Consider the following 72,089-nt stretch of genomic DNA (forward strand, 5'->3'; position numbering starts at 1 on the left):
TTATATCAAATTCAAAATTTTCTAAAAATATCCTACAAATAAGTTGGAAATCAAATTTTGAATGATATAGTTTAACAATATATTCATTTTAGATTTCTCTAACATAGATGGAAATAAGGTTTTTATTCAATTTGATATGTTATATCTTTAAATGTGATACAATCATTTAAGATTGTTAGTCAAGATTATAAAGTTTAATTTAAAAAAAAAGAAATTAAAAGAAATTCACGACTTTAATAAACAAAATTATATATTAAAACAATTTTTTTAAATTATTATTGTTTTAAAAAACCTACCAAACATAAATGTGATTTGTAAAAAAATCAAAAAATTTAGGCGATAAAATTCTTTGCTTGCATATAAGTTTATAAAATTTTAAAATTTCTTATTAAAGTACATAAAACAATAAAAATATTAATTAAATTAATCAAAGTGGTTCTCAAAATTTATATTTAAATGTATTTTCATATTATTATATTTGATTAAATTTCATTGATTTAAGTCGAGAAAAAGATACTCGCCACGGGTGTTTGTTAGTTCGTGGCTAACAAAATATTTGCCACGGAACAATTCGTGACTAAATAAACTTTCGCCACGGGTGTGACATAGCCCGTGGCTAAAATAATTATTTGCCACGGGTGTAGCCTAATTCGTGGCGAAAGTGACTTTTTGCCACGGGAAAAATTATCCCGTGGCATAAATTTTTTTCCAAAATAATGAATAAGTTTTTCCCGTGGCTAAGCAAGCATTAGCCACGAATTATAAATTCCCGTGGCATAATTCGTGGCGCAAGTGACAATTTGTTGTAGTGCGTGTATGGTAATGAATGCGCATTTAGGCATGTCTTCCTCTGCCATGAATACCTGATGGTATCCTGAAAAGGCGTCGAGCAGGCTCAGCATTGTGTAGCCTGCCGTTGCGTCTATTAAGCTATCTATCCGAGGCAAGGGGTAGCAATCTTTCGGGCATGCTTTATTAAGTTGCGTAAAATCAACACACATCCTCCACCCCCCTGATGACTTTTTAACCATTACAACATTAGCTAGCCATTCAGGGTATGTACAAGGGATGATGAAGCCTGCATCTAACAACTTATCGACCTCGGCCTTGATGGCATCTTCCTTCTCGACCGAGGAGTTTCTCACCCTCTGCTTCACAGGGCGAGCGGCTGGGAGTACGTTCGGCTTGTGGACGATGACCTCCCGCTTACACTGGCATCTCGGCGGCCGAGTATGCAAAGACATCTTTGTTCCTTCTCAGCAGGTCTAGGAGATCGGCCCTGAATTTTAGTTCCGGCCGACACCGGCGATTACGGTGCGTCTGGATCAATCTCTATCTGCTCGGTCTCGGCCCCCTTCGACCATGGCGACGTGGTTGGTGCTCATCGGTTCGTCCTCCTGTCTTAAGGATGGGTTCTTCCCTTTTTCCTCTTTCTTTGCCACTTTGAAGGATTGCATGTTGCATCCTCTGGCCGATATTTGGACGTTGACCACCTCGTCTTTTTCGTTCTTTGAGACGAGTTTATGAACCTCTCCGCGGTCCGAGACATACATCAGTGTCAGGGCCCGGATGGACATTACAGCATCGACCTCACTCAGGGTGACACGACCGATGAGAACGTTGTATGCGGATGAGCCGTCGATGACCACGAACTCGGACATCACATTCTTGGCCGCGTCGGACTGGCCGAACATCACCGGTAACTTGATAGACCTGGGGACCAAGCCTGCCCGGAGAAGCCGTACAATGGGTTGGTGCATGGGCTAAGGTCCGCAATTTTCAGTGCCGAGCCCCGTAAAGCACTCCCGAACATGATGTTCGTGTAAGCACCCGTGTCAATCAGGCATCTCATGACTAGGTGGTTAGCTATGTCTAAGTGGACTACGAGTGGGTCGCTATGGGGGGCGATGACTCCTTCGTAGTCCTTCTTCCCAATAGTTATGTTCGGGATGTTGGAAGCGCGGGCCGCTGTAGTGGGCACGAAGTTGACGGCCTGATATAGTTCGTTCAGGTGCCTTTTGTGCCCGTGAGCGGATCCGCCGTTCTCGTTTCCCCCGATGACAACATGAATTGTCCCTATCCGTTGAAAGACGGACTTTTTATCTGAGCCGCCGGTGTTAGTCTTTTGGCCTCCGGCAATATACTTGCCGAGGCTCCCCTTTCGGATCAGCTCTTCAATGGCATTCTTCAAATGCCGGCGATCGTTGGTTAAGTGACCGGTGTGGCCGTGGTACTCACAAAGATGGCTCGTGTCACCGTCCCCCTAGGTTTGGGGGCCTTTCCCACTTCTCGCCCCTCGTTTCGCTCGGGAGAAGACCTCGGCGGCCGATACGACCGGGGGTGTGATCCTTGAATTTCTTATGGTAGTACGGACCGAACTCCCCCCGTCCGCCGGGTTCTGCTTCCTGGCGGGCCTGTCGGTCCGCGACCTATTATTGTCACGGCGCATTTCATCCGGCTTGTCCTCCCGGTGGCTCTTCCTTTCTGAGTGCCCGGCCTCGCCGTGGCCTATCCATATTTTGTGATAGTCTTCGACCTTAATGGCCCGGTCGGCCAATTTCCTGGCGGACTCAAGGCTCAGGCCACCACACTTGATGAGCTCGTTTTTCAAGTCCCCTCTGGGGAGGCCTTTCATCGTGCGAAGGCCGCTAGTTCATTGTTCACCTCCCTTATCTGCTTGAACCCGGCATCGAACCTCTTCACATAGCTTCGAAGTGACTCGCTCCCTCCCGCTCGATGGTCGGGAGGTCCGATGTCTCAACGGCTCTCCTTTTATTGGTAGAGTACTGGGCCAAAAACGCGTCTCTTAGGTCGGAATAGGAGTATACCGACCCATCGGGTAGCCCCTTGTACCAGCTTTGCGCCATTCCAACCAAGGTCGTTGGGAAAACTCGGCACCAGACCTCGTCAGGTTGCTCCCATACCGACATGTGAGACTCGAAAGCCTCGGCGTGATCGGTTGGGTCGCCCTCTCCTTTGTATGATATGGACGGTAGCTTTAGCTTTGGCGGCACCGGGGTCTCTAGGACGTAGGCACTGAGGGGCTGTCTGACCACGTGTCTAATGACACGCGGCGATCGGCTCCTCGCATCCCTAGTCCGGCCCCTCTCCCTGTGGCGGGAAGGGCTTCTTCTCCGACTCTGGTGAGTCGGACTCCTTCTCCGACTCTGGTGAGTCGGACTCCTTCTTCGACTCTGGTGAGTCGGACTCCTTCTTCGACTACGGTGAGTCGGACTCCTTCTTCGACTCGGTGAGTCGGACTCCTTCGCTCGTCGGGGTATGCCTCGTGGGCGTCGCGGCGACATCGTCCTTCCGCGAGTGCGGGAAGGGCTTAGTTCTACCACCGACACGGGGCTCCCCGGCGTCTTGGTACGCTCGGCCTCTCTCGGCGCTTCGTTCGGGTTTCTGAGTCACCTTTTGGGCCCTAGCTTCCCGGACGGGTCCCGCCGCTCTTGCGGTGTGACAGTGTGAGCCGGCGAGCGCCGACAATCGAGTCCAGGAGCGTCGGCTTTCTTTGCCGCATCAACCACGCGCCCCATGATGGTGACCTGGTCGGCGACGGCGATATCGGCATTATTGGCATCCCGATCTCCGGTTGAATTATCCGGTGGTGGGAGGGCCGCACAACCTGCACTGTGGACGGTATCATCCGGGTGGAGGGGCTCTTGATTACGAACACCTCTTGTTCTTTTGACATCTTCTCGGCTTTTTGGGTGGTTTTTTTTTTTTTTTTTTTTTTTTTTTTTTGTGTTTGGGAATGACTAGCTTCTAGTATCTCGTATCCCCACAGACGGCGCCAATTGTTCCGGGTATTAATTCCGAAGGAGGCTTGTTTACCACGCCAGCTTTGTCGAATAATGCCTCTTCTAGCCTTGACTGCTCTCCTCGGCCTCTCCTGCAACAATGAGCAAACTGAGGGCTTGGCTTTGTGCCAAGCGTACTCACTCCGACGCTCAAGTCAGTGAATTTACTGTGATTAAGTAGTATGTAGCTTGATGACGTGTATTGTAGAGAGATGAGAGAGATTATACCAATTTAAGGGGTTCTTAGGTTAGATTCTGGATCCCTTCCTCAATGAGGATTGAGGAGTATTTATAGACTTTCACCTTTTGTCACGTAGTGGCCAAGTGGGCCAAGTGGCGTAGCAGGTGGAAAGACTGATCTACCCTCGGCCGAGGGACCTATGGCAGGCCGGCGAGCCTGGTTGACTCCATGCCGAGGGTTCTTGGATATGAGTACGCGGGTATGTGCCCATTTACTGGTAGGTTGCCATGCCGATACCAGTGGCCGGGCAGCCGAAAGGATGCATCTATTTGGGATGTCTAAGTCATTGAATTGCTGTGGATATCTTTGACCTCGTTCAATATGTTGACTTGGTCAGCGGGTGCAGAATATGCCCCATCATATATATATATATATATATATATATATATATTATTTTTTTGTATTTTATAAGTTTATTGCTTTGGAAAAAAATTGTTAGAAAGTAAAAAGTGAAAAATGTAAATAACATAGTGTCAAGTTGAGCTTAAGCTTAAATTTACGAATTAATGAGTTAAGAGTCGAGTCTGAGTTCGTGCTCAAATATGAGTTAATCTCGGTCTTATATGAGGTCGAGATATGAGTTTATGACCGACTTCAGTTTTTTTTTTTTGGTACTTTCCGACTTCAGTTAGTACCCTATTAATCATGCATGTTTGAAGAAAAGAGTTATCGAAAAAAGCTCGAGCCCAACCTCAAGCTCCGAAAAAATTAACAAGCACAAATCAAGTTTTGATTTCAAGAGCTCAACTTCGAGCTATGTTTGATTTTTAATATCCATGCCACTCTCGAGCTTAGTTGAACTCGACGTTTCAACCTCTTTATTACAAAGTTAGATAGACATAATGCCAGAGATTAATATTTTAGCCATTTTCTTATAACTTAATTTTGGCTAACTTCATTTTTAATTCATTTCATTTAAAGATTTTAAACTCCATTTAATTTAATTTAGTTCTACTCAATTAAGTTTTATTTAGTTTAGTTAGTTCAACCCAACCCCATTTAGTTTAGTTCAGTTAATTAAGTTTAATTTAAGCCACAACCCCATTTACTTTAGTTCAATTAAGCTTTCATTTATAAATTTATGTTCCTGCCCCCATATTTTAGAAGACAAAATATTCGGATCCTTAGATAGCGAGATTTTATGATCTTATTCAGGCTTAGGAAAATGTCAAAGTAAAAAGTTTCATCTATTTGGTGTAAAACAATTTCACTTTTTTTTTTTTTTTTTTTTTTTTTTTTTTTTTTAATTTACATTTAAAACAATATTATACGAGTACATGCCCAAATCTCTAGTAAAGGCATTGCACACGCCATACATTCCTACATCTTTATCTTATTTCTTAGAGGCATTTGGTTGGAGGTCTATAAGAAAGGAAAAGGGAAACAAAGTTATTGATTTCCTTTGTTGCTGTTTATTTGACACAAACAAAGAGAATGAAATTCCCTTCCTTACCCGTTAATCCATCTAATTCCTTAACCCCACCCCCAAAGTATGAGATTTATTACCCTTCAACCACCTTATTTACCTACCACCACACCAGTCACCATCAAGACGCCATCGTCACCACCACCACCACAACCACCACAACCACCATAACCACCATGACGCCACCACCGCCATCACCACCACCACCACAGTCACCCCACCGCCGCCACCACCACCACCACCACCACGCCACCGCCACCACTATCATCACCACCACCACAACCACCCCACCTAAACCACCACCCGCACACCAAAACAAACCACAAACCACCACACTTCATTTTCTTAATGTAACGAAACAACTAATTAAATTTTAGGTAATCCTTATCTTTCTCCCTCATACCCTTTCTAATTTCCCTTTCCTTTCTCTAACCAAACGCCCCCTTAATGTAATGATCATAAATAATTAAATAAGCTTGTTATTAAAAAATCGTTATACAGATGTTATGGTGCAATTTTATAAGATGATAGAATACTTTTGTGAAATTTAAAATCAGAATAGTACTCTTTCCGTCCTAGATTCCAGTCAATAATTTACATTCATTTTATTTCATCGTAAAATAAAATAAATGTAAACTATTTATTGGACCGAAGGAGTACTAGGTATTCTAAAAGTAAAAACGTAAAATATTAAAAATACTTTTTAAGTGGTGACAAAATACTTTGGTGAAGTGACTAAAATGGTGAACGGTGGTTCTAAGGTCACAAGAAAGCTAGGGAGTAATCAGGTCAGAAGACGATAGGTAGAGGAGTGAGGTGGTTAGGTGAAAGGCTAAAATAAGGGCATGGAGTTGACAAATGGGGATAGGATAAGAAGCATCTTGTATGGGTGCAATACAGAAATAGGCTAATCTTTCGGTGCAGATACAAATACCCCAAATTCGAGCATCTATTCCTTGCATCAATTTTGTATTTTTGTATAAAAATAACGTGTGAAAAAAATAATAATTCACAAAAACTTTAGAGAGACGGTCTCTCAGTATCGTTATTGAGAGACCTCTCATATAATGGGGTGAGGGGCCAAGTGACCGGGAAGCATAATATTAAAATAATTGTTAAATAATAATTTTGCTGTATTGGGTTGATATTGAAAGTAATTGTTAAATTAGAATCCATGAACAAATGTTTGTTCGAGAAGCATAATATTAAAATCTCGACTTCACCTTAGAATCACCACCTCAAATCCCTGATTTCCCAAGTCGCATTTTAGGTACTAAAAAAAGGAATTTTCTTTCCAATTATTTATTTAGTTTTAATTAAGAAAAAAAAAAGGTAAATAAAATGATGAAGATGGAGGGTGTAGTTGATCCAAAATCAACACCATAGTTCGGTAATTTTAAGGTAGTAACGATAACAACTTAACAAGTACGAGGTAACTTTCTTTATTATTTTTTGGCCTGGGTACCTTGTAGAATGTTGATGAAAGAGCTTACCAATGAGGCTATGATAAATGTACACGTGAAAATACACATTAAAATAATAGGAGAGAAATGTCTAATATATAACCATGAATTAACTCCCTTCTCCAAATTGATTTTGGGAAGGAACTTTCTTGGATTTGTAATTTGAATTCTCTCTTCTTTGTATGGGTGTGACACATATCTGATAATGAAACTTACTAGTATCTTTTCGTACAAGCAATTAGACCCGGTCACTTGGCAAAACTGACGGATCCAAATGACCTGGCCTAAAACTCAAATTGACCCGCCCCTATTCAACCCGACCCAAATTCTTATTATCTCCAAATAACATGGTAACAAACCCACTCGAGATCCGAGAATGACCCGAAGTGATCCAACCCAAATTCTTGTAAAAACAAAATTAACCCGTTTAATATGTCTACGCACAGCCTACATAATGTTGCTGCTCTTAATTTCCATTTTGGATGGTAGGGATAAATTAGTAAATTTAAAAATAATAATAGCGTAGAATTGAATTTGTTTTCCCAAAAGAGTAAAAACTGTAGGCTAATTCTTAAAAATGCATCAACCCATAGTCAAACAAAAACAGTAGACAATAGAGCGACTTGAAAAAGAAAGCATTCAAAAAAAAGCATCCACCAGAGAACGATTGATAAAAGCAAACTATCACTATTATTATCAATCAATTATCATCATCCTCCCCTTCTTCTCTTTCTATATAGACACAGAATAATACGAGAAACAAAAGATGGAGACCCTTTACAAATTAGCTTCACCATTGTAGACGGTTTTTTCAATTATATTTCCATAATCCATTCATGCATCATTAAATCACCATTATTATTATTATTACAACTAAGCTTAATTACTTCATTATTTTAATAATATTATTTCCGGGTATTCTCGAAATGCGAGCTTTTATTCAATCTTCATCATCTTCATCTTTATTAACTACGACTTCATTCCTTTTTCTGCTCTTCATTCTCGTTCTTTTCCTTCTTTAATATTTTTTTATTATTATTAAAATAATAATTCCACCTTTCCACAACACTTTCCTTCATTACTACTCTTACTTTATTTTTTACTCAACTCTTTTCCATACCTTTTTCATTAAATTAATTTAATTTAATTAAATACCCAGATCATACAAAATATATATGAGCTTTATTTTGTTACCATTTTCGTGAAATTATATTCTCATTCAATGCTACCATACTTGGTTTTTTCATGGAATATTTTTACTTATTAAAGCATTACTTTTACTATTATTTACTGTTTCTTGATTGTGGTTGGTGTAAATAATCAAAAAGAAAAAAGTGTACAAAAAAAAGAAAAAATATATTTCATCACTTATTACCAATTTCCTCCTTTTTCAGCATTTTATGAGATAAGGAGGGAAAAGAGCTAATTTTCATACTAGGAAACTTTGGGGATTGTTAGATCTAACTTAATCTTAAGAAAAAAAACCCCATTGTTTTTATATGGGAAATGTTTTGAATTGATTGTTTGGTTGAAGATATAGATACCCTTTTGATTGATTATACTTTTAAGTTTGTGTTTTTATTTTTATTTTGATATTGTTAGGGGTGTGATTATAGTGGATGGGAGTACCTGATAACTCCTTGATAGATCTAATTCACAAGGTTAGGTCTTGGGCTTCTTGGGGTAAGACTAATTTATTGTCGTTTTCGGCCGAACTTGATATGGCGGAGTTGGATGATAGTGGTTGTTGTGGTGTTTGTGAGCTTAAAGGGTTGTGTGAGCTGTATAGCTGTTTAGGTTGTAGGAGACGGGTTTGTGTCGTGTGTGCTCGTATTGGTGTGTCTAGTGAGGGTCTTGATGGTGGTGATATGGAGAGAGTTGTGAAGGTGTGTAAGTTTTGTTATAAGTTGTCTAAGAGGCATATTGAGAAAATTTACCCTTCTGAGTCGCCTAGGAGGAGCCCTGAGCCGCTATCACCGGGTATTTTGGGTGACAAGTTATGTAGTGGGGAGGATTGCAAGGGTTTGGAAGAACAGAATCTGAATTGTTCCCCTCATAAAAAGAGCAGCAATAGATCGTTGTCGTATCGTGCTCGTCCACTCCCAAACTCTCTTCATCATTCGCCTATTCAGTAAGTTGTTACTTGATTTGTATTGGTTATGTTTTATATTTGACTTGGTCTAATTTCAATATTTGTGTGGCTCTGCGTAGTATAATTTTGATGTTAATGTGCCTTCGCAGTTCGCATACTATATTGATGTATAAATTAAGTGTCAAATTTCGTCTGTTGTGTTACCCTGACTTTCATATTACAGTACACACCCGTGTCTGACAATTGGCACTTGGAATTGGGGTATGAGTATAATTTTAATGTTAGTAACGTGCGTCTACATACTATGTTGATGTAGAAACTAGGGCTGACTTTATTGCCAAATAGAATGGGGGTCTGATCACAACACCCATGCAAGTCTTAGATGGAGTCTTGAGATAAAGTAATGGTACCGTAGCAAAGTCTTGATGGAGTCTTGGGTTTTCAAGATCCATTCTAAGACGAAGAAATAGTCAATCTGCATTATTTTATTATTTTAGACGAGAAAAAAATCGTCCTATCCAATAATGTTTTTGGGAAAATCTTAATTATTGACTGTGTTGATGTGGCTCTACATCGTATAATTTTAATGTCAAAGTTAATGTGCCTCAACATACCACATTTTGATTGATTGATTGATGTAGAAACTAAGTGTGGACATTGGTCTATGTTCCTCTGACTCTTCATATTACATACGCACCCGTGTCTCACTATCAGTGCTGGGACATGAATATGAGTGGATCCTTCTTGGATGCTTCATTTTAAGCCAAAACAAGAGGATTTTATATGAAATAGCCGAACCTAACACACGGACGCACCCACGTCAGATACCTCAGAAAGAGTATGAATAACATGGATTTTGTAATGGAGTATGAACACAACATTAAAAAATTTGTAGTCATGCCTGTCAACAACAACAACATTAACCCCAGTGCCTCAATGGCTCCCGCCAAATTGCGGGGAAGTCAGGCCTGTAAAAAAGTCACATTATATTTTGCAAACTTTTATGTTCTTTTTTATTTTTCCATTTTTGGCCTTCAGTTTTTTCTGTTGTTAATTTTGTTTTTTGTTCCATGTAGGAGTGATGATGAACCAGAAGACTCTCAGAGACATTTTTTCAGCTCTGCAAGTGATTATTACCACGATAGTTTGGATATAGACATAAGTAGTGTTAGTTTTAGAAGTGACTGTTATAGTTTCAAGTCAACGGGTTCGAGTCCCCTTGATAGTCCTTCTAGGTTCAATATTAACACACCTAGAGCTGGGCAAACTGTAAGCAAAACTGAACGTGCAAGCCCGAAGCGCCAAGATGGCCGCTTCGCTAGTCCTGAAAGGATGGCTGTTTTAAGAAAGCCTCACCAAGGAACTCAGGATCTAGTGCATGTGGTCGATGGAAAGCAGAATGAAAAGGTCACTACACCTCTGGACTTTGAAAACAATAGTCATATTTGGTTGCCTCCACCACCTGAAGATGATGAAGCCGAAAATTACTTTGAATATGACGACGACGATGATGACAATGTTGCTGGAGTTTCTGGTGGAGTTTTCTCGTCTAGTAAGAGCCTTTCTAATTTGTGCCCTCCAGAAGAAAATCAACATGTGATACAGAAGGAACCCTTCAATGCTCTGATACAGGGCCATTTCAGAGCTCTTGTATCACAACTATTGCAGGGAGAAGGCATTAAAGCTGGCAAAGAGGATGAACCTCAAGATTGGTTAGACATTGTCAGCACTTTAGCGTGGCAAGCCGCTAACTTTGTCAAGCCAGATACTAGCAGGGGAGGCAGTATGGACCCTGGAAATTATGTAAAGATTAAGTGTATAGCATCTGGAAGTCCTAGTGAAAGGTTAGCTACTTAAAACTTCTAAAGAAACTACTGAGTTTTTGATATTCAATAATTCAAAGATGACATTATTTACTGTAAATGCACACTTACATTTGGAGAAATTAATCGTCAAAGTTGACGTTAGTTGACCAACAAAGTCTAATGGGTAACGGGGACAATTTATTTGGATGAAGGTAGTATTATTTATTTGCTTGGTTACAATATCTTTTGTGTGTGTTGGGTACGTAGATGTTTATATTACAGTGCTACCTTCATACTTTAATGTTCATAATTCTTGTATAATTATGCAGCACCCTGATTAAGGGAGTGGTCTGTACAAAAAACATCAAACACAAGAGAATGACCTCTCAATACAAAAGCCCCAGGTTATTGCTCCTAGGTGGATCACTTGAGTATCAGAGAGCTCAAAATCAGCTGGCATCATTTGATAACTTGCTAGAAGAGGTCTAAGTAATATACTTATATATATCATTTATTGGGGTGGGTTTGCTAGTTTTGTCATATTGAACTTTTGTCTTGTTCTTTGAGCAGGAAATGAACCATCTGAAGATGATTGTTTCAAAGATAGAGGCTCATCGACCAAATGTCCTACTGGTTGAAAAAAGTGTGTCATCGTATGCACAGGAATATCTTCTGACAAAGGAAATATCTTTAGTGTTGAATGTGAAAAGGCCTTTATTAGAACGCATAGCACGATGCACAGGCGCTTTGATTACACCCTCTGTCGATAAAATCTCTACGGCACGCCTTGGGCACTGTCAACTTTTCCGGATAGAGAAAGTTTCTGAAGAACATGAGGCAGTTAATCAATCTTCTAAGAGACCATCCAAAACATTGATGTATTTTGAAGGTTGTCCCAGGCGGTTAGGTTGCACGGTAATATATTTGCGACCCTAACATTTGTTTATATTGATCTGCTATTGTAACTTATAAACTTCTAGCCTGAGTAGAATTATTCGACTGGCTTTTGTCTGATGCGTTCGTCTATGTTGCATATAATCCGATAGGTTGAATATGTCTTAGATTCCCCCGGTATTGTTTTGTCTGATGCGTTCGTCTATGTATAAGCAATGAATTATATCTGATGTTTCTTCCATTGTTTGAATAGTCATGATATATGTTATAGAATTGTTATTTGCTTGATGTTCTTATCTATGTTTCTACAAGGGTACCGTCTTGTTAACACTTGCGTGAGTTGCGTCATACTGGCTGGGATATCAAATTATGTTTGTGTAAAATGTGTTCTAAACTACGTAATGCATGCGTCTTCAAGGATAACTACTGAGTTTATGGAGTTGACATAGAAGAATGACAGAAGTTGTAAGGTGAAGGACCAATCAAGATTGGTTACGGCTTTTCCTGTGCTCATTTTTTCATTTGCCCTCTAAAATGTTGCTTTGATGACTATCCAGAAATTTTCAATGAGCGATACCATGAGCTACTCTTTCGTTGATGTAAATGCAGGAATCTGTTCTTGGGGTTTATGCCCGAGTCACTGAGGCACTAGCCAAAACGTCTTTAATAGCGACCCTGATAGACAAGGCACAGCCAGCGAGGGACACTAGCTTCTATTTCGTTTATTATGCCCTTCTCCTTGGCACATTATCCCTAAAGTTTTTCCCTATACATATTATTCCTCTTTACAATCTAAAAAAGAGAAATATTGCACAAAACTTTATCTAGAAAATACAAGTTTGTGTGCAAAAACTGCACGTTTCATGTTTATATGACGCACCCGTTTGCCTCGTACCTTGCACTTTTTCACCTTGGGCCTTCCTCGCTGTGTGCGCCTCACACCTTTTAAAGCTAAGGTGAAATGTTGTCGCAAAACTAAGAAGTTGTATACTTTTCTTATGTACTGTAGGTTCTCTTTGCTGGAGTAATGTAAAATTCTTATACTAATTTTGATGCATGCTTGAGACTAACTCGATTGTCCAGACGTTCTCTCAATGGCCATAATTTTGAATTTAATTTGTTTGCTGTTTTGTCTTTCACGAGTCCACTAAACTTGAGTATCGATGTTTATTTTCGCTGAAGGCCACAATAATGGGCTAATGGTTATTAGAATTCTTCTCATTATATTTGATCAGCCTGTGAAAAGTATCTGTTTACTTTGAACTCTGGTGGTGAGATATCTATTAGCATGGCCCCAAATGGACTGACTATTTTTTTTTCCACATTTATATACTTTATGCTATTTTTATATTTTATTTAGTTTGGGCTTCAACCTCAATTTGTCCGGTCCGCAGGTCTTACTGAAAGGTTTATGTAGAGAGGAACTAAAGAAGGTCAAACATGTTCTCCAGTACGCAGTGTTTGCAGCTCATCATTTGTCCTTGGAAACTTCATTTTTGGCTGATGAGGGTGCTCATATTCCTAAGATGGCACATAAGCAATCTTTTCATTCACATGACCATGTAACTGCTGACATTGACACATTTACCCTTCCTAGTTCCGATGCAGCTGCTTCATCCCAGGAGGATAATGATGGATTCGTTCCTAGATGTGCTTCAGCTGCCTTTATAAACAATAGAGAAGATCAAATGATGTCTAATGACAGTCAGGATTTGTCAGGGTGTGGTGTGGCCGCTGATTTAGAGTCCTCTTTACATGACAGCATTCCACTTGGCTCCACGGAGTTTAATAGTGGGCAGCCTGAATTACCAGGGGCTGTGTTTGTTGAGGACCCACAACTTTTGGAGGTGGAAAAGTTTGATGAAAATGAAGTCTCTAGCGACTATCTTGCGGCGACAGATAATCAGCAGAGTATATTGGTTTCATTTTCAAGCCGTTGTGTCTCGAAGGGAGCACTCTGTGAGCGTTCTCGACTCTTACGTATCAGATTTTATGGATCATTTGATAAGCCACTCGGAAGATACCTTCGTGATGATTTATTTGATCAGGTAATTTTGTAGGCCTTGCATAGTGTGATGGACACATTCCTTAGTAAATATAAATCTGATGATCTGGTTTCAAATTTCGTGTCTCTTGTCAGTGGGAAGTTGGGAACTTCTAACAGACCTTTATTAAATTTCACACCGAAATACCCTGTCTGGAATCTGAGAGTTTTTAATTTTTTGCTCACTTTTCAGGCTTCAGTGTGCCGGTCTTGCAAGGAACCAGTTGAAGCACACGTGCAATGTTATACTCACAGACAAGGTGTTCTGAGTATTAATGTTAGGCGTATTGACACATCAAAGCTTCCTGGAGAGCGAGATGGAAAGATATGGATGTGGCATCGGTGCCTTAGATGTGATCGAATTGACAGTGTACCACCAGCAACCCGCAGGATTATAATGTCTGATGCTGCCTGGGGTCTTTCATTTGGGAAGTTCTTGGAGCTTAGCTTCTCAAACCATGCAACTGCTAACCGTGTTGCAAGTTGTGGCCATTCTATACAAAGAGACTGCCTTCGTTTCTATGGGTATTTTCTATTCACTTTGGCATTTCTATCTAGTTTGTGGAGTGCAATGGCTAACACTGGGATTGCCAGTCCATAATATATAGGGAGTATCTTTTGATCAGCTTGTATAATTCAAATATTTTTGTGAACAGGTTTGGAAGTATGGTTGCATTCTTCCACTACTCACCAATTGATATTCTCACTGTGCATCTACCACCTTCAGTGCTCGAGTTCAATGGCAGTAGTACACAAGATTGGATACAAAGAGAAGTGGAGGAGGTTTGGATTTTCCTTTGATATCATTTTTCAGAGTTTCCTTTGTACTCCGTATTATTTTTCACTGATTTTTTATTTCCAAACCTAAGGACTTGCTAATCCAAACCGTGACTTAATATTCTTCGTCTTTGGAATATGATGATATTAAGCAAGATGGCTCACTTGAGTGTATGCTCTTCATATTTTATAAATTAATACTCAGTAAATGCAAATTTCGCTGTAACTCTCATTATGGTCATTCAGAAGTACTGATCTATGCTTTCAACACAACGGTAAGGTTGCATAATTAGTCCCTCATACCCTGCCATAAGTGAGGGATCTTTGAGAAATTGGTACAATGTAACTGTATTGATTTTCATTAATTGTATATTTGTACAGAATGTGAGAACTTCATCTTTTATCTTTTGATGATTCTGATTGCAGCTTCAGAGTAAAATTGAAACTTTGCATGGTGAGGTGGTTAATGTGCTGCATGTCATGGAGCAAAAGAGTACATCTTTGTTCAACGAGTCAGCAGATTCAACTGATCTACACAAACATATTTTGGAGTTGAAAGAGATTCTTGATAAGGAAACTGATGAATACTATGTGAGTATTTAAAATATCACAAATCATACACTTTAAAGGTTCTGGACTTCTTGCTTATCAGCAATATTCTGCTAACTAGTGTAAGACTGACAGTAACTTTTTGATCATTTTGGTGTTTAGTTGTTTTCTTGTGAGCAAGTTTCGCTTATTATTGACTGAGGAGTGAGGAAATATTCCAAAGCTACCTGAAATATAAAAATCCATTACGTTATTTTCATATCATCTTCATTTAAATTGTTATCCAAGTGCTAGTCTCGTTTCTTTTGATTTATCTTCAAATAGCTTGCTTATTCTTTAAAAGAATACTTTGTTGCCTATGGAGTTGTCTTGATCTTTATTTTGCTGTATACCTAATGTCTTGCTTGTCTCTTATGTGACAGGGTTTGCTTCAACAAGCTACCGAAGATAATTTTGTAACAGCTGATAGTACCATCGACATCTTTGAGCTGAATAGATTGAGACGATCTCTTGTAACCAGTGCTCGTGCATGGGACCGTCAACTTTACTCTTTGGACTCTCTTCTCAATTCAAAAAGTTTCAAATTTGAGAGTACAGAAAATGCTACTCGTGGTGAACTGAAAGAGTTGAACAATGATGATATAAAAAATTCTAAATTTAACGTTGATCAATCAGAAAATGGTTTGTTATGCACTGAGAGTCAGTTATTGGAGTGTTCCAAGTCAGAGGAAGTATACGGGGAAGGTGAAACCACACTTAGCGAGAAATCGTCAGAAGGTGCGCAGTCTCCAGTATCCAATCTATCAGATAAAATAGATTCTGCATGGACGGGCACTGAAGTAGATGCATCCCAAGCTTTTCTTCCTAATCAAGTAATCCAAGTTGATAACTTGCCAATTAGAAGGTTGATGGCTCCTGTTCGGGTTCATTCCTTTGATTCAGCAACGAGACTACAAGAAAAACTCCATCGGAAGTTACTTACGTCATCCCATCTCTCAGCTGTCAGGTCTTTCCATGTTTCTGGAGACCCTGCTTCCAGAATTGTGAGAACTTATTCCCAAGTTGTTCCAAATGAAGCACAGTTTGCACCTTCATTTGTCTCATCTATGTCTCTTTTTGCTGAACGTCCTCGACTATTGCTCCCACAAATCCATAATGATTTGGTTGTTGCTGTCTATGACGATGAACCCACAAGTGTAATATCATATGCTCTCAGTTCCAAAGAGTACGAGAACTGGGTTTCGGATAGTGGGAGTCAGAATGATGGTAGCTCGTCTGGCAGAGACTTCAGTAGAGAGGACTCTTCTACTTCTACTTTTCTGTCCTGGCAGTCTTTCGGCTCTTCAGAATTGGATTATATAAGCTACGGTAATTATGCATCTGAAGATTCAGTAAGAAATAATATGCCATTAAGTGATCTTAAGAGATCTCCTCATCTGCAAATCTCCTTTGGTGACGATTCTTCAACTTCTGGTGGAAAAGCTAAGTTTTCTACCACTTGTTACTATGCCAAGCAGTTTGACATGCTCAGAGAAAAATGTTGCCCAAGCAAAGTGGATTTTGTTCACTCCTTGAGCCGTTGTAGGAGATGGACGGCCCAAGGTGGAAAGAGCAATGTTTACTTTGCGAAGTCCATGGATGACAGGTTTATAATTAAGCAAGTGACAAAAACCGAGTTGGATTCATTCCAGGAATTTGCAGTTGAGTATTTCAAATACCTAAACGATTCCTTGGATTCAGGGAGTCCGACATGCCTAGCGAAAGTGCTTGGCATATTTCAGGTTAGTCTTTTAGCTTCTTGAGGAAAACATTTTCACCGGTGCCTTGGGTTTGACAGATTTTACTTTGGTGAATTGATATTAAAATTCTCACTATGGTGATCTACGATAAAATACTGTTTTATCTAAATTATTGAAAATATTTTAAAAAAATTAGTGGGTTGTTGAAGTTATTATTAGGATAAATATTTGCATTATTTTGACAAAATTAATTGATCATTGTTAAAACACAAATTCTAAATAAGACCGGTCCTTTACTAGAAAAAAAATCATTCATTTGTTGCTATCAATAAAAGAGTGATTTTTATACAAATGGAATGTCTTACCCAGTGAGACTGTCTTACACAATAATTGCTGTAAAACACAAATGTAATTCATCCATCTTTAAACTTCCTACTATGGAATCTTGCCCCCTTTTGTCTGTTTTTCGTGGTCATTATGGTTTCAAACTCCACATCTTTCCTCAACTTGTTTTTCCACCACATATTGAACTTAACTTTGTTTCAAAAGACCAATTTTAAGTACGAAGTTTTAAAATGTATTGAGGAATTATTATTAGTATTAGGCAAAAGATAACAATCGCCCCCGGGGCGTTGGTTAATAGCCTTGTTTCAGACATTATAATTAATTATTTATTTATTTAGCAACTCCACTCTCCAATCAGAATGTTAAGGTATACAAATTTCCGCCGCTCTAATAGCAACCTCCTATATTCTTTTGCTTTATCCTCTAATCACCTTTCTTCCTCATCTGGCATTTTTTTTCCCAACATTAATTTTAACTTCCCATCCAGAATAATCATATATCATTAATGATTTCGATCATTACAAAGTGAATTTCTTCTTGATTTCCTCCATTTTATTTCACTTCTCTGATTCTTTCATTCAACATCGACATACTGATTACTGATACATGCTTCCCCAAAATTGGCCACTACAACACCGGTACCAACGACTACCGGTGTGCACTGCCACTAGAATCGACGGAATCCAGTGAGTCTATTTGCACCAATTTGATCGACAGCCGTCCTTGTCCGGCACCACCGCCCTAGTTGTACCCTTCCCCAAAAAGGGTTCACTCATGCCCTCTTAGGGTGTCTTTTGGTTCGGAATCCGGCGGCGAAGCCGCCGGTGTCACCGGGAAAAGGGTTTAAGGTTTGATTTTACGGCACCGGAAAATCAAACCCTAAACCCTTTTCCCGGAAAATTTAAGATTATAGGCAGTACGGTTTCCATTTCTAGTGGTGACGGAGAAGAAGGTGGTTGGCATGGCTAGGCGCAGCATTGCTTTTGGGACGATTGATTTGAGGGTTGGGTTTTACGTTTGTTGACTATTGCTAGAAGCCACCCTAATTGATGGGTAATTTATAATTTATAGTGTTATTTTAAAATTTTAATTTTACTATTATCAAGTTTGTCTGAATTTGAAGCCTTAACGAGTGCCCCGGGGGATTTCGTTATCAGGATCGTTATTATTATTATTATTGTTGTTGTGTTACCTCAAAAAATTATTATTTAAAGCTTTTATTATTATTATTGTTATTGTTATTGTTACCTCAAAAAAATTATTATTTAAATTTAATATTGGTTTGGTTACACTTGGTAATAAATAGCCCGAACATGAGATCACCAAAGTGGCACTCAGTGCACTTAAATTGAGTTACCTCAAAAAACTTGAGAGTTTCCGTTTGTTAATGTAGTCGGCAGTGGATATAGAGAGTGGTTGTGCTGATTCCTTCTTTTTCTTGCATTTAAATTGCAGGTCACTATAAAACATGTGAAAGGTGGACGTGAAACAAAAATGGACCTGATGGTCATGGAGAATCTCTTTTTCAATAGACGCATTTCCAGGGTTTATGATTTGAAAGGATCTTCAAGATCTCGTTATAATACTGATAAAACAGGAGCGAACAAAGTGCTCCTTGATATGAATCTCCTAGAAACACTAAGGACAAATCCTATTTTTCTTGGAAGTAAGGCAAAAAGAAGACTGGAGCGAGCTGTTTGGAATGATACTTCATTTTTGGCTGTAAGTCTACTTTAATCTTTGTTCTGATCTTTAACTCTTGTCTTCTTTTGTTTGTCAAATTACTGAACCATCGTAAAATGGCATACATCAGTTTTCGCATTTGTATTTTGTTGTTTTTCTAAATTAGTCTAAAGCCATCTGGAACTGAGGGATTAGCTTAGAGGGTTGGAGCTAAAGGGGAGGGGGAAAGATTGAAGTTGCCATCGCATGGTAGCTTAACAGCGAGTTGAGTGTTTGGTTTTATCATTTGTGCAAGGCAGTTTTACGTCAAGGATAACTGTAAAACCATATGCTAATTAGCCAATTATTCCTAAAAGGGTATTGACTAAAAACTTTGCTTTCAATAAGGTTATTGTGGTAAATAATATGCAGTTTGAATATCTGTAAAACCATCGTACAAGAGACTCTGTTCTGATAGTCCCTTCAGTATAAAGCTGCCTGCCTTACAAGGAACTTTCTCTTCCAATTCCATAGCATGCCATGTTTTGATCTTTACACATCTGAATTCTTCAATGATAACCCTGGAATCTCCTAGGCAGAGTTGGCCTTTGTCATCAGACTTTCTCACCTAGTTTTGCGGCATTCAGTGACTCAACATTATGGATCTTGTAATACCTCTTTTGAAAGCAGGAGTCTCAAATACTGACCCTTATACATTTAATTTCAGTCTGTCGATGTCATGGACTACTCTTTACTAGTGGGTGTGGACGAGGAAAGAAAGGAGCTAGTGCTCGGGATAATTGACTTCATGAGGCAATATACATGGGACAAGCATCTGGAAACATGGGTGAAAGCTTCAGGACTGCTTGGGGGACCAAAGAATGTTTCACCGACTATCGTCTCCCCTAAACAGTACAAGCGAAGATTCAGAAAGGCAATGACAACCTACTTTCTGACGGTACCAGATCAATGGTCATCATGAGTTGGCAATGTAGACGGACGGTCAGGTCATTCCTTTCTGTTTTGCAAGTCAATTCTCGGGTAATTGTAAAAAGCTGGTGGGTTTTTGTAATGCCAGGTAAGTAAGTTGACAGAAAGGGGAGCCATTTCTCTCCTTGATTTGAGCAAAAGACTCTTTAGTATTCTTGTGAGATTAAAAGGGTGCAATTGTAGCCCAAAAAGCATAGCGAATTGTTTACTTATTATTAAGAACACGTCATGTGACGGAGTAGTGGTTGTGATCACGTGGGTATGTGGTGATGTGAGGAGCGTTCTCACGTGCTTTGCTTTTGCGAGACACATTTGTCTCAATATTACCGCAACTACATACACTAAGAATGCTAATACATGATTTTATCTTATTAGCGAGGAGTTAAGTTTGCAAACACTTTTTAATGCACCATTACGCATTATGTAACAAAGGAGATTGCTATGATCGTTACTTTATTCAGTATTCAATTGATTTGAAAAGGATCCTTGGGTTGACAAGCTTAGCATAACCGTACATTTAGCTTAACCTTTTCCAGAAAAAAAAGAATATTATAGTATAATATTATATGGATGTCCATATCTTAGAATATTCTAGAGTGTATTATCTTATGGAAATTTTGCCCTCATTGTATGTGTCTATATACCCCTTTATAATGGAATAATGTACAGTTTTGTCTCCCTTATTTTTTCTCTAACTTCTCTCTACAATTCTTTCCTCTCTTTATTTCACAACACGTTATCAGTACGAGTCTCTAACCCTAATTTTATTTTTCAATAACTAAGATATTCGTATTGCGCAAGTATGTTTATTAACCTTTTAGCTACGTAAAAGAAAAAATATAAATTGATACACCTTTTTATGAAATGTTTTTTATATTACAAACATTGACGTCTGTAATTGTTGAATAATTAAATTTTGTGATTGTAATTCAGAGTTACATATAGGCTAAACTTTCACCGACGAAATTGAGTTTATGAATCTGCAACAGTATTTTAGTTAACGACGATATTTGGTAAATAGAATTGAATTAGTTTGATATTGTGTATTAAGGGAATAAATATATTTTGATCATATAGTTCATTTGGAAGTATTTTGTAACAGTGTATATAATTATTATATCAATTACATCAATCTTATAGATTATCTATTGATTATTGAAAAGTTCCATTCACGTGAGAAACACGTTTTGAAAAAGGACATATCATATAATTTTTGGACTTGAAATTCTAAAATGATTTATTATAAAGATGAACAATTTGTCCAACTTTGGCCCAGAGTTCTAAGTTTTAAAGGTGTGTAATACCGTCTCATCAATACAATATATTCATAATATATTCATATTGTACAAGTGTAAGTGGCTAGAAGTAGAGGTGATCAAATGGCCCAAGCCCATTGGCCCGACCTGACCCAGCCCGCTTTTTTGAAGGGCTTAGGCCTTTTATTTTGGCCCAAAAAAGCCCATGGGCCGGCCCAAAAAAGCCTAATGTACATTTGGGTCGGGTTTGGGCCAAGCGTTTGGCCCAACTTTTGGCCCGGCCCGGCCCATATTTATTAATTAAGGAATATTTTTCTTATAAAATTTGTTTAAGTAGCGTAAATTTTATATATAATTCCTTATAAACTCATGTATATATTTATTGAGATTTAAAAGCGATGTTCACGTAACATAAATCATATCTACTAGATATGATTAAGCATTATAATGTGTCGATGATTGTCTTTTATTCTATTTTTGGAGATTAATTCATATGTATTTCATCATACTTTGTACGATTTTTTATACTAAGTGCACATTTAAAGTACAAGTTGAAGGTATTATACTACTTATCTCGTTTGGTAAGTCGTAAATTTTAGGGCCCGAAAAGCCCATATAGGCCCAAATCCCCGATTTAGCCCATAAAGGTCGGGCTTGGGCTCGCTAAATAGGCCCTCTCATTTGGCCCGCTCCGGCCCAACCCGCACATGTGGGCCATTTTAATCATCCCGGCCCAGCCCAAGCCCGCATAGGCCCGGCCCATGATCAACTCTAGCTAGAAGTCCACGTGTAAATGCTAGTGGCCAGAAGTCCACGTCTTTGAGAATATGAACAGTTGTTGATTTTAAAGCGGTTTTTTTAAAGGCAAATTTATTTGCGAATTGATTCTTGTTCACCTGAAGTAGAACAGTATAATTAATGAGATATGAAACTTGATCCATTCCTTAAAGTGAATGTGACATCTCATAAAGACTCTGTCTGTAGCAGATATCGAGAATATGGCGTTATGACAAGCCTAATATTGCGGCCTTAATTGAGCCTAATAATGTGGCATTTGATGAGCCAAATAAAGTAGCCTTAATTGAGCTTAATGGCGTGACCTTATTGAGCCATATTCGTTTATCAAAAGAAATTTCTCTAAAAAGTCATGTGAGACTCATATATGCTCGAAATTTTGATATGAGAAAGAAGGGAAAAATATTTACGGTTAAAAATTTGACATTCACACTATGGCCTGAAGTTCATAGTGTTTGCGAGATAATGAAACTATGACCCAAAGTTCATAGAGTTTACAAATACTGAAATTATGATCGATTTAACCGACTGAGCAAAGGGAAATAATTTCTTAATCTGTTATTAAGAATTCGAAACTATGTACGAAGTAGTATATTATATTAATTCTTGACTATTGCACGTTGATGAATGATTTAACTATTACACGTACCAATGTTGATTTCTTTGTTTACAAATAACCATGTTTCCAGTAGGCATCATCTTCTCTTATAAACAAATCTAAGATCTACATTCATACGCCTTTGTATTAATTAGCTATTAATAGTTTTGTGGATGTACGTATTTCAGCGTTTATTGTTTTGTGGTTTAAGTCGGAGTTCCAATCTTTTAATTAATTCATTTGTTTATGTTTTCATGGTTATGCTTTGCTTAGTTTTAAGTTTTGAATGCAAAAATTTAATTTGTCTTACCTTAATTTTTATTTTTTAATTATGAGTGACGATTATCATGTTTTCATATTACAAACTTAATTGCTATAGATACTTTTGTGGGTCAACCACTGTAATCATGAAATAAATCTGAGTCTATATTAATTTTAATATCCAAATCCCCAAATACTTCGGAAAAACTTATATGCTCACTAAAGTTATAGTACTCGTGTAATATTATCTTGTATAGTTATTAAAACTATATTGAATCTTGAGAAATGTGGATTTATAATTATTGATCTTATGATATATTTATGTTTTCTATAGTAACATTGATGAGTCTTGCTTACATATATGAGACACCTGTTGTGTCCAATGTCACATCATTTATCTGGCCGGATTCTTAGAAAGTTGACATGAAATAATTCAGATGTGACATAGTAATGCCACCCGGTTTCTTATTATACCCGTTTTGATAAACCTGAAGTTTATACCAAGGAAAATATAAGTGCTGAAACTCTCTCATGTAAATTTATTAAAGCAAGACACTACACGAAAACTGAGTATATTTGATATTGGAGATCACAGTTTGATTATTATATGGAATCGTTAGTCTTCAAATTGGGCATTGTAATTCAGCACATTGAAAAACCAACTGCATAAGACAATTAAGGTGGTTATAATGATTTATTGCCGATTAAATCTATCTGGTATAGATAGTTTTTACCACCTTAGGGGGAGAATGTTAAGGAAAAGCTGGTAAAAACAAACAAGTATATTATCCCCAACTAGACCTGAAGTTCAGTGGTTTGTTTTCAATATGAAATACATCAAGTAGAGGTTCATGAAATTAGAAATGATGACATTCATTTGGTTATGAAGATGTATTATGATACCACTTTTATCACCTTATCAAAATGTGATATGTTACATTAAAATCTATGATTTAATTATAGACAGTTTAGCCCTATATGTGGTATAGCGAGCTATACATTAGTCATAGAAAATATATGTAATGAAAAATTAGATTCTTGCCAAATTGAAGAATAAAGCACAAGTGAAATATAGTGTGAGAGTCATATCGGTTCACAAATGAAAATGGCAAGTTTGGGCAGTTGGTACTCCTATGGAGTAAAGAAATTTGGATGTCCTGAAAGTGACATAGATATTTGTGTTGGAGTGTGTGTCCTCAACAATGGTGCGATCACATTGTTGAAACTCATGATAAGAATACGTAAGAGATGATTCATTTATATAAGTCAACTGATCAACATTAATCGGTAATGATTGGCCGACTAGAGTTTGACATTACTGTCGTTTTAACGGTGGTGACCAGTTGATCCCTTAAGGTCACTCCTAAAGGACGATTCCCTCAATTGTAAAGTTAATCGATTGTATGACGATACAGATTGATTAAATCCTTAAATTGAACAAATTGATATTTATAAGAGATAATATTATATCTTATTGTAATTTGATTAAATAAGATTCAATTTAGTAATTACTATGTTATATTACTAAAATTGATTAATGTCAATGAAACATTTGAGATAAGAGAAATTAGTTAGCTATAATTACAAAATATTGTAGATTATATTAACTAGACTTAATATGACCCATTTTATATACATGTAATTTTGAATTACTTGTTAATTTGTTAATTATAATTTATTTAATATATAATGATATTTAATTTGTTAAATATGCATTATTATGCATAATGACATGTTACATGTCACATGTCACACAAATTACAAATGACAAGTTACAAAGATAAAATGGAGGTCCATTTTATGTGCTAAAACCGGTTTTATGGGGCTTGTAGTGTGATGATTGTTGTTCTTTTTCATGCAAACATACAACATGATTGCACTTACACCCTACTTCCTAGCCTATTGCATGGGTATGACAAAAATCATGAGCATGCTAATAAAATAAGAATAATCCACACCCACTCACATAGGGAGCCGGTTTTGGTGTGTTAAAATGGACAATAAGTTGTTCATTTTATACACTTGATTCTTATGAAAAATCTCTCTTATTCTCCTTCTTTCACAAAAATGGTTTTATGCTAAAAACTTGTTCAATAATTCTAATAATGTAAACATATTACTAGAGTAGTAATAATAATAATAATATTAGAATTAAATTTAAGGTAAACTACATCTATTATCTAGTTAGTAATATTTGTAGGATTGTGGGATAGTCTGTAACACCCCCATACTCCAAGTGCCTTACCAGGACCACTCAGGTATAAGGATGTCACCATCTCGGTTACCCGAGGCGTGATATTCATAAGACAATAACGAAACAACTTTAAAAGAAAATAAAGTTTAAAGTGATTACATAGCAATACCAAACTGATAAAAAGAAATACAAGATTCTCAGACGGTCTACTGCTAAAACTATCAAAGCTATAAAACATCGTCTGACACAGCGGAAGACTTCTAACTGCCACGTGATGACTCATCCCAACTATCCCATACGCGTCATATCATACCGCTCAATAATCGCTCACCACCCCGAATGGATCACCACAGTTTTAAAACATTTAAACGGGTCATGACTAATCACACAACTCAATATATCAACAATAAGATAAAATGATGACTTAATCTGTCACACACACACACTGATCACGCCAATTCCAATCATCTCAATCATCGATCGTCCCTTTGGACCACCGCCGGTGGGGACCGCACCGTACCCACCAAATCCCCGCTCCTCATAATGAGCGATAACCCTGTCCATTAATGTGCACATCCCTTTTGTGGCGGGTTCCACAGAAGGCGAAACTAGGGCGTGGAGCCACTCCCGCAAGTGACCCCACTCAGCCGAGGACACGCCTCGAGAACCATAGACAAACAATCACAATCACAATCACAGCCGTCACAATACAATTACTATATCAAACAATCAATCTCAACACATCAACAATCATCCCATTATGGGACTAATACTGAGTAGGAAATCCTACCTGGAACAGCAACACAATCAGACGGTATAATCACATAATTACTAACAATCACAAAACTAACACAAAACCCCCAACCCCAAAATTAGGGTTTAACGAAACTTGACGAAATACTATAAAATTGGTATGTAGATCTTACCCTCGACGCAAGGATCACAAAGGTATAAAGAACGATGGAATCCGACCTCTCAAGCTCCGGGATTTGTCAACAACACGGATGAATGCGAAGAACGTAACTTGAATCTCCCTTTTAATGTTATTAGGTTTGTAAAAGTGTATTATGAAAGTGACGGAAAGATTTATATATTAATCCGTGTTATTAACAAAACCCGTCGAATTATCACTCGCTAACCGAGCTACTCGATCGAGTAGCTAAGGTACTCGATCGAGTGCCCCCTTACTCGATCGAGTATCCTAGTTACTCGATCGAGTACCCAACAGGTCAGAAACTATTTTAAAACGCAACTCACCCTTACTCGACAGAGTAAGGCCTACTCGATAGAGTACCCAAAGACTCATAAATACGAAGTATTACAGTCTTCCCTCCTTAAAAAGAACTTCGTCCCCGAATTTCAACCCATACATAAAAACAAACATACTAACTCGGTCAAGACGCAACAAAGCTACTAAGAACTCAAAACAAAACCCCAACTTACAGAACATGAAACCATGAACTCTTAACACCAACTCTACCAACTATTCCTACCTCCACACCTCGCTCACGATGTCGTATCAACTACATCATAAACTCTCCCGACACTAACTCCATACATAACCAACTAGCTCCTTAATACATCATCCAGGGCCAATCCAATATCAAAATACCCATAACATCAAACGGAATGTTACATTCTACCACCCTTAAAAGGAACTTCGTCCTCGAAGTTTACTTACACTCATAAACATCATCACGCCACTATCAAAACTCTCGAACTCCTAAACATCACACTACTACAAGCACGGCCATGGCCTTTTAACAACATCAACCACAAAACAAATCCCTCCTTTACGCTATGCTAACACTCTACTTCCAATTATTTTACAACATGCGCAACCATGAAACTCACTTTTATCGCATCCTACTCCGCTTAAGACAAATGTTACGTCCTCGTAACTCACTAATACTAAATCCTTAGTGAAATCATCTCATCCTCCTCATCACCACCACATGTCAAAGATAACCGCCTATAACCTCATTTCTATAACCGTTCCTATTTCCAAGGCTTTCTTACTTAAACAGTTCTCATACTTCAATTCACTCTGCACTCCATTTAACTAATACCGCAAAACCCTTAGCATAACCAATACTCCAACTCTTCCACATTACCCCAACATGACATACCTCTCTATATAGACTATATAAAACTTATATCGCCAAAAGCATAACTCACGATCCACACGTGTTGCGTACACTCACACAAGATCCTCAAGTTCTTTTCTTTCATCACTGCAAAACTCATACATGACTTAACAAGACACTAAATCCAAACACCCTTCCCTCACTGGCCCAACGAAAGATTAAAACCACTTGCAGCTTTCAGATCATTACCACACATGTTCTACGAATCACTTGTCATGACTATGTGCACCGATGTCTCATCTACAACAAGGTCAAATGTTCTGTACAACCTCTTACAACTGTGCCCTATCAACAGAAAATCACTATACCATCACAACAACAAAACATACACAACTTTCTCCCATATCATACTCTACCCTCACACCCAAGTTGAAACTGGTAAGAAATATCAACAAACAAAACAACAGTCTACATGTTCAACCAAAACTCACAAAGAACAACAGCAAACAAAACAACTGGTATGCACTTTCGAAAACTCGTATCATAATCATCCCGCCTACTCCACCACAACCGGCGACGGCATCACAACACCGTCACCAACAACCGCACCGCAGTGTGAAAATACCCGCATCATAACACGAAGTACCGTGCCCGGATCACCACCCGAGGCACCACAACCGCACCGATAGACATCACAACTTACTCAAACCCATAAACACTGACTCAGCATAACTTCTCAGACAAGAAAACTTACTCAAATCCACTTTATTAAATCACAACGCAACATATTATATGGATAAACAGATAAGCATCTCATGAACATCATCTCCACCATTTCACGGAATACGCATGTGTTGTCAATACACCTAAAATTATAACTAGCCATGCCAAATCAATCAAATTATTACCTTTTTAGCCTCATTCCATCAGATTGTCGTACCCTACATATATCACAAACATTCATATAACATCTTTATAACTATCACACCATACCGCTTCTCGTGAGGTCAGAACCTCACACAAACATTTATACACATCATAGACCCATAATCACATCCAACTAGTCAATCCTGATCACGTATGTTACCACTCGATAAAGGTTACCTGTCGCCCGAGCTTAACTCATATGCCCCTCATAACATATTTTCCCATTCGCATAACCATCACCTCATGCCATACCATTAATATTCAACCACTAGCGCTCGCCTCATATAACCACATCCTATACTCCCTTACAACCATACATATCAATCCGGCCTTTGTAAAATCAACCTCTCTAGGACTGCTGTTTTTCTTATCTATCATCACCCTTAACCACTAGTGACAACACCACAATACCACCACTGCTCGTATATCCAACTTCTTATACTCATATCAAAACAACACGGTTTTTCTCCTATCTTTGGTTAACATCCCCAAATAAAGAACATCAAACCCATCAACAAAATTACCTCAACGTTATTCCCAATATTATATTAATTGTATCGTCATCTAACTTTCCACCAAAATTCTCATATCGTGCAGATATTCTACCAACTTCTTATTCCCTTAATTCCTCAAAACCCATGAATAATCATGTTGTCCCGAGACTCCTATGTAACCGTTAACTCAAATCCTCATGATAGTATCATACTTCTTGATGATTCCTTACTTTTATATCACATAACTCCGGTCAACAGTTTTCCTAGTTTTACTCCCCTCATTCTTTTCTTTTACTCTCGACAAAATCAATTAACCATAAAACTCCTTATTACTTCTTCTTAACTCTTTAGTGTTCCGGTTGCTTTCTCATTGCTCCAAGACTCACATCCCATTATTTATATCGATATCATCTCATTCTTTCTTACCATGGATCTTCTCTTATTATGCTATCACTCACACTTGCCACTAATTTATCCATAAAATCAACGTTCACTGTTCAAACAATTGCATCTCCTTCGTACATCTCTAGAAATCAAAATTTATTTCATACCGTTAAATGCCCAAAGAAATCACACGTAGTTCCACCTCTTAATAAACCAAATCTTCCAAACTCACTCACTGTCTACAAATCCACCTCGCAACATGTCTCCATAAAGTTCACTATATACCACTATTCTCAACCCCTTTTAAAACGAACTTTCACTACTTATATTCTTGACTCACTCGACTCCTAACCATCTCCCTCCATAATTCTTTACACATCTCAAGTTGCCACTATCCACATCCTTACTCTCAATCCTTTCATTCTCACGTTCCTTAGACTCACATCATCCCTTGTCCATATTCACTTACTTTTTACATTACTCAACATACAAACATATCACTCATCTCATCTCACAAAACATGCTCTATGTCTCTATAAACCTTACCAATCTTCCTTTTCTTTTTCCACTATCTATCACAACACATATAACTCATGTCCTCCAACCGAACTCCTACTCACTACAGGTGCCACTCACTACACCATAAGATTGGGTAACTTACGTATAAAGACCAACATACATGTAAAACAATGCATAAAGAAGCAAAATAACAACTTTGAATTAAACATAATATGCAACGAATGTCAAAAGATAAGCATATGACCCAAAACAGGGGTCACTAGATCGAGTACCGGCTACTCGATCGAGTAAAGGACTTACTCGATCGAGTAGGTGAAGATCAGAAGCACGTAAAATAAATCACCAGGGCTACTCGATCGAGTAACTAACGTACTCGATCGAGTTCCCCCTTACTCGATCGAGTACCAAGGCTACTCGATCGAGTACCCCAATTCTCAGCACTGTCCAGTTTTCGTAAAACAGTCATAACTCACTCATTACTTGGTCGTTTTGGGCGTGTGACCTACCGTTAGAATCGTAAAAGGACAAGCTATCACCTCCAATTGGAATCACATCAAAATCATTTATGCATCTCAAGTTATAACAGTTTAAAGACAACCTCTTTATAATCGAAAAAACACAACTACTTGATTTTACTTCCAAACAACTTAAACAACAACCAAGCAAACAAAACCAGTCCAAAACTCATAAAACCAGTATTCATAATCATATGTTACTATTTTCAAAAATCAAGCAACAACATCCATCATGCACATATATTATTTAACTCATTAGTCATGTACTAACCGCATACTTTAAATTTTATAACTTTTCGTAAAACAACATTCTCATACATTACAAATCCTATTTCCATGTTACTAATACAACAACATTACACAATCCATTACCCACATAAACATGCTCCACACATGAATTTCATATTCTTATGCAATTACTTACTTAATCTCTTCCAACCAATTCATCCATTACAGCTACACACTTCTTACAACATATACACATGAACAATCGTGGACAAGTACATAAACTTATCATACAACTCTATGCAAACAAAATATACGTATACAACACAACATTTATATTCACGTGTTATTATTATGTCACATTATGAATCATCCATCATGCTTTTCATTCCAACAACGGTTCTATATGCCTCATCAATCTTTCTTTCATATTCTCAACTTTCTACTCCAAACATCCAACAATTACACATACTTCATCACATCCACACACAAGCTAACAAACAACACATATGACCTTGACATACACCCCCTCATGTGACCGGTTCAAAATTGTAGGGCGAGTTCGCTACTTTAGGACGTCTCCCAAGTCTTTGCATTAGCTCCTACAACCTTTACCCCGGGTTCATTTTTATTAGACTCCCTAGGTTCATTAGATTCATTGGTTACAAGTTTCAGGATCGTCGCCCTGATACCATTTGTAACACCCCCATACTCCAAGTGCCTTACCAGGACCACTCAGGTATAAGGATGCCACCATCTCGGTTACCCGAGGCGTGATATTCATAAGACAATAACGAAACAACTTTAAAAGAAAATAAAGTTTAAAGGGATTACATAGCAATACCAAACTGATAAAAAGAAATACAAGATTCTCAGACGGTCTACTGCTAAAACTATCAAAGCTATAAAACATCGTCTGACACAGCGGAAGACTTCTAACTGCCACGTGATGACTCATCCCAGCTATCCCATACGCGTCATATCATATCTGCTCAATAACTGCTCACCACCCCCGAATGGATCACCACAGTTTTTAAAACATTTAACCGGGGTCAGTACTAATCACACAACTCAATATATCAACAATAAGATAAACAGACAGCTTAACTATCACACACACACTGTCACGCCAATTCCAATCATCTCAATCACTGACTGTCCACTAGACCAGCCCTACCAGTGGGGGACCGCAGCCGTACCCACCAAATCCCCGCTCCTCATAATGAGCGATAACCCTATCCATTAATGTGCACATCCCTTCGTGGCGGGTTCCATGAAGGAGAAACTAGGGCGTGAAGCCACCCCGCAAGTGACCCCACTCACCGAGGACACGCTCGAGAACCATAGACAAACAATCACAATCACAATCACAGTCGTCACAATACAATTACTATATCAAACAATCAATCTCAACACATCAACAATCATCCCATTATGGGACTAATGCTGAGTAGGAAATCCTACCGGAATAAAGAACACAATCGACGGTCTCAACAGTGTATCACAAATCCTTTTCTACGAATCCTCCTCCTAACATATAATCACATAATTACTAACAATCACAAAACTAACACAAAACCCCCAATCCCAAAATTAGGGTTTAACGAAACTTGACGAAATACTATAAAATTGGTATGTAGATCTTACCCTCGACGCAAGGATCACAAAGGTATAAAGAACGATGGAATCCGACCTCTCAGGCTCCGGGATTTATCAACAACACGGATGAATGCGAAGAACGTAACTTGAATCTCCCTTTTAATGTTATTAGGTTTGTAAAAGTGTATTATGAAAGTGACGGAAAGATTTATATATTAATCCATGTTATTAACAAAACCCGTCGAATTATCACTCGCTAACCGAGCTACTCGATCGAGTAGCTAAGGTACTCGATCGAGTGCCCCCTTACTCGATCGAGTATCCTAGTTACTCGATCGAGTACCCAACAAGTCAGAAACTATTTTAAAACGCAACTCACCCTTATTCGACAGAGTAAGACCTACTCGATAGAGTACCCAAAGACTCATAAATACGGAGTATTACATAGTCTTGAAGCAATTGAAAGGAGCTTCTCATACTATTGAGACAAGGGGATCATCCAATTACTTTGAGCTCAAGAACAAGTAAAGGAAGGTGTCCTTACTTGTGCCCATTTTTGTCTCATCACCATTGTAAGAAAACCGTTTTCTCCTCATTTTTGTTTTAAGTTATGCATGCACTAGATTCACAAAGACTAAATCAATGGTTAATTTAGATCTAATTAAAATGAGTTTAATTAAGGGGTTAATGAATCCTTTCAAGTGGTATCAGAGCATTTGGTTGTTGCATGCATAATCGGTTTGGTTTTTCCGAGTTAAATGTAACTTAATTAAAACTAAAATTTGTGATTTATAAGGATAAAGCCACGAAAATTTTTTTCATGTAATACATTCTGGTCCTTAAATATATTTAGGTTGTTTTGATGATTTTTGGTAATTTTTGCTCATTTTAAATAATTTTTAATGATTTTATTACATTTTAGTGAGTAAAATGATATTTAAAATGCTAAAATTAGCTAGACTTAGTTTCTGACCTTGAAATTTTTATATGACCTCACATGCATATTTTACTTATTGTATGTAAAATTTAGTATTAATTTGATTTATTTTGCATGATTTATGATTTTTATGTGATAAAAATGAAATAAATGGAGGTACAATGGTTAAAAATAGTTAAACTTCGAAACAGGCCATGAAATTTTAGTATGTTGTCACACGCATGTTTTACTCATTGTGTGTAAAATTTGAGATGAACTTGGTTCATTTTGCATGATTTATGAATTTTTAGAGTAAAAATGACATAAATAGTGACTATTTTAGCAAAAATAGCTAAAACGAATTACATGGCATGATAAAATTATTTTAGGTTGCATAATTATCCCACATTTTAGATCTAAAGTTGGAACATTTATTAGAATAATTTTCATATGCTTTAGATGTTTTATTTGATAAAACCGATAAATAGCAACCATATTTTCTCGAAATAAATTCGAAAAGTTTAATCTTGATTTTTGACATTATGAATGTCATGTAATTATTCCAGAATATTCAAAAATTTAAAATTCAAATTTTAAAATTATTGTAATTAAATTTGGATTTATTTCATAAAAGGTTATGATTTTAATGTCAAAATGAGCATAAATGTTATATCAAGTTGAATTATTGTCAAAAATTGAGTAATGACTAATTTTTGAGTCCTAAAAGGTTAGGATAATTAACTTTGACTAAAATGTGATTTTAGTTTTATTTTGTGATTTTTATAAATTAAAGATCGCGAATATCCATAAAATCGGATTATATTTACGATATAAATTTAAATAGGGCGATTTGGCACATAGCTTGGCATATTTGACAGATATATTAATGCTGAAATTTTTATTGATGAATGTCATATTTCATTTATATAATTTTGTATTATGTAATTTTATCTTAGTATGACCTTAGTTTTAATCGATATTACCCGTAATGTAAGGGAATATTGATTCGGTTGTAATTTAATGTGATCTCGTATCACTTTTATTTTGTTTCATTAGATTATTTTTTACAAATGTATAATAGGAAGTATAATGTACATTTTATTATTTATTATTTGTAATTTCGAAGTTTCTTCAAGACGGTGCCATTCGGAAAGGCGTTCTGATGAAGACGGTGTTCTTGAGAGGCGTGCCACTTGAAGTTCAAGGGAACAATGAAGTTGGTTTCCGAGTATGTAATAGAATATAAGATTTTATATTTTAGGAAATGCCATACTAGGAAATTTGTTTTCTTTAATTGCTTTGCATTTTTCTTTATATGTTACATGCATTGCCAAATCATCATTAACATCACATGCATTTATATATATATATATATATATATATATATATATATATATATATATATATATATATATATATCTAAACTTTAAAAGAATAACCATATGACATCATCCTGAACACGTGTCAACAACACATCCAATTTTTTCCCGCTCATACACCCATAACCCTAAAAACACATATTCAACCAATATATTATAAAATTAAACAAATCAGCCGTCATCATCATCGTTCTTCACTGCTTCCCTTCCCCCTTCCCCCTTCCCCCTTCCCCCTCTCCCTGATTTTGCCCTAATTTCAACATGTTCAACCAATATAATACGAAATTCAACAAATTAATTCATGTTTTTATTCAAATTTTAATGAGATAGCAGAATGTCCATATGTGTTCACCAACAATATGAAGAACCTTCCTTTAGATAACGCAAATTTACAGGTTTTTTTTTTCTTATGGATTTTTTTGTTCTGTTTATTTTAATAGTTCTTTTACTAAATATTTCAAACGCTACACCAAGTTGGTTGATGACATCAATTGATAGGATTTTTAGTTTGCGTTTTTTATGAAGATTAGTTCATTAACTATACTGATAAGTGATATCTGGTGAATACGTAGGTAAAAAACATGATAAAATGAGTCATTTTTAGGCAATTAAAGCTACCGTGTAAAGGATATTGAGATTTGAGACAATAAAACTAGGTTCCATAATAAAATCAAAATCAATATGCTTTTACGAGTACTGCTCAACTATTTGTTGTTGGATTTTTGCACTCAACTATAATATGGAGTACCTATTTTTAGATTCAACTTGGCCAATGTAACTAGCAGCTCATTGCTAACGATAATAAATTCACGGGCTTGACATACTTAGCTATAGAATTTGTTGCACATTTGAGTTCGTCACCACTAGATTTACAATTATTATGGGTGTTTGTTAGTTCCTTAAAGATGAAATTAAGTAATTGTGCAAGCACATACTCCGTGGATATTATTAATTAAGAAATAAAAGGGAGTGCCTAATCGTGGAGCTTTTCAAGTGATAAAAGTGCTTAAAATTGTATTACACATGCGTTGTGTAATACATGCTTCGTTCCTAAAACCCGTGTCGTGAACAAGGTTCATATGGTTTTACAATGATTATTGCGTGGAATGGTCTTACACGATGAGAATAATAATGAGATATTCACATTATGTAAATGTTTATTTATTATTCCGCTATTAAATGAATGACTTTTACCTTAAATCGTGATTTGTGATGATTTTAATGGCATCCTAATAACTAGGTGATTTAAAGAGTCATTTTAGTCGCTTAATTTTTTCTCATTAGTCCATTAGTCTAAGGCTCTGTTTGGCAACACTAACTGAAAAGGTAGCTGAAACATGAAAAGTTAGCTGAAAACTGAAAAGTTAACTGAAACCTGAAAAGGTAACTGATAAGGTAGCTGAAAATTATGAGCTGATAAGGTAAGGTAGCTGAAAATTAGGATCTAATAAGGTAACTGATTATATAAAAATGTGTTTTGTAAACTAGCTGAAAAGGTAGCTGATTTTGGTAAAATGACGTAAAAGGATATGAAAATTATTTAATATTATAAAATAAAAGGGTAAAAAAATGGAAAATAAGTCATTTCATGTACCTGATTTCTCAAATGCTACCTGAGGTAGCATTTCATTTCAGATATCTTATTTGACCAAATAAGCTACTTGCCAAGCACTTGCAAGAAAATCAGATAGCTGAAATTTTGGTCAAATAAGCTACCTGAAATGTCGTGCCAAACGGAGCCTAACACTTATAACCATTTAAAGAGTGTAATAATTTAGTCATCATTCTGTATATTGGAAATCCTTTCTTTGATGTTGTCTAATGATTCACAAATATTTGTGGGAGTTGTGTAGTAGACTTCTTTATGGAGTACAATTTCTTTTACATGTTAAATACTGTATATCTTGCCAATGAATGTATTTATGATCAGTAGGTCTCATGAGACTACTTGAGAGACCGTCTCTCACTAATTTCCTTAGGTTAACATCTTAAGATTAAAACGGGTTAAATAACACCTTATGTGAAAAGATAAGACAAATAATGATAGTACCTAGACATTTTGCTTTTATCGTTTATATCCTATTCGACCCATCTTAAATTTAAGAAAGTATGCCCATCTTAAACAAGAATTTGGGATTATGCTCAAGTGTTTAGAGAGATTTTTACGGGTAGGTAATATAAGTTAAATTGGTTGGAAGACATAATGACAATTTTGATGATTAAATTTGAATCTAAATTATGAATGTTTCTATTAAATTTGAATCTAATATTGAATTGATAAATTATTATAATTTATACTATGTAACTTAATTACATATATCATCTACGTACATATACCCGTGCATTTTGCACGGGTTCTAAGCTAGTTTTTCTTATAAAGTGATAGGATATTGCAATTTCCATAAAAACATCATTAATTCTTTCCATTTTGGGTTTCTTATCCTATGCCTAGTGGGCATAGGATAGAAAAACCCATATATATATATATATATATATATATATAGAGGAGTTCTAATGAGTCCCCCTCTCAAATTGAGTCCATAAGTCCCTCTAAGGGCCTTTGGATGGACTCAATGAATGGTTGAGATGCATTTGATTAAGGGCTATTAAAAAGAAAAGAAAAAAAATGTGGATGGTTGGATTGAGATGGGTGGTTGAGATTGAAAATTACCAAAAAAAATTACCACTAATCAAATTTCTATACATTAATTAATTTTTCTTTCTCTATTTAGCCCCTAATTAATCAGTTTTGAGTTTAAGATTTCAGAAGTGTAAATGTAATGTTGTATGAGTTTTACAAGTGTAAATGTGATGTTTACGAGTGTAAATGTAACATTTTAAGAGTGTAAATTTAATTTTTTGTGACGGAAATTTTGAATTTGTATAATTTTAACATTTTACAAGTGTAAATGTGATGTTTTACGAGTGTAAATGTAACATTTTAAGAGTGTAAATTTGATTTTTTGTGACGGAAATTTTGAATTTATATAACTTTAACATTTTACAAGTGTAAATGTGATGTTTTACGGTGTAAATGTAACATTTTAAGAGTGTAAATTTGATTTTTTGTGACGGAAATTTTGAATTTATATAATTTTAACATTTTACAAGTGTAAATGTGATGTTTTACGAGTGTAAATGTAACATTTTAAGGGTGTAAATTTGATTTTTTGTGACGGAAATTTTGAATTTATATAATTTTAACATTTTACAAGTGTAAATGTGATGTTTTACGAGTGTAAATGTAACATTTTAAGAGTGTAAATTTGATTTTTTGTGACGGAAATTTTGAATTTACATAATTTTAACATTTTACAAGTGTAAATGTGATGTTTTACGAGTGTAAATGTAACATTTTAAGAGTGTAAATTTGATTTTTTGTGACGGAAATTTTGAATTTACATAATTTTAACATTTTACAAGTGTAAATGTGATGTTTTACAAGTGTAAATGTAATGTTTTAAGAGTGTAAATGTAGTATTTTAAGAGTAAATTGGTCCTTTGAGTGTAACTTTGGTCCTTTATAAGTGTCACTTTTGTCCTTTACGAGTAAAACTTTAGTCCGACTACCAAAAAACACCACCACCGTCGTCCTCCACCACCAACTCATATCCACAAAAAATATGAGTGCAAATCTATATAATTTTAATGAGTGTAAATATAAAGATATACGAGTGTAAATGTAAAAAATATGAGTGTAAATGTTAAGAAATACGAGTGTAAATGTAAAGAAATAAGGGTGTAAATCTGAAAAATGCGTGTAAATGTAAAGAAATATGAGTGTAAATGTAAAGAAATACGAGTGTAAATGTAAAGAAATACGAGTGTAAATCTGAGAAATGCGTGTAAATGTAAAGAAATACAAGTGTAAATGTAAAAAAATACGAGTGTAAATCTGAAAAATGAGTGTAAATGTAAAGAAATACGAGTGTAAATCTGAAAAATGAGTGTAAATGTAAAGAAATATGAGTGTAAATGTAAAGGAATACGAGTGTAAATGTAAAGAAATATGAGTATAATAAATATATTTATTAGATCTAAGAATAAAAATCATGATAATACGATTTTTTTTTTCAAAAATCTACTATATATTTATGAGATCTACGAATGTAAATTTGAAAAATGAATATAACTTTAATAAAAGATTAAAGGAACAAGCTTCCAATTGATTTACAAGTGTTTTTTTTTGTGAGATCTCGAAATGATATTTGTGAGATCTCGAAAAAAACAAAAACAAAAAAGAAAAAAGAAGCCAACAAAACCAGATCTGAACCCATAAATCTAAAAAAAATATATAACAAAACGATTTTTAATAAGACGATATTTGAAAAAATATAAAACAAGACGATATTTGAAAAAAAGACGGGATTTGTGAAAAAATAAAAACAACAAACCCCAATATAAATACAACAAACCCAACAACAACCATAACTTACTCATATTAATTAAGAAAAAAAAAATGAAACAGACAAAGGCAAAAAGAGACGAAAGAGACAAACCCAACAACAACCATAACTTACTCTTCACAACTCATCAAAACTAAAAAAAAAAAAAAAGACAAAAACTAAAAAAAAAAAAAACCAACAGAACAAAAGAGACGAAAACCAAAATAAAAAATTTTCAAATCTGAGAACTCAAATGTGAGACGGAAGTGGGTTATTTTTTTTGTGTTTTGATTTTTTTAGAATGTAAATGTGGTGGCAGGCGTGGTGTTGCTGTGGTGGTGTCGAGGTGGTGCGTGGTGGTGGTCTCAGATCTGGAAAAAAAGGAGAAGTGTAACACCCCGTAATTTCGGACCGTTATTATTTTGCGAAAGTAATTTATTAATCAAGTTGAATTTAATATTAATGTATTTGAAGTAATAATAATTCAACGAAATATAATTCTATTATATTTTGAAGTAAAGTATTTATTTTGATAGTTTCGAAATGTTTAAAAATAGTTTAAACCGTGTAAAAACCTTTTATTTCGAAATAAGGGCATATCGGGAAAAATGGCAATTCTTTTGAAAATTGGGCAAACGATTTTGGAAATGGGTCATATGAGTACTCAATCTTCTTGTAATCTCGTGTTTAAGAACTTTGGCATTGTCGGAATTTGTATTTGACAAACGGTTTAATTATCGTCGAAACAGCCCAAAAACGATTAATGAAATTCCGCCAAATCCCGCTCCTCTTTCTCCTTTCTCGGCACACCTCCTCTTCCTCCTTCCCATTCCTTCCTAGAACTTCCTTTGTTCTTCTTTTGTGCCTCTTGACCGAAATCCACAAAAAAAAAAAAAAAATAAGATAATCTTACAATCGTAATTTCATCATAACTTCTTCGTTTCTAGTCCGATTTTCGCAAAATTTATATTTTCGGAATCCTCTCTTCAAGATCTACATCTTAGTATGTTTTAATTTCAGTTTTCATTATGTTGATTTAAGATGATTTTGGGGCATAATTTCGGTTTTAGTGATTATTGTTGTGTTTTTGTTGTTTTTAATAGGTGAAGATTATGAGGATGATATAGGGGACTCCTATATAGTAGAGGATGATGGGTAGCTACTGTTTTTAGGGTTTTCTCAAGGGTTATTTGCCTTTTTCTAGCTTAAGGTAACATATTTCGAGTTACTCGACGATTAAATGTCATATTCTTTGCTTTTTGTATGATTTTGGTGAATGTTATTTGAGTAGTTTATTTCACATGAATATATGGGTTAAAAACATGTCTTTTGTTAGTTTAAGTTCACATATTAGTAAGGAAATGAAATGGGAATGATTAATTGATGCTTGAGGACGATGTTAAACCGAACAAAAATGGAGAAATGGAGGGTTTGGGGTGGCGGCCAGCAGGCCAGCAGGCCAGGCAGCCCACGGCAGCCCTGGGTTGGCCCGGTCGGACCCGTTGCTTGTTTCGCGGTTTTTCATGCGTTGTTCGTCGTTTCGGGTTTATTAATGTTATATTTAGTATAAGTAACATATGGGTAATCTTTTGAAATGAATAATGTTAGTAATGAATATAATGATGTTGGTAAAATTATGCTTATATTGGTAGTTTATACATGTTAGGATAGGTTATGATATGAAATTGTAACGAATAGGCTTAAAATGAATTTTATAGCGATAATTGTAATGTTTGGATGATTATGTCGAAAATTGAGCCCTTAGTCCCTTTGACTGAATCGATGTCAGTCAATTGTGTGATTGGTTAGCCGCGATTGAACCCGTACCTGTCGCAGGACTGGGGTTGCGGGTAAAAATTCGGTTGGATGAAAATTATTGTGAAAAGTGGATAATTGGCCTTATTCTTGTTTTAGGCCATTTAATATGTTTTTATTTCACATATGTTGTTGGTTGATTTTAACGGGTTCTTATATTGTTGAAACAGCCTTAGATTCCCCGAAACCTTTAATATTGTTAATATTGCTTGAAATGGAATTTGGTATTGAATACTTCTTGCAGGTTGTTGTGTTTGTCATAGATAGGACTTTATAGTCTTTGACGAGTATATGTTCACTGCTTAATAGCCTTTGTGTTCCTGACTTGGTGGGATTATATCCAAGTTGGGGCATGACCTCGTTACTTATTTTGAGGGTAAGTGGTCAGGTTAAGTACTAGCCAACCCTTTGGTGGATTCCTTAGGGTACTCACTTTGTTTTAGAAAAATTGTGGGTCTTGGGTGCGGTGGTGTGTATCCGCATGTCTAGGTCTGCGCAGATTTTAGGCTAGGGTTGTGTTGTGTCTTGGCCATGTTTTGATAGAACCTCTGAGCCAAGATACCGGTTCGATTACCTTCCCTACCTCGTGGTATAGACTCGAGTTACAGAGTGACTATTGACGGTGCTAAGAACTTATGCCTGTCTTTGATATATTGCCCTTTCTTGTATGGTGATTTTATGAATTGTAATAGGTGAGATGCAAGCCGGTTACAATTGATAAAGTTTGGATTACTGCTTGTTATATGTTTCACATGATAGTTTAATTTGGTCAGTTTAGTGTTCATATGAAAGAATATTCGATAATTAGTTTATTTATGATGTTGTTTACATGTTACATTACATGTTACATTAAATATGACATTTCGTGGCTTAGGGGACTCGAAGTTACTCCCCACTGAATTGTGGCTTTCGTGTTTGTATAAAATGCGAATGACAGGTTGATGATGATTTGATGGGGTACACGGACGAGCTAGTGAGCAAAAGAACCTTGGACCTAGTTTGGTTATATTTTGTAGTAAACCTTTAAACTTATGGTTGTGTATATATTTTGAAGGGACATATGTCTCCCTCTTTTACTTTGGTTTGTATCACTTTATCCTCGCGACTTTAGCTATGTTATGTAAATTAGTTTGTTAGATTTGCAGGTTTTGGCACTCTTCATTTGGAAGTGTTTGTGAATGGTTTAGAAAAGTTTTTAAAATTACAGGTTTTTATCCAGTCGAACCAATTACAAACATATCCTGTCAGTTTTTCTATAGAATTTACGTGTTTATTTAACGTTAAAATGAGGGTGTCACAGTTGGTATCAGAGCTTGTTGCTCCCGACGCACGTTTGTGCACCCCACTTAAAATCACTTGACCTTTAAATAATAAACTTGAGAGATGGGTAGGATGGGTAGATTTAGGATTTGGGTTGTGGCGGTGGGGGCTGCGGGTGGTTGTTGTCGTGGGTGGTTGTTGGGTGGTGGCAGTGCGTGGGGTGTGCGTGGTGGCGTGTTTGTTGTCGTGGTGGTGGTGCGTGGTGAAATGGGTGCAGGCTTTGGGTTGTGGCGGTGGGGGCTGTGGGAGAAACGGTGCGGCTCAGATCTGGAAAAAAACGGTGCGGCTGGGTTGGTGGAGGTCGGGGTGATGCGACGCAGTGGTGTTGTCGTGGGGTGGTTGTCAAGGCTAGTTGTCGGATCTGGAAAAGGGGATATTTTTGGTGGTTTGTGGTGGTTGGTTATTTGCGTGGCTTTGGGTTGTCGTTTGTCGGATCTGGAAAAGGGGATTTTTTTGGGGGCGTGAGGGAGAGTGAGGTGGTGTCGGGTGGTATTAGCCACTGAGATGGTGGTGTGTGAGTGGTGTGTCGTGGTTGTGTGAGTGGTGTGTCGTGGTGGTGGTAGCGGGTGTGTAGGTGGTGGGTGGTGTGTCGTGGTGGTAGCGGGTGTGTGAGTGAATGAGGGGGAAATTTTTTTTTTTTGATTTTTTTGAATCATTTGGTTTTTGATTTTTGTTGGATTTTTGAGAGGAATTGAATGTTTTTGATTTTTTAGAGAGATGAGAGGAATGATAATTGTGTGAGATGAGAGAGAAGTGAGTGAAAAATAAATGTTATATAGTAAAATTAGTGGTTGATTAGTGGAGGTAGTGAGGGAAAGTGATTAATTAGCTTCAATCCCCTCCATTTAGCATTAATCCCTCCCTTTTCCCCTTCAATCTCAACCCTCCATCCTATCTTTTCAATGGCTCTTAAGAGGACTTAGGGACTCAATGTTTTTTGGTGGACTCACTTGATCCTTCTTTTATATATATATATATATATATATATATATATATATATATATATATATATATATATATATATATATATATATATATATCATTTTTCGACCGTGTCGATTATAATTATCGTAGTTCACTAATATAGTTCACATAAAAGGTGATATATGACCTCACATGCATATTTTACTTATTGTATATAAAATTTCGTATAAATTTGATTTATTTTGCATGATTTATGATTTTTGTGTGATAAAAATGAAATAAATGGAGGTAAAATGGTTAAAAATAGTTAAACTTCGAAACAGGCCATGAAATTTTAGTATGTTGTCACATGCATGTTTTACTCACTGTGTGTAAAATTTGAGATGAACTTGGTTCATTTTGCATGATTTATGAATTTTTAGAGTAAAAATGACATAAATAGTGACTATTTTAGCAAAAATAGGTAAAACGAATTACATGGCATGATAAAACTATTTTAGGTTGCATAATTATCCCACATTTAAGATCTAAAGTTGGAACATTTATTAGAATAATTTTCATATGCTTTAGATGTTTTATTTGATAAAACCGATAAATAGCAACCATATTTTCTCGAAATAAATTCGAAACTTTTAACTTTGATTTTTGACATTATGGGTGTCATGGAATTATTCCAGAATATTCAAAAATTTAAAATTCAAATTTTAAAATTATTGTAATTAAATTTGGATTTATTTCATAAAAGGTTATGATTTTAAGGTAAAAAATGAGCATAAATGTTATATCAAGTTGAATTATTGTCAAAAATTGAATAATGACTAATTTTTGAGTCCTAAAAGGTTGGGATAAATAACTTTGACTAAAATTTGATTTTAGTATTATTTTGTGATTTTTATAAATTAAAGATCGCGAATATCCATAAAATCGGATTATATTTACGATATAAGTTTAAATAGGGCGATTTGGCACATAGCTTGGCAGATTAGACAGATATATTAATGCTGAAATTTTTATTGATGAATGTCATATTTCATTTATATAATTTTGTATTATGTAATTTTATCTTAGTATGACCTTAGTTTTAATCGATATTACCCGTAATGTAAGGGAATATAGATTCGGTTGTAATTTAATGTGATCTCGTATCACTTTTATTTTGTTTTATTAGATTTCTTTTTACAAATGTATAATAGGAAGTACAATGTACATTTTATTATTTATTATTTGTAATTCCGAAGTTTCTTCAATACGGTGCCATTCGGAAAGACGTTCTGATGAAGACGGTGTTCTTGAGAGGCGTGCCACTTGAAGTTCAAGGGACCAATGAAGTTGGTTTCCGAGTATGTAATAGAATATAAGATTTTCTATTTTAGGAAAGGTCATACTAGGAAATTTGTTTTCTTTAATTGCTTTGCATTTTTCTTTTTATGTTACATGCATTGCCAAATCGCCATTAACATCACATGTATATATATATATATATAGGGGCGGGTTCAGGTACGAACTAGCTTATCGTACGAACCGTACGAACCATCTAAAAAGGAAAGTTCAAGCGCGGTAATAAAACTCACCCTCACCTAAAAACTCATCCCAACAACAAAAAAAAAAAAATTGATCGAAGAAACGCGATCTCCATTGCTGCAAATCATCCTACTTTCCGCCATTATTGTTCCTGTCCCATGCAAATCTAAGAGATAAGCTTTTACTCAGATTAGGGTTTACAAAATTTAAATCGTAAATTAGGGTTTGAACAAATTGAAATTCTTAAAATTAGGGTTTACCAATTTTAATCGTATTTTGAGATTTTGATGGTAATTTAGTTTGTGTTTTGATACTATTTTTAGGATGGTTATAATTTCATCATCTTCTACTGATTCAGGTATGAATTATTGTTGTAAATACATTTTTGGGAACTATTTTTTCAATTAAATTTGGGATCCATTTCTGAAATTGCTTAAGGTGTTGTAGGTGATAACGGAAAAGAGGATGAATCAATGATGAAGAAGTTATAGGTACACATTACTGTTTTTCTTATTGCGGAATATCAGATACATGTATCTACTAAACTGAAGTAGTGTATCTAGGATCACAAAGATGTGTACCTCTGTATAATTTTTCTAGCTGTGGATAATTTTTCTGACTGTTTTTGTATTTTTTTTGGGTGGTTTATTGAGGGTCACAAGATATATCTCTGACAGAATAAAATTCTTAGCCAAAGATACATCTCTGGCTGTTAGATACATCATTCCAGCTATTTTGAAAAAAAATGTATCTGGCTAGCTAAAACAGTGTATCTGGCTAGCTAAAATAGTGTACCTAATGTGGCTTGGGTGGGAAAATATGTGCTCCGTATGTGATAAATACTCGTACTGATTATGATTTTGTGCATTGTAGAGCAGTCTTTCAAAAAATTAAGCTAGTATAGCATTTGAAAATTTTTGGATGAATGTTTAGCAGTTTGAAAATCGAAAACTTCTTTCTCTCTGCACAAATTGTTGATGTATAGTGACATATGAATTATTGTATCTAATTTGAATGAGATGTGTACCTGTGCAGATAGTATACCTGCTACTAATGTCCATGCCTCAGATATACTGGTTGTACTTCCCTTGACAGATGCAACAGGTACGCAAAAATGTAGCGAAAGCATGTATCTAATATCATAGTAACGTGTACCTATGGACTATATTTTTGCTGATTTTGGTACTGGAACATAATGCGCTTCCCTCTGTGTGTCATTTCTGTGCAGACAGAAAGATAGTTGCTTCTAATGTTGATGCTCTAATGAACAATGATATACCTCCTATGATTCCATTGACTAATGCACCAGGTAAAAAAATTGTGGTTTGTTCATTTACAAGGTTTGATTTAACTAATATAATGTACTTGCCTTAAAAATAACAACCTTTTGGTTAAATTGTCTTGTAGAAACCCCACAAGTTGGTTCTGAAAACACAATTTTTGGATTCCCAAGTCTGTCCTTAAGATCTAAAACCAATCAACGGTATGATGTTTTCAAATTTGGAAGATGGAATAGATTTTTACAACAAATACGCAAAAGTTTGTGGGTTTATTCCAAGGTTAGATTCAACAAAATTGGTTAATGGGATTGTTACACACAAGCGCTGTGTGTGTAATAAAGAAGGCAAAAGTAGGAACAAGGGGACTAAAAGAAAGAGGATCATTACGAGAACATGATGTGAAGCTAAGGTTAGTTTTAAGAGAATTGACACCGGTGAATACCAAATTTATGATTTTGTTGAGGTACACACACACGCAATGGTTACCCCAGCTACAATGGTTCATATGAAACCATCTAGGAATTTGAATCTCTTTCACAAAAAAATGATCATGGATAATTCAAGAGTAAATCATGGTCCAGTGGATTCCTTTAGAATGTTTAAGGAATATGTAAAAAGGTACAAAAATGTTGGGGCTTCTTTATAAGATTTCAAAAACTTTTCAAGGGATGTTAAGAAATATATCAAGGAATATGATGCTGAAATGTTATTGGAAACTTTCATGCAAAAAAAGGCTATGTCTCCATCATTTTATTTCGACTTTGAGGTGGATGATGAAAAAAGACTAAGTAAGATTTTTTGGGCAGATCCAATCTCAATTAAAAACTATGCCCTTTTTGGGGAAGCCGTCTCTTTTGATGCTACTTATAACTTCAATGAGTATAAAATGGTGTTTTGTCCGTTCACTGGTGTGGACAACCATAAAAGATGCGTCACTTTTGCGGGTGGTTTGTTAAGAAAGGAAGATGGAGAATCATTTACCTGGTTATTTGAGAATTTTGTGAAGGCTATGGGTGATTGCTATCCTACTACAATTATAACTGACCAATGCAAAGGCATCAATCAAGCTGTAAAAGATGTGTTTGGTGACAAAACACAACACCGATTATGCATGTGGCATATAATGAAAAAGTTGCCAGACAAAGTCGGGCCGACAATTTGCCAAAACACAAACTTTTTGAAGGAAATAAATTCTATTGTTTGGGATGGAGAGATTGATACACAAGAATTCGAATTGAGATGGAAATCAATCCTTTCTTCGTATGAGCTTTCTGATCATGAGTGGCTGAAGTCAATGTTTGACATAAATTCAAGTTGGATTCCTGCCTACTTCAGAGACATATATCTTGGTGGGATTATGCGCACAACATCAAGGTCAGAATCCGAAAATAGCTTCTTTGGAAATTTCACAAACCCGCACCTCACTCTTGTTGAGTTTTGGATGCGTTTCCAATCGGCTATGGATGCGCAGCGTTGGAAATATGCTAAGGTGACTGCCGATGATAAGAACTCTTCTCCAAAATTATCAACACCTCTCCTTCTAGAAAAAAAAAACCTCTGAATTTTACACCACCACTGTTTTTTATCAATTTCAAGAAGAACTCCAAGCTGCGTGTTTTACTTGTGGTCTTTCACCGAGGACAACTGAAGACAATAATGAGCATATTTCAATAATGGACCGCGAGAAAGACAAGGTATACACAGTTGATTTAAGTGGTAATAAATTTTCTTGTTCATGTAAGATGTTTGAAAGGATTGGGTTACTTTGTAAGCATGTTCTGTGGGTGTTAAAAGATAGAGGGTTTGATGATATCCCTACGGAGTATCTATTAGACAGATGGGGCAAATATGCAACTTGTCGTCCCATTTTTAATGTTGTTGGGACAACCCTCCTAGCTGATTGTATGTCAATAGAAAACCACCAAAGTAAGATAAGTGAATTGTGGTCGGAAGTATTTACTTCAGTTTCGCTTGTTGAAGATAATGAGGAACTTGGTGATGAGCTACTTGAACTTCTTCGCGCTTTCAACGAGAAATTGATGATTTCAGTTAAGCGTGGGAAGTCAAAAAACAAGAAAGCTGAAATTGAGATGCTTATTGGCTCGAAAATACCGTCTGAAGCTAGTGTTCTACCACCAGAAAAGTGTAAGAATAAGGGATCAGGAAGACGGATTACTTCAAACAAGGAAAAGGCAGTACAACAAAATGCAAAACCCTTGAGGAAATGTCGTGCTTGCGGTGAAATGACTCATCATGATAGTAGGAATTGCCCAAGTCGAGCCACTCAAAAGTGAGTCCAGTTTGATTTCAGCTAGAAAAAGTTTAAGTTGTATTAAGTATTCTAAAAACTTTCTAGTATGTAAAGACTTCTAAGAAGTATGTTGTATTTGACTTTAAATAGTGGTCTTTCTAGTAAGTAAAGACTTCTAAGAAGTATGTTTAATTAACGCATCATGATAGTAGGAATTGCCCAAGTCGCGAAGTGTTATTTGGTTGTCTAATGTCTCACATTTACTGTTCAAACTTTGCTTCTCTATTATTATACTAACTTTTATTGTGTACCCTCAAAAGTCGAGGTGTGACACACATAATTAAAAATAAAATATAAATACAAATTGAAGATTAAGTTCTTTATTTTAAAAAATTGATGAAACAATGGGAATAGTGAATTGGTGTAGTTTTTCTCGTATCTGAAACCGTCATTCACATGACCCTTCTGAAACCGTCATTCACTTGGAATTAAACGAAGAATGAGTTTCAATTCTTTTTGGATTAAACCGTCATTTACACATTTTTAGACATTTCATCTGCCTTAATTATTTACCACACATTTACACATTTCTAGACATTTCTAGACATCATGGCAAGTGCCATGAATGTGGTTATTTACAACGTTTCACACCAAACATTCATTCGTTAACTCTATGCATTGCATCTGCCTTAATTATTTCTATATAAATAGGTTTTACAATCTCTTTGTTTCAAAAAACTTCAAACTTAATCCATACTGAATTCCCTCTCAACCATTATGTCTTCTAATAATTCATCTGATGCATCTGATGCATCCTATGAATCTGATGCATCCTATGAATCTGATGCATCCTTTGATTCAGTAGAAAGTTTTGGACGCCATTCCGAAATATCGTACGTCAAACCTGTGATGTGTATTCTTTATAATTTGCCAAGCACACGAGATGGGTTTGGAAAGGAAACTCTCTCATATGATCTTGACAGATTATTAGAAATTATTCGGGGTGCTGGATTAAATTTAGTTCAAGCTATCCACCCGGCTATTACTGACAATGGGTCGTTCAAGGGACATGCAATGATTGAGTTTGGAGCGGGAGATGAGCGCAAATGCTTCCTTCAAGCTCGCAAACTGGAGCGCGCTTTTTCTAATAATGAAGCTTCGAGGTGGTGGTTTGAAAACGTTAAACCTCCGTCAGGACCATATTTATGGGTTGCTAATAGAGATGATTTGGGACTGGTCGCATATTTGTATGCGAAGGGGCCTTCCTTTGAGTTCGGGACAATTCCGCTTGCATGGGAAAACGACCCAGTGGATTGGGTTGAAGGTGATAATGATGTTTTCAGTGATATTCGTTTTGAAATCCGCAATTACTTTCCGGATTATTAATTTGTACTGTACTTTTTATTATGTTGGTTATATTTTATTAACTTCAAAGATCGGCTACAATCCACATTTTGAATAATAAGTAGATTAAATTGAGTCTTGTTCAGTTTAAAGAGATGGAGCAACAGATTGGATTTGGTACGGCCAAGTCAGAATTTGGGTAAAATTGGATTGTAGAATTTCCGTTCGCTTTGTCGGGTACCAATTGTTAATAGAATTAAGAACTTAGTATTATTATAAGTCCGAAACTATTGATGAATATGTAAGTTGTTTATTCATTTCTTATATCTTGGTTTCTTGTATTATTATTATTCTTGGATTTCATAATAGTTATTGTTAATCAATGTTTTAAAACTGAGTTCCGAGTTTCTACTGTCAAGGTGCACATGAATATTAACCCATATGGCCTTATGTATCACCCATTTGTTGCAATATCGGTTCTATATAGCGAAGAGGTTTTAGCCTAGTGATTGAAACAGAGGTATCATGATTCATGACAACACATGGGTTCAAATCCCCCTCATATATTGCCGACGATTTGTGTTTTCAATATAGCGATCAGGAATTCAGGATGCATGCATATGCTTCCTTAACCGGTGCATACTTGGATTCAATTACAGCCGAGTTTCTTCTCGGTTTGATTTGTGAATAAGAATATTAAACTGAATAAGAGTAACATCCACATTTTGTTAAATGAAAGAACAACAAAGCGAACGCAAAAAGAATATGTGTATCCACAAAGCCGGGGATGTGTATCCACAAAGCCAGGGATGTGTATCCAGACAGCCGACAATGCGTATCTACACAGATGCAGGTGTGTATCCACACAGCCATGGAATGTTTGAACACAACACTATGAAGGCACAGAAAAAATGTAAACGTCAATAACCCGATTCGAACACTAAAAAATGTATACTTGGATTCGAACACTAAAATGTATACTTGGATTCAATTACAGCCATGGAATGTTTGAACACAACACTAAAAAATGTTTGAACACAATAACCCGATTCGAAATATTGTGTCAAAAATGTTCCTGGAATGTTTGAACACAACACTATTAAATTCAAATACATTTCACTACGCACAACACATCCTCAAAACACACTCCCATCTACGAACTCACCTGGTCATAAAACATGAAAAAAGTAACGTTAAGTTAGTTTAAAATAATTTTATATGTAAAATAAAATTAACATCTCCTAAGACATAAGTGCCTACAAAACAAAGAGGGATGTGTATCTCATGGCCGGGGTGTGTATTCACAAACCAAATGGGTGTGTATCCAAACAACAGAGATGTGTATCCACACTAGTTCCAGTGTGTATCCTGAGAATATAACCACGAGGTTGTGTCTAAATTTGGAGTTTCAGAAACTTCTACTTTCTATATCTATATTAATATTACCAACTTGATGAAAGTAGACATTATAATCAATGGCAAGTGGGAGTTAGTCTTGTGTAAGATGATTTTACACTAATATAGTTGTAAAACGGATCTAAACACAAACTCTATTAGTAGCTAAACAAAAGTGATTTAAAGATTCCGTCTTACAATAAATTTGTGTAAAACCGCCGAACACGAATAATTGTTTTTGTTTTCCTCCCAACATATATGAAGGCACAGAAAAAATGTAAACGTCTTACAATAAATTTGTGTAAAATCTGCCATTTGGTGAAGGGAAATGAACTCTAAACTACTACAGAAATTACTATCAGGTGTGTATGCAGCCAGAGATGTGTAACCGCACATTCTGATATGTGTATCTAGACAGCCAACGATGCGTAACCGCACATTCTGCCGGTGTGTATGCAGACAACTGCAGGTGTGTATCCAAGCAGCAGCTGGGATGTATCTGCACAGCCCCAAGAACTGTAACCTCACAACCTCGTGGACCAGATAAGTGTATCCACACAGCAGGAGGTGTGTATCTACACACTGAAAGAAGTCTATCCAAAGAATTTAAGATTGTGTACCCCTACTAATGTATTCTATCTCACCTACATATATGTATCTATCAGTTCCACATATTCAAAAATTACCTTTGCAGTATTTTTCTCCCACTTGAGTAGTTTCAACATAATTTGTCGACGATAAGCAATCATATTCTGCAAATTAAAAAATATTGATAACAACAATAAAATACGATAAATAGAGAAATGAAAAACTGACATTTAGCTAATTTGGCAAGCTTACTTTGAAATAGTTTTGGTCCTCCCATAATTTCCTATCGTGTATTGCACCCTCCAGAAACTTCATAACAAATAGTCCGCAATCATAACTACACATACAGTTAAGATTATTAGACTAAAAAAACTGCAACCATTTTCAGACTAATAAATAAAGGATTTTTTAGAAAACTTACGTGTTTTCTTGCTGAGGTACATTGATAACAACAGTAGTAAACAAGATGATGCCCTTAAGATGATTGTAACCCTTGTGGCCCTCAAACTGACTTGCAACATGGAACACCTTTGAATGACAACAACTTATCAAAAATAGTAATAAAATAATTTCATCCTAACTGATAATAAAAATGCAAAAATATAACAATAAAAGTAGGGGCCATACAATATCCTCCACATAAGAATTATACTCCTCAATATCATCTGCTTTTTCTAACTTTGGCTTGCATGAGTCCAAGATATAGTTTTTCTGTTTCTTGAGGTCCGACACACAAGCTAACCAATGATTACCATTTTTGCCAATTGTGAAAAACACCTACCAATGTCATAGCAAAGAAAGGTCATACAATGACATTCCACCCAACGCCAAAACAACTTTTCCAGTAGATTCCCAACAAATTTACCTTTTCAATAGTTGCTCCATTTTCAGGCTTGTAGTGCATCTTAAGATGAGGGCACTGCACAATATTCCCTTTCCGAGGCCTTAATGCGGGCTTAACAAACCGAAAATTATAAAATTGTTTAGATATTGAGGACTAATACATCCGAAAAACTCGCATTTTCAAATGAATCAACATGTATAAAAATGCATTTTTGAATCTGAAAAACCCGCATTTTCGAATCAATCTTAATTATCTACCCGGACCGTTGTTGGCAAGTAGAGAATATCAGTCCTATCATATGTGCACATCACACCATACATATCAAGCACCTACATATAAATGATCATGTTCTAAATATCACAAAAAGATTAGTATAAATAATAATAATAATACTAATAAAGGTGTAGGAAAACTTACCAAATCCATTATCCGTTGTCGATTTTGCAAACTTTGCATTCCTTTTCGACACAATCGCCATCCACTCGTATTCACAAGAGTCTCGTCTAAATCGTAAATGAATATAATTAGAACATAAAAGTGCATCAACAAAATTTAATTGTGCAAATATGTTATCGATTTCACAACTTACTCGATGCCTTTACCCCTTTTCATTACAAAAGAAGAAGTTCCGTGTCCGTGAGTTGACGTTGACATTGATGTTGATCGCTTCTCATTTGGAACTCTTGGTCAACTGCTTCAAATCTAGAAAAATAAGGGACAAAACAAAAATTAAATTTATCAAGAAAATTACAACTTCATTAGAAAGTAATTTATGATTATATTTACTCAAAGGAATAGAGGGATACCTCGTATCAAAACTCAAAGATCCAGCTTTTGATAAGAGTTTATCCTTGATTTATTAAATCGAAACAACAAATCGAGAGCAAACTCTTGCAAAGAAAAAGCTTAACTTGGTTGTGCTACAAAACAAATTGGAATATATGTTAAGCATTACATGTGTCTAGAAACAAATTGGAATATATCTTAAACATTATAGACTAGTAAATTGATTGAATTGTATCTAGGTAGCTAGTAGTATACTATATGAAATCATAACTTACATCATTTAGACCCAAAGGGAAACCCTTTCTAGTGCCTCTGTACTTCTCCAACAAACGCATGAGATAAATCCTTAATCAACTCCATCACCCATATTTGATTTCGAATATACTCCTCTCTCACCAGATTCTTGACGTCTTGTATAGATGGAATCTTGTTTCGGACCAAGCAATTCATAACAAATTGTACCTGCATTTGGCAAAGTTGTTTAGCAAACTAAAATAAATATGACATTCAGAAAAGGACTTTACAGGTCATACCGTAGACTCAATAATTGTTGTATAATTCACAGATTTTGGCTTCATCACATGCAGGATTTCCAACTTCATTGCTATGAAGTTAAAACAAAACACAAATGGTGTCTCAGAGATTATTGGAACAAAAATCTGCAATTTCATGTTAAAAAGTCAGAAAACTTGCAGTTTAAAAATAGTAGTAAACTGGCACATTGAATAAAAAACTTGCGGTTTAAAACGCAAATATTTACTTACGAGATTTGCTCCAGCAAAATTGTGATTAATGCCGGTAGTATGAGTAGCAATAAGGGGATCCTGGTGATTAGAAAAAAAATTATAAGAAAATGTAGCGGAGTATGACTGCAAAAGAGATAAACATGAGTAATCCCAAGAATATCATCAGATTATTATACAAAACTTACTTCTTCATCGGTTTGCGGGAGATACACCCTATATGGTGAACTGGCTGCTCTACGTGTTTCACTTTCGTTCAAAATGAAACACCAAGCATGTATGACAGATTTAGGCACTATGTCACCTGTCACTACCGTCTTCAAATCTGCCCGACTAAGTTTATGGTTATCACATTGGAAGAGGATCTCACTGAATAAACATGTATCGATAAAAGTTAGTTACGACAATCATACTTTATAAACAAAAAAAGTGTCTAACACAAATTCATAGACAATGTTAGAAAAATCATACCTTTCATCAGATGTCTCTGAAAATACATATTCCAATACATCTTTTTCAACTTTATTCAAATTCCCAACAACTATAATACTTCTCTGAAGGAAAGGAGATTTGAAAAATTGTGATTCAACACTCTTTCTCTTAAGCATTGCTCTTGTAATGTGCACTGGTTCTTTTGGTGGCAATGAGGAAATCGGTTCAACAACAATTGGTTCCACAACTTCAACCCCATCTCCAATATTTAGAGCAATATCACAGAACTTTTTTAACTCATCTTCTTGTGATTGTGATTCTGAACTTAGTAATCTAAATGAAGGTGGGGTAAAATCATTATCCGATGGGAGGGAAGGTGGTGTAAACTTTGGAGGGGAGGGGTGTATAAACCGTGGAGACCGTCGAACAAATGTAGAAGATTTTTGTTTCTTCTCAAAATTCAGTGGCTCAAACTCTTGAGACTCAGAGTCCAAAACAATAGGAGAAGTTGGCTTAGCTTTGGTGTTGTGAAAAGGAGAACCGAAGCCGTTACACAAGTTGGTTTGTTGATAACATTACTTTTCTCCTTTGCTGGCCGTTTTCCCAAAGCAATTTCTAATTTAAGAAGAGCTGCCAACAACTCATCCTCATTATCAAATTTGAGTTTACCAAACTTAGTAAGTGGATCCTGCTCCTCACTATCACCTTCATTACAAACAGCTCCATTATCTCCCACGTTGTCAGCTCCTCTCTTGTTCACTTTTTCAGCTACCTTCTCTTCCACTCTGACAGACTCATCAACTTTATTCACAGGAATATTCAATCCCTCTGTTGTAGGTTGTGATGAATAAGAGCAATCACTTAAAGCAGAAGCGATTTGAGCCATCTGTTGTACAATCTTACTGTCAGGATAATTCATTCTAGCTTCTACCAAAGACTTTGAGAAGCTAGAATAGGCAAGAGCAAGATTGTTTGCATCTTCTGCTAATTTCTTGAAAGTAAACATCTTCCCGCTCATGTCCTCCTCCACTGTCTCGTAGCCTTCGGGTCCTCGCAGGCTTTGGGTCCTCGGTAATCTCAAAAGTAGGCTTTGGGTGCTCGTAGCCTCGGGTTCTCGAATAAAAGCCTCAGGCATATCCAATTGTATTGGGATAGTAAAAGTTACATGCTGAACCGTAGCCTTGACAATGCGACATAGAACACCTCCAGTACCAAACCCATCCTTCATCTCATCCTTAAGCCTAGATTTTATCCTTTCTTTCGTCCATGATGCTATTGTTGGGAATACCCGAGGGACTGAAAAATAACTGAAGGATACTCTATCAAGATAGATGAAAACGAACACCATGATAGGCCCAGCAAAATTATCATTTCCAGACATTCTCCAATCTTTAACAGCTTCAATAAACTGTTGTCTGGTAAATTTGCACCAGTTAAATGATGCAACAGCTGAAATATCTTCTAAACACTTCAACACTCGTAAGCTGGCACAAGTCCCTTTTACGCCCATCAAAAATGCTGAGACAATGAATACAATAAAGTTTCTTTTAAACTCTTCCCCGCCGTCTCTTTGGCTAATTATCAGTTGTAATATATCCTTAACATCAACCTTTGTGGGATCTTTTGTATTGAATTGTCTCAACCATCTACTCTTTAACTCAACAATTTCAACACTCCTATCTGTTGAGGAAGCTATCGTGACATCATTTGCACCCATAGGAATACCAAGTGATAAATGAACATCTTCATCCGTTATTTGAAGTTGCCCTTTCATATAGGAGCATGACGATATGTTGAATTTGGTAACTAACCAATGTGCAAGAGCACCTGGAACCATATCTGTCCGGAGATTAAGAACCCCACCAAAGCCCATGTCCTTTACATCATCTACTTGTTTTGCACTCAAATTACTGTTGATAAATGTCAACAACATTTTAGGTGACATACGTGTCCTCAAATAACACTGCCCCAAGCCATCATCATCTTTTAAATTCGTTTTAACAGCTTTCTTACATCGACTTCTCTTAGTAATAGCATTCTGGGTTTGCTTGCTTGTACTTGCACCATCGTTATATAGCGTCAACTTATCCATGTGTGGTAATCTGAAAATATGATTAAAATGTGTGGTTAAAAACATGTGTATCTATAAACCAAAAAATACCATTGACAAAATACATTATTCACGAATGACAAGAATTTTACATTGTGAAGAAGATAAATGGAATAAGAAGCAAAAATAGGAAGCACAAATCTGAAAGAAAGTGAGACAATGACATTTGACACACACCTACAAAACTTTAAATAGTGAATCTAGCGTGCTAGATGTAAGTATCTAACTACTGTAAAACATGTATGTACCTAAGAAATAAGAGCTATGTATCTATCAAACGGAAAAAGGATAAAAAAAAGGGGACAGAAATCATAAAATTAAACTAAAAAAAGTAAAAAATTATACAAAAGAAGATGATGCTAATATTGGATACAAAAGTAAAAAATTATATTACAAATAGAGAGTACGCAAAATGTTAAACAACTTACTACAAATTATACAAAAGAAGTACATAATTATACAAAGGTTTATAACAACTACATAATTATACATAATAACTACTAAAAAAAAGAGAAAAATTACACATAAACTAACTTGCGCTATATGTCAAGCGGGAAAGGGAAATCAAAAAAAGAGAAATTTTCACGAGTAATTAGCAAATCTGCTGCAATGGAAATTCTTTGTGCTTCTTGTCTCGGATGGCAGAGCTCTAAGCAACAACAACACTTCGCCAATTGCAATATCATTAGGAATGTTAAGATGCATATTAGGACTTTCACTTTTTGCCTGGTGAAAATGGAGGATGAACTTTGCTATTATATTGTCCGTTAAAAACCATTTGCAGCTTTGATAAAGGATGTTAGGACCCCTACGAGCAATCCGTACCCCATTCAAATCATTTAGAACTAAAGACCCCAAGAATGCCATGTCAACACGAGGTGCATTTCGATGTATGAGAAATAGTTGATACCAATTTCTACAAACCATTGCCATATTTGCCTTATCTTCGTACAAATCAAGTCGTGTGAATATCTCATTCATTAAATGTTGATTATTAAAAACATCATATTGTGCTTCAGAGCTTGTGCCATTGACGGTAACTTCCTTTAACGGATCAAATGAAAACTCCATCCCCTTTTGCTTTTCAGATACATAATTACTAATAAAGTTTTCTTTATCTTCTACTAGAATATTAACAACACACCCATTGCACCAATTTTCCATAGATGATTATGTAGACTTAATTAAGAATAAAGTATTTGGACCTACATTTTTAGCAAGTTAGGAAAAAAAGAAAATTAGTTACAAAAAAATAAACTGAAAATAACTAAGATGAAATTTAATTCTGTTTCGACACAACTCCCGCACATGTGTAACCTATAGAAGTAGCATGTGTATCCTATAGAAGTAGCATGTGTATGTTGTAGGCAAGAGATGTATACCTAGAGGTAAAAGTACAGCTATGAACACAAAGAACACATGCTAATATTGAAGACACACAGCTAACGCTACCGAGATACATGAAAACAAATTGTGCATCCAAAGAAGAGTATCATGTGTATTCCAGAATCGACAAATGTGTATCCAGAATACAAAAAGGCCTAATATGGCATCCTAATTGTGGACTTAGCCCAAAAAACGTGAGACTCTTCTGAATTATGACCCAGCACAAAAAATCGCAAACATTAAAATAGTTCCATCCATTTTTAAAAGAGATATTGTCACTTTGTATAAGAAGGTACATAGGCTAATGCTACCGGATACATGAAGCAATTTGTGTATCCAGTAAAAGAAGCATGTGTATTCCGTAAGTGACAAATGTGTATCCAGAATAACAAAGACCTAAGATGGCAGCCTAATTGTGGACTTTGCCCAAACCGTGAGACTCTTCGAATTATGACCAAAGACAAAAATCGCGAACATGAAAATAAAATGGACGGACATGCACAAGCTATCGCATCGCATACGGGAAACATTGTGTGGATCCTATAGAAGGAGCATGCGTATCCCGTATGTAAGAGATGTGTAGCTAGACTTAAAAATACACCAATAAAACACAAAGACAACCGAGCATACCACTTAACAGTAACTCACACCAAAGACGCCAACCAGAAAAATCAATCGCATCCCCTCAAAACACATGACAACATAACACAACAGATAACCATAGCAATTAAAACAGTAATTATATACGTTTGAGATTCAATAATCAACATGTGAAACTTAATAAAGATCAAAAATCAAAAAATATAAATCAGCTGAAACATAAACAACATAAAAATGAAGAAATTAGGGTTACATCACGATAGAAAACGTCACCGTCGGAAGGCAATGGGAGATCAAGTCGCCACCGTCGCCGTCGCGAGCGGTCGTCGGTGATGTCGCCGTCGGGGGGCGGTGGTCGGTGATGAGAGAGAAGTAGTCACCGTCGAGGATAACAGTGAGATGGACGGGAGTGTATGTGAAATTGTGAGTGACGATTTGTCGTTTATAAAAAAAGTACACAAAGTGAGGGGTATTAGTAGTTCGTACGGTTCGCACGTAATTTGGTTCGTACAGGATCCCGATTCTATATATATATATATATATATATATATATATATATATATATATATATATATATATATATATATATATATATAGGGTTGAGATCCTATGAGAACCCTCTTCCCATGAGAACCGTGAGAACCACGGGTTCAGAACTTTAGTACTAAAAGTACAACAATATTATACTAAAGGTTCAGAACATTATTACCAAGGGTACGTGGGTCATCTGATAAGACAATCTCTAATGAGTCTTAATTGATTCGGCTGTAGGCCTAACAATGGTCAGCTCCAAGAAGCTTCGAGCTGAATAATGTTCAACTCCGAGCGAGCTTCCAAGTGGTGGTCAGCGTATTTGAGATTAACCGAGCTTAGTCAGCTAGTGGATTTATTTCGATGCATTGAAATTTACCTCTCACCAATTATTTTCTGTTCGGCATGTGACTACTGTTTCCGTGGTTCGTTGCAAAGTGCAACTGTGGACCTTTTAGCTGACATGCCTTTAGTAGCTGCATTCGGAGAATTTGAGATACGTATGCGCCTTCGGCCAGTGATAGAACTCTTAGAAATAGCAGCGTTTGCAATTTAGAATTGTAAAAATGGATTGCAACGTAATATTCCCATTTCTCATTATGACTATGGACAATATGTGGCAATCATAAGATGTTCGTGTCTTTCACGCACTCTCCTTACATTTACATATAATATTGATTGTTTATATATCAAGAGTTTTGAACATTGATTCATTGTAAATCTTAAGTAAAATATAGTAGGTTAGTGACATTTCATTTGTAGAAGTAACTTTGATTTTCTATGCTAATCAGTAAGAAAGTCGTAAATGCATGAATAAAAATAACCGCCTATATTTTTTTGCCTTTGTTAATTATCAAGTAGACATAATATAAACAACCAACATAGTTGAACCCGATGTACCTTTGGTACAAAAATTCTGAACCTGTAGTATAATATTGTTGTATCTTTAGTAGAAAGATTCTGAACCTGAAGTTCTCATGGTTCTCGTGGGAAAGGAGTTCTCATAGGATCTCAATTATATATATATATATATATATATATATATATATATATATATATATATATATATATATATATATATATATATATAGAGAGAGAGAGAGAGAGAGAGAGAGAGAGAGAGGCAAGATCCGGTGAGTTTGCCACTTTTCGTGAGTTACCCCCGCATATATAAACAATTGATGTAACAAATATACATGCTCACACAAAATAACCTGTCGCACTTCCTCTCTACTTTTTTCTCTTTTCTCTCTCTTTACAAACAAAAAACATCAAAAAATTCAATCAAAATCTTCCAGATTCATCAATTATTCCCAATTTTTTTTGTAATTTCAATCGTCCACACCAAATTCATTCACAAATCTAATTATTTTAATTGATACGATCAATTTTTCCTCCAATTAATGATGAAATTTCGAAAAAAACCCTAATATATCAAATCAAATCTGATTTTTGTGTTTAATTTTCCGTTAATTGCAGTAAAAGCAGGATGAGAATAACAAACACTCGTCAGATTTCTGTCTTTTTGCGATTTCATGATTAATAATATTAGTAAAGAACAAATTCAACAGAAAATTTGTTGATTACAACAAATTTTGATAAGTTTTCATTATTTTTGGTAATTTGCAGGTTGAATGATGACGTTGAACAGGGATAATTGATGCTCCATGGAATAATTGACGTCGTGTAATAGAACAATTGATGTTGTATGATAAAATAATTACGGTACTATAATAAAATAACTTGTTTATTGAGAATAATGTTCTCTGGTATGTATAGTTATTTTAATGTAAAAACTCGGTTATTGTAATGTAGGAACTCAGTTATTGTAATGTAAAAACTCTGGTATTTGTAGTTGATGTATTGTAGAAACTCAGTTATTGTAATGAAGAAACATGGTTATTTAATAGTTATTCAAATGCAAAAACTAAGTTATTGTAATTTGGAAACCCAGTTATTGTAATGTAGGAACTCAATTATTGTAATGTATAAACTCAGTTATTGTAATGTAGAAACTATGGTATTTGTTGTTATTGTAATGTAGAAACTCGGTTATTGTAATGAATAAAGTCAGTTATTCTATATGTTATCAGTTATTCACTCGTTAGTTGTTTAAAGTCAGTTTAGCTATTTTACAATCCATTATTTTGCAATCGATTTACTTAGCTTCTTGGATGTTCTGTTAAATTATGTTCTAGTTTTTGGTGATTTGTAGGTTGAATCACGATAGACGCGAATAATTGACGTTTAATGGAAAAATTTATATATATACTTAGTTATTTGTTGTTAGTTTTTATCTTGTTTAATTGAATAACTCATTTATTGTAATATAGAAACTCCGTTATTGTAATGTAGAAAACTCAGTTATTTTAATGTAGAAACTCTGGTATTTGTAGTTTTTTTTTTTTTTTTTTTTTTTTTGGCAGCTGGAAAGAAAGGTTCCTAGTGCAAGCCCATAGCCTGTTGTGCCAAGGCATGAGCTCTAAAGTTACAATCCCTGCGAACATAACTAAAACACAAACAATGAAAAGCAGATGAAAGAAGAGTAATATCCTGCAAGATGTTCCTGATATGGTGATGCTTGGTCTGCTTTCCCATCCATTGCGTCAAAAGCGAAAGGCAATCCGAGGAAATTTCAATGTGCAGAACTCCTGCCTGACGTGCCCAAGACATGGCCTCCTTTAATCCTAGAACTTCAGCTTGAAGAGGAGATTCAGCCCGGCCTCGAAGAAAGCCTTCGTAACTGATTTCACCATCTGGTCCAAATGCAATCCATCCAAAGCCCGCAAGACACGAGTTCTTCCAGCTGGCGTCAACGTAGATACGTACCATAGCACAAGACGAGGAACTTCCAATACAATAAAAAGGTCGTCCTGCACGGAGCAGTTGATAGTCGATATCATCGTCCGAGGAAGGAACCGGGACACCAGTCTCGAAACCAGGCGGATGCAGAGGATCATTATTAATTTTATCGTTGGCTTGAAGAACTTCTTTAAAAAGTTGACGAGTCTTGGCGTAAAAGACACCCGGGTTAAAGGTATGGCCCCTAAACCGGATATCATTCCATAAAGTCCAGAGACTAACCAAGATCACAAGAAAGTGCAAAACTAGATTAAGCCCATCCTCAAGCTTGGACAGGTAAAGAATCCAGTTAACAATCCAGTCGCGAACATCAATATTAGGGAGATGACTGACAGTAATACCCAACCCCGATCCGGCCCAGATTCTTGAGCTAAGAGGACAGTCACGGAAGAGATGATCAAGGGTTTCCACGGAATCACTTGCATTGTTACACAGGGCACAAGAGGAAGCCCAGGTCATATCCCTTTTAACAAACTCGCTACCAATCGGTAGGGAACTAGCAATAATTTTCCAGAGAAGGATTTTCCATGTCTGAGGTCCCGGCAGATTCCATAATTTCTTCCTGCAGAAGAGCTTCCAGTTCGCATGGATCCGAGCTTTGTCCTTTCTAGATCCATGTTCATTGAAATAATCTCGGAAAAGGATACCATATCCGCTCTTAACAGTGTAAATGCCACTGCTAGTGAAGGGCCAAAAAATCTCATCCCGTGGTTGTGAAGAATGAAGGGGGATAGCCAAAATGTGTTTCACACTTTCTTCCGCAAAAAGTAAGTTGATTAAGTCTTCATTCCACCCTCCATTATTGATGCAGATATCTTTAACACGAAGATCTTTTAAGAAAATAAAGCCTTCCTCAAGAAGGCAATCCTTAGGCTCCGGTGTTCGTCCATTTACCCACTTCTTATCCCACACATTTAGATTAGAGTCAATACCGGGTTTCCAGCCAATGTGTTCCTTAATAAGTTTTAAACCATGGGTGATGCTCCGAGCTCCCCAAGAAAAAAGATTTTTTACTGCAAATCCATGAGTGATTTTCAAATCCTAATGGTCCCATAATCTTTTCTCGGAAAACTGAGCAGAAAAGCGATGTCTCATTTGACACGAGTCGCCACACATGTTTTGCCAATAATGCTTGATTGAGACAACCCACATTCCTAATACCGAGGCCCCCTTCACACTTCGGTAGACTAGTGAAATTCCTACTACACCAGTGGAGGCATTTACCTGTTTTACTTCCAGCCCACCAAAATTGTGACAAGAGAGCATTAATCTTCTTGGTCACACTTACCGGAATTTTAAATGCCGATAGAAAGAAAATGGAGAGATTGGATAGGACGGAGGAGATTAAGGTAAGTCTCCCAGCTGGAGAAAGAAAGATCCCATTCCACGAAGATATGCGTTTCATTACAGATTCCACAAGGCCCATGAAGATCTCCTTTTTTGATTGCTGAAATTCAGTTGGAAGGCCAAGGTACTTCCCAAAACCTTTGTTGTGCTTGATATTGAGCGTTTTTAGACAAAATCTTACCTTCCGAAGGGTGGTATTTGGGCTGAAAATGATTCCCGACTTGTCTTCATTAATGACTTGACCCGAAGCCTCACAGTAATTTACAAGGAGGCGTTTGAGATGGCGTACCGCCATACCTTTGTTGTGAAGGAAGAAAACCGAGTTATCTGCAAAGAAAAGATGCGTTAAAGGAGTCACTCCACGGCACAGGCGAATACCCTGGAGTTTGCCCTCCCTTTGGGCGCTCTCGATATTGCAGGATAATACTTCCATACAAAGGATGAAAAGATATGGCGATAGAGGATCGCCTTGCCGGAGGCCACATTGCGGCTTGAAAGGATGAAGGGGAGCCCCATTCAATAAAATTTCATAGCTCACCGTCGAGACACAATTCATGATCATTCTAACCAACCTTGGAGGGAAGCCAAATGTAAGCAAAACAGCCTGAAGGAAATCCCACCTAACCCGATCAAAAGCTTTGCTCATATCAGCCTTGAAAGCGACTTTACCAAATTTTCCGTGATTATGAGTGTTAACCTTATGAATCGCTTTATGAGCCAGCAATATATTGTCACTTATACTTCTTCCAGCCAGAAAAGCATTTTGATGGTCCCCTACTAAATATCCCATGACTTTCTGCATGCGGTTTGTAATGCATTTCGTAATAATCCTCATAAATACATTACAAAGACTGATTGGCCAGTAGTCCTTGACAGCTTCAGGACTATCACATTTGGGAATCAAGGCAATGAAGGTACGATTCATTTCCTTCAAAACAGCACCAGAGTTGAGGATTGAAAGAATAGCCTTTGTACAATCCTTTTTCACAAGATGCCAGCAACGTTGGTAGAAGACGGCCGGAATACCATCAGGGCCAGGAGACTTCATCGGCCCCATTTGGAAAACAGCCTGCCGGACCTCCTTAGCAGTAAAGGGCTTAGCCAAAGAGTCCACATCATCATTCGTTACCCTTTTGTTAAGGTTTCTTAGTATTTGTAGTTATTACAATTACAATGTAGAAACTCAGTTATTGTAATGTAGAAACTCAGTTATTTTAATGTAAAATTTTGATATTTGTAGTTATTGTAATGTAGAAACTCTTGCTGTTGTTTTCGCGTTTCTTCCACCAGTATTTCTTTCCGGCGAGAACCATGTCTTGCCTATTGATGAGGGATGATAAAAGAGAGGATGAAGATGAATTGGAATCTGAATTTGACAGAAGCAACAGTTATTTACACCATAAAAATAGAGTAATTACATCAGAGTCGTATAATAATTGCCTTAAATTATTACAATAATCGTGATGGAACAATAAACATGAGTGAACTATTGTATAGCTATAATAATTATTACAATAATCGTGATTGAACTTTACAATAACCGTGATTGAACTTTACAATAACCAGGATTGAACTATTGTGCACTTTATCTAATACTTTATCTTTGAGGTTAAACATTAACAAGAAGTTTGTCTTGCTGGTGTTTTCACCATTCTTCCCAATGAGAACCATGTCTAACCTATTGATGAGGGTTGGACCAGCAAAAAGTGAAAGCTCCCTGAAAGAAATGAAAACAAAGAAGGGCGTAAGTTGAAAACAACTATTCAACTGAATACAATAACCACTTATAAGTATTAAAATAACCATAAAAGCACTATAAAATAATTGGATAGTTTAGAGAAATAAAAGCATTTTTTGTCAGAATGAAGCAACTAAGAAAAATGAAATACAATAATCCAACTAATTCATTGAAATAACTGAAACAACACAATACAATAACTGGTTATTTCAGAGAAATAATAATGTACTAAACAAACGCTACTACATTAAGATGCAACATTGTTAGCAACATAGATACCACAAACACAAAAAACACATCATCTTCACTAGTGAAGCACAACGACATCACCCAAGAAACCAGAAAAGAACAACATCAAAATCAAAAATCAGGTGCAAAAGCGCAAAATACAATTATGAAAAAATGATAGAAAATGTCATTTAACAACACAAACATAAGAAAATTGAACAACATAATGAACATAACAGACTAAATTGAAGATTACACACACACAAATCATTAAATTCAAAAAAAGAACAAGAAGATGTCAGCGAAATTAAAGACATTCAACGAAAAAATGGAAAAAAATATGATGATGAAAGAGGATGACTGAGCACGAAAAACTGGAAAAAAAGAACAAGAAGATGAATGATTAAACGAAATTGAAGATGAAGTAGAATTACTGAGCATGAAGAAGGAGCCCGAAGAAGGAGCACGCACGAACAAACGCAGTAAAAGAGAGAAATAAAGCATAGTATTATAACCGACTACAAGCATATTATATAAGATCACAATAATAACTCCAAATTGAATTAACTAAGTTAAACAATATAATAATTGAGATGTAATATTATTATAATCAACTTAAACATATTATATAAGAAGACACCATCTTACAACAACTCTTATTTGAAACAACTAAGTAAAATAATAATACAATAATTAAGTTTGAATAATACAATAACTCGGTTAAAGCAATACAATAACTATTATTAACAGAATATATTCTAACATAGCAAACAAGAAGTAACTACAAAATACAATAACTGAGTTTGAATAATACAATAAATCGGTTAAAGTAATACAATAATTGTTATTAACAGATTAACCACAAAACCCTAGAAATTATCAAAGATACAAAAACACAATTTAACTAAAAAAAACTACTCAAACACCTTACAACCAACCTGAATATGTACAAAATCATTTAGAATTCTCATATCAAACTCAAAACTTTATAAATTATTTGGAAAAAAAAATGAGAGAACAAGTAATTTAACAACAAAGACATAAGTACAAACGGATATACACGAATTAACGAAACTGAAACGGATATTAGATAAGAGCGATAATGAAAACACACAAATCAGATTTAGAAACACAAAATTAGTACTTACCTATAGTGAAACTGAAGAGAAATACAAGGATGAAGCGAAAGAGACGACCAAATCTCATTAATTGATGATGAATTTGAACGATTTGTAGCCTGCAACTTGAAAGAATTTCATGAAGATTGAATTTAATAATTTATACGTATTCTTTTTTTTTTTTGTTCTGAATTTTTAGATGTGGAAGGAGGAGAGAGAGTGATTTTTCCTAATAATGAGGGAGATTGAGAGAAAAGTGGGTTTTTATAGGTTGGGTAGGATTTAATCTTAGCCATCCATCTTAGATGAGATCAATGGTCCAGATTCAGAGGGGTAACTCACCAGTAATGACCAAACTCATATGATCCTATATATATATATATATATATATATATATATATATATATATATATATATATATATATATATATATATATATATATATATATATATATATATATATATATATATATATATATATATATGTTGGATGAGTCCACAAATTTGGATGAGTCCATAAGTCCACATCTCTACCATTTGATCTTACAAGATGAATGGTTGAGATTAAAACAAAAAAACACTCACCCAACATGCAATGAATGCTTTGTCTCCCATAATTTCAATTACCTATTTTTCTAATCAATTACTTTCTCTTTCCTATCAACTAATTTATTAAATTAATATACTATCATCTATATTTCAATTATCAAAATATTATAACGAAATTTCATACCCGCGTAAAATAAAAGCGGGTTCGTAAAAGACTCCGTAAATCTCCATACGAACTCCGATTAAGGCGAAACAAAATCCTATATTTATTATTTTTTCGAGCCCGACGCAATGGTAATATTTTTGAATACCATTGAGTTTTCGAAATTTTGAGTACGGCTAATTACTCGGAAGTTCCACCCTATTTGCTTGAAATTATCTCATTTGCTTGAAATTACACTATGCCCACTTGAAGTTACACTATTTTTACTTGAACTTAATTAATTAATTTACTCATATAATTAATTGGATTCCGAATGAAGAGGCGAGGGTGGTGGAACGAACTAAAGTTACACACTTACTTTGTTAAAGTTATACACGCCACATATTAAAGTTACACCTTCAACAATTCATATTAGATAGACATGTGATAAAGTTATACAAATTCAAATTTTACATATACAAAATGACCAAAGGACTAAAGTTACACCCGTCAAGGATAAAAGTTACACTCGCAAACACTAAAGTTACACTCGTAAATAAAAAAAGTTACATAAACTTGTGTTAAAATTACAAAAATTAAAATTAATAAATTCAAAATTTTATATATAAAATGACCCTAAAAGATTAAAGTTACACTCGTGAAAAATTAAACTTATACTCATAAAGCACTAAAGTTACACTCATGAAGCACTAAAGTTACATAACTTGTGCTAAAATTACAAACGTTTAAATTAGTAATATTCAAACTTGTATATACAAAATGACTTTACAAGATTAAAGTTACACTCGTAAAGTACTAAAGTTACACCCTTATAAAAATGAAGTTACATGATATACAACTGAAGTTACACACTACTTGAAGTTACACCCTTACAAGAATAAAGTTACACACTATATAATAGAAGTTACAACATTCATCAACAATCATCAATCTAAATCAATCAATCTAAATCTCACATCTTCATCGTCAATCTATAACACCAAAGACATATCAACATCTTCATCATCAATCAATATCGCCAACGACTCATCATCATCATCATCTCCATCTTCATAAAAAAAACTACAATTAATAATTAAAAAATTTAGATATAATTCATCAAAAAAAAACAATCATACAAATCACTATATTTAAAATTATCAAGCCATTTTAAATACCTAAGCAACCATTTCAACAAAATCCAACAAAAATTAATAAGAAACAAACACAAACCATTATATTCCAAGCACAACCGATCAATCTATAACACCAAAGACATATCAACATCTTCATCATCAATCAATATCGCCAACGACTTATCATCATCATCTCCATCTTCATAAAAAAATTACAATTAATAATTAAAAAATTTAGATATAATTCATCAAAAAAACAATCATACAAATCACTATATTTAAAATTATCAAACCATTTTAAATACCTAAGCAACAATTTCAACAAAATCCAACAAAAATTAATAAGAAACAAACACAAACCATTATATTTCGAGCACAATCGATCAATACTGAATATTTTGAAAACTCAATGGTATATAAAAATATCACCATTACGACGGGCTCGAAAAAATAATAAATTTAGGCTTTTATTTCGCCTTAATCGGAGTCCGAATGAAGATTTACGGAGCTTTTTATGAAGCGGCTTTCATTTTATGCGGAAATAAAATTTTTGATTTGGTTTGAAAATGAAATAGAAATGAGAGGTAAATGAAATTATAAGAGAAAGAATTAATTAGTGTATGGGAAATTGGTGTAAAAGAGACAAACAATTAATTATGCATAGGTAGTGTGAATTGTGTGTCTTTTATCTTTTAATCTCAACCATCCATTTTTTAAGATTCAATGGCTTAGATGAGGACTCATGGACTCAATCTAAAATGGTGGACTTATAGGATCCTATTTCTATATATATATATATATATATATATATATATATATATATATATATATATATATATATATATATATAGAGCAAAGTTCTTCTAAGTCCCTTTTTTTTTGAGTCCATAAGTCCCTCCCACAACCCTTGGATCATGCATGGTAGAAGGTTGAGATTGAAAGCAAAAAACACACTTAACACAAATTAATTCACTTCTCTCTCTAGTTTTAATAATACATTCACTAATTCATTATCATACACAATTAACACCATATTTTGTCTTATACATCAAAGTTTATGAAAATTTTGTTAACATTTTTCATGTTTCGGTTTTTTTCGTTTTTTTTTTCAAGACAAGTTTTCGACTGTTTCGTTTTTTTCGTTTTTTTTTCCGAGACAAGTTTTCGACATTTTAGGATTTTACGAGTGTAATTCTAACAGCAAAAAGTGTAATTTTAAGGAATATTTTCGAGAATTTTGCGTTTCACAAGTTTAACTTCAATCTTTTCCGAGTGATTTTAACGAATAATATTTTGAATTTTTGTAATTTTATCACAAGTTATTGTAATTTAGCATTTTACGAGTGTTATTTTAATGACAAAAAGTGTTATTTTAGTCCAGATAAGTGTAATTTCAGTCCAATGAGATTGTTATTTTTAGTCAACGAGAATATAATTTTAGTCCAGAAAAGTGTAATTTTAGTCCAGAAAAGTATAATTTCAGTCCACTGAGAATGTAATTTTAGTCCATTGAGAGTGTAACATTAGTCCAATGAGAATATGACCAAGTCCATGGAGAGTGTAGTATTAGTCCAATAGTAGTAAGTGTAATTCTAGCAGAAAAAGTGTAATTTTAGCCGAAAAAAGTGTAATTTTAACAGAAAAAAGTGTAATTTTAATGAAAAAAGTGTAATTTTAACAGAAAAAAGTGTAATTCTAACAGAAAAAAGTGTAATTCTAACAACTAAAAGTGTAATTTTAGCCGAAAAAAGTGTTATTCTAGCAAAAAAAAGTATAATTTTAACAGAAAAAAGTGTAATTTTAATGGAGGAAAGTGTGATTTTAACAGAAAAAGGTGTAATTCTAACAACAACAAAAAGTGTAATTTTAGCAGAAAAAGTGTAATTTTAGTCGAAAAAAGTGTTATTCTAGCAGAAAAAAGTATAATTTTAACAGAAAAAAAATGTAATTTTAATGGAGAAAAGTGTAATTTTAACAGAAAAAAGTGTAATTTTAATAGAAAAAAGTGTAATTTTAATAAAGAGTAATTGTAATTCTAGTAGAGAAAAGTGTAATTCTAAGATGAAAAAAGTGTAATTCTAACAGAAAAAAGAGTAATTATTACAGGAAAAAGAGTAATTCTAGGAGAAAAAAATGCACATCTAAGATGAAAATCAACAAATAACCTTAGATCTATTTATTAGATCTAAGACTAAAATAAAACAATCTAATATAACAACAATTGAAGGAAAAACCTAGATCTAAAATTTAAAAAATAATGAGAAGCCAACAATCACAACTAAAGTTAAAAAAAAAAAAAAAAAAAACGAATCACTGAAAAAAAAAAGCAAACACAAAACAAGTAAAGAAAAACAAAACAAGACACAACAATACTAAAATCATCGACTTACTTTACTAATACTAAAAATCTAGTTCATACTAAAAATCATGATAATACGATTTTTTTTAAAAAAAATCTACTTTATATTTAGTAGATCTACAAATAAAATCAACAAATTAGAAAAATAAATAAGATCTAAGAAAAAAATATAAAGGAAATTTGAAAAAAAAATGTATAAGAAGAAAAAAAAAACACCCAACCACCTAGAAGATCTGAGAAGACAGAAAAAAAAATAAAAATAAAAAATAAACAATCACAAACACCCAAATATGAGAAAAACGAAAAAAAACACCAACAAAAAAATCTGAAGAAAGCAAAGGAAAAAAAAAAAAAAACAAATTCGAAATCTGAAAAGTAATAAAAACAAAAAAAACAAAAAACAAAACACAAAACACAAGATCTGGAAAGACGGAAAAAAAAGGAGAAGAGGAGTGGTGGCGCGGTTATGGCGGTTGTAGTGGCGACTGGTGGTGTGGTGGGTGTTGGTGACGTCCGGTGGAGAGTGGTGTGCGCGGTGGTGTCGGGTTGGAGAGGAGATGAGGCGTGAAGGAGGGAGGCAGTGTGTAGTGGTGGGTGAGGTCGTGTGGTGGGTATGCAGTGGTTTCGGTGTGGGGTTGGGGTGTGGGTCGTGAGTGGTGGTGGGGGAGGTGGCAGATCTGTGGTGGGGGTAGGTGTGGTTGGTGGTCGTGTCGGATTGTCGGGTGGGTGTTGTTGTGGTGTGGTGGCTGTGTGGAAGTGGTGACCGGTGATGGGTAGGCCGGTGGTGGGTGGCACGGTGGTGGCGGAGGCTTTTTTTAGGGTTTGATTTCTTTGTTTTTTTTTAAAGTGGGGGAGACTGGGAGAGTGTTTTTGTTTTTTTTTTTGTTTTGAGAATTTTGATTTAATTGGGATTTTAGAGAGGGGAGAGGATGATATTGTGAGGGATGAGTGAGAAGTGTGTGTGAAAAAAAATCTTATATAGTGAATTAATATTTAATTAATGTGGATTAGTAAAGTAGAGAGGGGAAGTGTTTAAGTATGCATTAATCCCCCTTTTTTTGCTTTCAATCTTAGCCCTCCAACTTCCCCATCCAAGGGCTCTAAGGAGGACTTATGGACTCAAATGTAAGACATGGACTCACTTGATCTTTACACTATATATATATATATATATATATATATATATATATAGTCCACCTTAAGTCATTAAGTCCATAAGTCCCATTTAGAGCCCTTAGATTGTGAGGATGAATGACTAAGATTACACCAAAAAGCAACTTATAACATTATAATAATATGTAGACTATTTACCTCTCTCCTTAGGGTGATAGACTCACTGTTCAAATTCTGCATGTTTGTGTCCTCCATCAGTCATACGCACGTTATTCAACTTCCCTCCACTATCTCATACAACTCCTCTAATAATTTCAAAAAATCGTCCTTACTAATTACTGTGTTTCATCTGATATTTCTTCAATTTTATTTTCTACATATCCTCTTCCTTACCAAATACAACAAATCCATTTTTTTCTCTATATTTTATTCCATTGAAACGCTCGCAGTTCCTATCTTTGTTTCTTTACCTCACTTTGAAGGTAATTCATTGATCATCCTTTATTCTTTTCTTTGTTGTATTTTTTTTAAATTTGCAAATTATCCTTGAGTCGTAATTGTTATATTGGGGTTATTTCATTTTTGTATTTTGTTATTTATGAGTTTATGATTTTATTGCATGTTTAAATTTATGTGATTTTTATTATATTTGATTATCCATAAACATTTTGATTCATTAGCATGTTTGAATTTAATTTTAAGTGGGTAGTGTAAATATTATAGTCTTTGAATTGCTAATTAAATTGATAGTGTAAATCTGAACTGATGGGTAGTGTGAATGTATTTGTTAGGGTTTCAATCGAGCCTGTTTTTGGGGATTGTAAATGTGATGTAATGGGACCGTGAATGTGAGGACAACCCAGTGTAAATGTGAACCAAAAAAAGTGTAAATGTGAACAAATAGAAAGTGTAAATGTGAATATAGAAGAAGTGTAAATGTGAACAAATAAAGTGTAAATCTGACTAAATTGGAAGTTTAAATGTGAAGATATTCAAAGTGTAAATGTGAGGATAGAGTAAGTGTAAATGTGAACACAAAGTGTAAATCTGACAAAATTGGAAGTGTAAATGTGAAGATACTGGGAGTGTAAATGTGAGGATAGAGTAAGTGTAAATGTGAACACTAAAATAGAATCGACAAAATTGGAAGTGTAAATGTTAAGATAATGGAAGTGTAAATGTGAGGGTAGGAGAATTGTAAATGTGAACAAATAAAGGGTAAATCTGACTAAATTGGAAGTGTAAATGTGAAGATACTGGAAG

The 72,089-nt window shown here is 35.4% G+C and overlaps 4 protein-coding genes and 1 long non-coding RNA gene across 5 annotated transcripts; 3 read left to right on the top strand and 2 right to left on the bottom strand.

The window, feature by feature from the left end:
• Window positions 1-7,494: 7,494 nt before the first annotated feature.
• LOC141623371 (putative 1-phosphatidylinositol-3-phosphate 5-kinase FAB1C) lies at window positions 7,495-20,201 on the top strand. The gene is made up of 11 exons (XM_074439486.1): window positions 7,495-9,064; window positions 10,102-10,869; window positions 11,160-11,313; window positions 11,401-11,745; window positions 13,119-13,772; window positions 13,962-14,293; window positions 14,425-14,551; window positions 14,972-15,136; window positions 15,517-16,875; window positions 18,634-18,900; window positions 19,568-20,201. The coding sequence occupies exons 1-11, from the start codon at window positions 8,553-8,555 to the stop codon at window positions 19,820-19,822; spliced, it is 4,938 nt and encodes a 1,645-aa protein (XP_074295587.1). The 5' UTR covers window positions 7,495-8,552; the 3' UTR covers window positions 19,823-20,201.
• A 24,067-nt stretch (window positions 20,202-44,268) lies between these two features.
• Window positions 44,269-46,785, top strand: LOC141617516 (protein FAR1-RELATED SEQUENCE 5-like). Its single transcript, XM_074434712.1, has 5 exons — window positions 44,269-44,302; window positions 44,980-45,048; window positions 45,173-45,253; window positions 45,352-45,427; window positions 45,891-46,785. Exons 1-5 carry the CDS (start codon window positions 44,269-44,271, stop codon window positions 46,783-46,785), a joined length of 1,155 nt encoding a protein of 384 aa, XP_074290813.1.
• Window positions 46,786-46,897: 112 nt separating this feature from the next.
• LOC141617517 (uncharacterized) lies at window positions 46,898-47,518 on the top strand. Its single transcript, XM_074434713.1, has one exon. The coding sequence runs from the start codon at window positions 46,898-46,900 to the stop codon at window positions 47,516-47,518; it is 621 nt and encodes a 206-aa protein (XP_074290814.1).
• Window positions 47,519-60,676: 13,158 nt separating this feature from the next.
• Window positions 60,677-63,500, bottom strand: LOC141617518 (uncharacterized). Its single transcript, XM_074434714.1, has 2 exons — window positions 62,321-63,500; window positions 60,677-62,109 (listed from the first exon to the last, which is right to left on the bottom strand). The coding sequence occupies exons 1-2, from the start codon at window positions 63,498-63,500 to the stop codon at window positions 60,677-60,679; spliced, it is 2,613 nt and encodes an 870-aa protein (XP_074290815.1).
• Window positions 63,501-66,969: 3,469 nt separating this feature from the next.
• Window positions 66,970-67,631, bottom strand: LOC141621426 (uncharacterized). The gene is made up of 2 exons (XR_012532321.1): window positions 67,452-67,631; window positions 66,970-67,301 (listed from the first exon to the last, which is right to left on the bottom strand). It is a non-coding gene; the product is annotated as an uncharacterized LOC141621426 (long non-coding RNA).
• Window positions 67,632-72,089: the final 4,458 nt, after the last annotated feature.

The sequence above is a fragment of the Silene latifolia genome, chromosome X (genome assembly GCF_048544455.1).
Source record: "Silene latifolia isolate original U9 population chromosome X, ASM4854445v1, whole genome shotgun sequence".
Classification (NCBI taxonomy): Eukaryota; Viridiplantae; Streptophyta; class Magnoliopsida; order Caryophyllales; family Caryophyllaceae; genus Silene; species Silene latifolia.

What these genes read in the sequence shown, in the direction of transcription:
- LOC141623371 (XM_074439486.1), top strand. Translation starts at nt 8,553, where the DNA reads ATGGGAGTACCTGATAACTCCTTGATAGATCTAATTCACAAGGTTAGG. An exon ending in CCAGGCGGTTAGGTTGCACG is followed by an intron (nt 11,746 to 13,118) that starts GTAATATATTTG and finishes TCCGGTCCGCAG; the next exon opens with GTCTTACTGAAAGGTTTATG. An exon ending in TACAAAGAGAAGTGGAGGAG is followed by an intron (nt 14,552 to 14,971) that starts GTTTGGATTTTC and finishes TTCTGATTGCAG; the next exon opens with CTTCAGAGTAAAATTGAAAC.
- LOC141617516 (XM_074434712.1), top strand. Translation starts at nt 44,269, where the DNA reads ATGGTTATAATTTCATCATCTTCTACTGATTCAG. An exon ending in TCCCTTGACAGATGCAACAG is followed by an intron (nt 45,049 to 45,172) that starts GTACGCAAAAAT and finishes ATTTCTGTGCAG; the next exon opens with ACAGAAAGATAGTTGCTTCT. An exon ending in TCCATTGACTAATGCACCAG is followed by an intron (nt 45,254 to 45,351) that starts GTAAAAAAATTG and finishes ATTGTCTTGTAG; the next exon opens with AAACCCCACAAGTTGGTTCT.
- LOC141617517 (XM_074434713.1), top strand. Translation starts at nt 46,898, where the DNA reads ATGGACCGCGAGAAAGACAAGGTATACACAGTTGATTTAAGTGGTAAT.
- LOC141617518 (XM_074434714.1), bottom strand. Translation starts at nt 63,500, where the DNA reads ATGGGGCCGATGAAGTCTCCTGGCCCTGATGGTATTCCGGCCGTCTTC. An exon ending in GTGGGCTGGAAGTAAAACAG is followed by an intron (nt 62,110 to 62,320) that starts GTAAATGCCTCC and finishes ATGGATTTGCAG; the next exon opens with TAAAAAATCTTTTTTCTTGG.